The sequence below is a fragment of the Bubalus kerabau genome, chromosome 23, assembly GCF_029407905.1.
Source record: "Bubalus kerabau isolate K-KA32 ecotype Philippines breed swamp buffalo chromosome 23, PCC_UOA_SB_1v2, whole genome shotgun sequence".
In the NCBI taxonomy this organism is placed as follows: domain Eukaryota; kingdom Metazoa; phylum Chordata; class Mammalia; order Artiodactyla; family Bovidae; genus Bubalus; species Bubalus kerabau.
The window spans coordinates 21,270,949-21,343,037 of NC_073646.1; the positions used below are offsets into that span (position 1 = coordinate 21,270,949).

General features: G+C 41.4%; 1 long non-coding RNA gene and 1 pseudogene across 1 annotated transcript; one reads left to right on the top strand and one right to left on the bottom strand.

The window, feature by feature from the left end:
• The first annotated feature begins 796 nt into the window (after positions 1–796).
• On the top strand, positions 797–47,682 carry LOC129637844 (uncharacterized). The gene is made up of 3 exons (XR_008707602.1): positions 797–886; positions 46,893–47,073; positions 47,173–47,682. It is a non-coding gene; the product is annotated as an uncharacterized LOC129637844 (long non-coding RNA).
• On the bottom strand, positions 39,164–39,505 carry LOC129637843 (ly-6/neurotoxin-like protein 1; annotated as a pseudogene).
• Positions 47,683–72,089: the final 24,407 nt, after the last annotated feature.

Here is a 72,089-nt window from a genome sequence, read left to right on the forward strand (position 1 = left end):
TTTCCTCGGAGAAGGCCATGGCAGCCCACTCCAGTACTCTTGCCTGGAAAATCCCATGGACGGAGGAGCCTGGTAGGCTGCAGTCCATGGGGTCGCTAAGAGTCAGACACGACTGAGCGACTTCACTTTCACTTTTCACTTTCCTGCATTGGAGAAGGAAATGGCAACCCACTCCAGTGTTCTTGTCTGGAGAATCCCAGGGATGGGGGAGCCTGGTGGGCTGCCGTCTATGGGGTCACACAGAGTTGGACATGACTGAAACGACTTAGCAGTATTCTTTCCTAGGTACCCTGTCAGACACTGAAAAGATCTTCCTGGATCTCCTGTCCCTCTTTCTCCATAAGCTAGTCTTGTGGTCACTCATCAGGAGCCAGATGGTTGGGAGAAGTCTTGAAATTCAAGATTGGGCTGTTTGGGTTCCTAGCTGTAAGTAATGGGAGTAGATCTACCTCTTCTATGTTCCTGAAGTATTCCGAACATCTTCCCAACATCCAGTGAACTTAAAGTTTGCTGCCCTTGAGGATTTTGTTCCACAAGGAAGAAGCTGCATCTTTCTTGTTCTCCATGGTATCATCACCACCCTGCCTGGCACATGGCAGGTGCTTAGTAAACATTTAAATAAACAGCCAGGACGAAAAGGATCCTGACTGGTTGAGAACTGAGTTGAATGTCCTCGGGCTCAGGGTCCCGATTGTCCACAGGTTGCAGTGACCTGAGAGGTGAGAGTGCCAAGTCTACAACAGCTGCCTATTTCAAAGGAAAGGCCAGCAGATGTTCTGACTGCTTCTGGCTGTCGCTGGCAGGCTGTGTCAGATGGGGCTGCCAGGCAGGGCTGCCGTGTCAGGAGACCTTGGGGGAAGGAGCAGATCCCAAGCTGCAGCAGATGGTGAATGCTGTCTTTAGTCTTTAACATTTAAGGGAAAGAACTGGGAATAGACACTCGGCTCAGTGGCAGTTATGATGCATTTAAATAAGTCTTGCAAATCATTTACAGAAATGCAGATGCCTCCAAAGTTCTTAATTGCCTGTGGATTTTGTGGGAACTTCCTCTAGTTCATTTTTCTATCCTCAGTGTCTAGTAGAGAGTGTGGGTGTGGAGTGAGCCCCCTGCATGCTGGAGTGGGGAGGGGGGCTGCCCACTGAAGGAATGCATATCCTGAGAGGCAATGGCATTAAGTGGCTGTAAATTATTGATCATCTTCCCAGGGGAGTCTGACCCCTTAAGAGCAAAAACTGCGTCTTATTCTTTTTTATATTCTCCTTATATCTGCCCCCAATTTACTCAGTTTCTTGTTCTATCCAAGCTAATGTTGGGCAGGTACATAGATGTCAACTACCCTATCATATTTTCCTGAAAAACAAGGATTTCTGAATAAGGGAAGTAGGACTTGGGAAGGTATCTCAGTTTGCTTCCATTCCCAATGGGAAGATGAATACCAACTTCATAAGGTTGTTGTCAACATTAAGTAAAATCACACATGTAAATGGCCGCAGTCCATGCCTGATACCTGGGTGGTAGTTATAAAATTATAGGTCTGAAGAAGCAGTACATCATGGTGGTTTTGATCATGAATCTTGTGTTCATAGAGCCCTGGGCTTATATTGTTCCTCTGTCACTTACTAGCTTTGCTAACTTGACAACATATTTAACTTTTCTGAACCTCAGTGTCCTCAGAGAAAATGGCACTACTATCAGTGTCTAACTCACAGAGTTGGTGTAGGATTAAATGCAATAATTAAATGCAATAATGCATATGGTCAGTGCTCAAAAAAAATACTCATTATTGTCATCATTATTATGGGACAGAGGATGGTAAGTAGTGTATCTTGGTTGTTTGAAATTATATGGGAAAATTTGGGTTGGGTGAGTATATATAGAGAATTCTCACCCTCCCAGTTGTTCAAGCTAAAAAACTTGGAATTATTCTTAAATCTTCTGTTTTTCTCACTCCCCACAACCAGTCCATCAGACATTCCTGTTGGATCTAACTTTAAAATATAGGTAGAATCTAGCTACTTCTCACCACCTCCAGTTCTACCACTCCTGTATGAGCCAACATCACCTCACTCCTGGGCATTATCCAGTAGCTGGTCTCCCTGCTTCTATCCTTACCCCCAACAGTCTTTCATCAACACAGTAGCCAGAGGGATCATGCTTAAAAACACAAGTCAGTTCCATTTCATCTCTACTCAAAACCCTCCACTAGTTCCCCAACTCCCCCAGAACAAGAACCAAACAAGGCCCTGTAGGTCTCTCCCTACGTGATCTGCTCCCTCCTTTGCTCCTCTCTGTCCTCACCTCCCACCACTCCCTCTCTCACTCCGTTCATTCCAGCCACACTAGTTTATCTGCTGTTTCTTGAACACACCAGGCATACTCCTATTTTGAGCACTTTGCATGGGTTGTTCCCCTGTTCCTGGAATGCTCTTCTCCTAGACATTTGCATGGTTCATTGTCTCCCATTCTTCCTGTCTCTGCTCAGATGTTGTCTTCTCCACAAGGCCTTTCTTGATCACCTGCCCAAGTATCAACAGGCAGCCCCCTTGACAATTTCAAATTCCTCTTGTCCTGCTCTTTGCTTCTATCTTTTCTTAACACCCATCCCACCCAACATACCATACACTTACTTACATATTATATTTACTGCTTGTTGGCAGACTTCTCCTGCTAAAATACAAGCTCCATAAGGACAAGGATCTTTTTTTTGTTCATCAGTCTATCTCCAAAGCCTAGGACAGCACTGGGCACACAGTTCAGTTCAGTTCAGCCCCAGTCATGTCCGATTCTTTGTGACCCCATGGACTGCAGCACGCCAGGCTTCCCTGTCCATCGCCAACTCCCAGAGCTTGCTCAAACTCATGTCCATTGAGTCAGGGATGCCATCCAACCATCTCATCCTCTGTCTTCCCGTTCTCCTCCCGCCTTCAATCTTTCCCAGAATCAGGGTCTTTTCCAAAGAGTCAGTTCTTCGGATCAGGCAGCCAGAATACTGGAGTTTCAGCTTCAGCATCAGTCCTTCCAATGAATATTCAGGACTGATTTCCTTTAGGATTGACTGGTTTGATCTTCTTGCAGTCTGCACACAGTAGGCATTTGATAAATGTTTGTTAAAGTAAAGAGTGCACCCAAGGAAAGGAACAACTGTAAAGATCTAGAGACAACTTATAAATGAGAAATCATAGGACTTCCCTGGTAGTTCAGTGGCTAAGACTCTGAGCTCCCGATGCAGAGGGCTGGGGTTTAATCCCTGGTCAGGGACCTGGATCTTGCATGCCACAGTTAGAAGATCCCGTATACTGCAACTAAGAAACATGATCCGTGTGCCATAACTAAGACCCGGCACAGCCAAATAAAGAAATGAAGACATGGAAACTTACATTGCCATATGTAAAATAGATAGCCAATGGGAATTTTCGGTATGTCTCAAGGAACTCAAACAGGGGTTCTGTATCAACCTAGAGGGGTGGGATGGTGTGGGAGATGGGAGGGAGCTTCAAGAGGGAGGGGACATATGTACACCCATGACTGATTCATGTTAATGTGTGACAGAAAACAACAAGATTCTGTAAAGCAATTATCCTTCAATTGAAAAATAAATTAAAAAAGAAATGAACCACAAGGTCCTCAAGGTATTTAGACATTGAACTCTAAATTGAAAATCTGGTTTGCTTTGGCAAATTATAACCCAAAGTAAAGCTTCTCAGCTGGTACTAGTGGTAAAGCATCTGCCTGCCGATGCAGGAGACATAAGGGAGTTGGGTTTGATTTCTGGGTGAAGAAGATCCCCTTGAAGAGGAAACTCTTAGCTTTTGGGCATAAAACTCTTTAAAGTGTATATTTGGTTCAGTGGGGTTGTATTTTTTCTTGTCAGGAGAATCTCATGGGCAGAGGAGCATGGCAGGCCACAGCCATAGGGTCGCAAAGAGTTGGATACCACTGAGCGTCTGAACACACACAGCACAGATTGTAATCACACAATTGTAATTGTGTGGATTGTAATCTGTAATTGCAGATTACAATCCAAATTAAAAATTTAATGAAGAATTAAGTGATCTGGTAACAATAGACCCACATTCTCTAATGGACACTGCAGTCAGAGTGGAGAAATGCTTTGTCATTTGGTTTGCCATGGTACCAACGGCACCCACTTTCTTCACCTAGGTTACCTTCCTGGACCCTGGAGCTGTCTGGATTCGCTGTCTTTGACTAGTTGCTCACAGCTGGAATGTCTCTGTTCCCATCTCTACGGCAGGAGTTCCATCCTGTGGGTGGGGTCTCCCCTCTGCCGGGGCTATCTATTCCTGCTTTAAGTAATTAGATACTGGGGTGATTGCCCACGGAAGATCAGTTCTCAATCACTCCTGAACACATAAAATATTTGTGAAGACATGAAATAAAAATGTTACTGTGCTGGGAACATTGATCAGCAGGGTGATGTTTATGGAGCATTGTTAATTGGATTTCTAGAATGAGATGTTCTGTCGGTTGGAGTCTATCTGATGAAACGTGGGCTGTGACAGCAGCTCCTGGCAATGACCTGGGGGTGGCTTCATGGTCAGGGAACTGGGCAGCCATCTGACCAACAGGCTGGGGAGAGCAAGGAGGATTGAAGAGGTCGCTGGGAGCTCTAGTGGTCCAAGCTTCTTATCGATGAGCTGTAGGGAGTACTCCATCTCTCAGATTTATCAACAACTTTAATGAATGTCGTGTTTGAGATAATGACCTGTTTCTGGACTTGCACAAAGCCCTGAAAATACTTCTACGAATTGTGTTTTTATCTCAAGGACTGCAGCGTGCGACGTGCAACATTACCATTGATATCATCTATTGAGAACTCTTTCCCAGGTTCTTTATTAAGGTTTAATTAAATTTTATGTGTTATCAATTAGGATTAATCTACATTTAGTCTGAATTAGAGGAAGCCAATTATAAATAACACCACTTCTCATTTATTCCTGAATACAAAATGAAGGTTTTTAAACTTCCTTTGGAAGAAAAATACAACCCCACTGAACCAAATATACACTTTAAAGAGTTTTATGCCCAAAAGCTAAGAGTTCTATTAAAATAAAGTGAAAGGGTGAAAATTCCTGTAGAAAGGTGCTGTAGACAGAAAATGGGAGTAGTGAAGGGAAGGAGAGGTAGCCTGAATTACGAAGAAAGCTGTTGTCTGGGAGGAGTTTCAAGAAACCTGCATTTTCTATTTTCACTGACTGAAAACTCAGCAATGACCACAAGACTGGAAAAGGTCAGTTTTCATTCCAGTCCCAAAGAAAGGCAATGCCAAAGATTGTTTAAACTACCACACAGTTGCACTCATCTCACACGCTAGCAAAGTAATGCTCAAAGTTCTCCAAGCTAGGCCTCAACAGTACGTGAATGGAGAGCTTCCAGAAGTTCAAGCTGGATTTAGAAAAGGCAGAAGAACCAGAGATCAAATTGCCAACATCCATTGGATCACAGAAAAAGCAAGAGAATTCCAGAAAAACATTTACTTCTGCTTCGTTGACTACCTAAAGCCTTTGACTGTGTGGATAACAAGAAACTGTGGAAAATTCTTAAAGAGATGGGACTAGCAGACCATCTTACCTGTCTCCTGAGAAACTGGTATGCAGGTCAAGAAGTAACAGTTGGAACCAGAGATGGAACAACAAACTGGTTCTAAACTGGGAAAGGAGTGTGTCAAGGCTGCATATTGTCACCCTGCTTATTTAACTTATATGCAGAGTGCATCATGTGAAATGCCAGGCTGGATGAAGCACAAGCTGGAATCAAGAATGCCAGGAGAAATATGAACAACTCCAGATATGCAAATGATACCAGCCTAATGGCAGAAAACGAAGAGGGACTAAAGAGTATCTTGATGAAGGTGAAAGAGGAGTGTGAAAAAGCTGGTTTAAAACTCAACATTCAAAAAACTAAGATCATGGCATCTAGTCCCATCACTTCATGCAAATAGATGGAGAAACAATGGAAGCAGTGACAGATTATTTTCTTGGGCTCCAAAATCACTGCAGACAGTGATTGGAGCCATGAAATTAAAAGATGCTTGCTCCTTGGGAGGAAAGCTATGCCAAACCTAGATAGCATATTAAAAAGTAGAGACATCACTTTGCAAACAAAGGTGTGTATAGTCAGAGCTATGGTTTTTCCAGTAATCACGTATGGTTGTGAAATTTGGACCATAAAGAAAGTTGAGTGCTGAAGAATTGATGCTTTTGAACTGTGGTGTTGGAGAATACTCTTGAGAGTCCCTTGGACTGCAAGGAGATCAAACCTGTCAATCCTAAAGGAAATCGACCCTGAATATTCATTGGAAGGACTGATGCTGAAGCTTAAGTTCCAATACTTCAGCCACCTGATGAGAAGAGCCAACTCATTGGAAAAGACCCCGATGCTGGGAAATATTGAAGGCAGGAGGAGAAGGGGACCAAAGAAGAAGAGATAGTTGGATGGCATCACTGACTCGATGGACATGAGTTTGAGCAAGCTCCAGGAGTTGGTGATGGATGGGGAAGCCTGGTGTGCTGTGGTCCATGGGGTCATAAAGACTTGGACACGACTGAGCGACTGACCTGAACTGATCTCTGATGGCCTTGGTCTTTAGCTTCTTGAGACAGGATTTCGGTTCCTGACCAAAGATTGAAGTCAGGCTGCGGCAATGTTAGCACTGTATCCTAGCCACTAGACCAGTGACCAGTGACAAGGCCTGGCCCTTCAGCTTTGTAGAAATGAATTCCCACAAAGACAGAAAGTGGTGAAACAGGTTAAGTGTTTATTAGGAGGAAAAAGTGTACAGTACGTGTGGGTAGACACATGGGCAGACTTAGAGAGAGAGTTTCACCCTGGTGGTAGTTTGAATCACTCATATGGATAATTTCTGCTGGGTTTCCTTTGGCCAATCATCTTGCTTTGCCTGGTTCTGAGTCCATATTTGGTGTATCTCAGAAACCTCCCATGTGTGTGCACACATCTCCCAGCCAAGGAGGATTCTGGTGGAGAGGCCTATGGGTATGCTGACACCACTCTCTTTTTGACCTCCAAGGAGCCTCTTTGCAAGTGCATAGTTGGGAAGGTGTCCTTGATCTTGAGAATGAGAAATATATGGTCTCTATCTTTTATCTGGGCAGGGCTCAGCTTCTCTCTTGCACTTGCTGTTTTGGAGTATCTGTCCATAGGAGATAGACTCCAGCTACTCAGCCTGGAGTTTGTCCCCTGGGATCCATCTCTCTCCTGCATCAAGACAGCAGGCAATCTAAAGGATAAATCCATTTTCCCATCTCTAACCATGAGTTTGATAAAACCCTTCCCCAAGGAGGTGCAAAGGACCTGAACTGGCAGAATGATTATACTTGGTGGGACTACATCAAAAGGTTTTCCTTCTGAAACTCTGGCCAGATATAGATTTGTTAGATTTATAATAAATAAGTGCCATTAGCTATGAGAACAGCAAAAGCAATGGAGAAGCAGTCAGGCTCTGGGTAGTTGAGGCAAAGAGACTTTCAGCTTTGCAGTGTTAGCCTGGAGTGGTGGCAGAAAGAAACAGAATGCACCACAGTTATTGAAACACCTCTGCTCCCAGAAGAGGCCAGAACAACCGTGGTTGTATTTGGTGAGGCCAGTTCAGAGTGGTTCAAATATTTCAAGTTCTCTGCTTTCTGGGCACAAGGAGGATTACACCGCACACTTCCTTCCACCTTGGATCAGGGCATGAGACTTGCCTGGTCTATGAGATGCAAGAAGTGATGGGCATCAGTTCTGTGTAAGGGGTAGCACACCATTTGCCATGGTTTCTGCCTCCTGCTGCAGAAATCATGGAAACATGATTTAGCTAGAGCATCCACCAGCCTAAGATGGGCAGAGTCCTCCCTGCCAGCTTGCACAAGTCATGTAGCAGGAGCAAGAAGTAAACTTTTTGGTCAAACCACTGAGATGTTGAAGGTTTGGCTACTTCAGCATAACACAGTTTATTCTGCCCAATAGACTGTCTCTAAGCTTTGGTTTCTTCTAAGCTTTGGTACCTACCTCATTGGGTATTTATATGGGGAAAAGAAATAATTTACAAAAAGTGTTTCACTCAATGTCTGGCACACAGTAGGTACTTAATAAATGTTAATGCTTGCTATTATTGTTGTTGAGGTTGGGGATGCCTATATATTATGCCTAAATGACTTTGCAATACTGTGTGGGTTTCCCAGGTGGTGCTAGTGGTAAAGAACCTGTCTGTCAATACAGGAGACATAAAAGATGTGGGTTCGATCCCTGGGTCAGGAAGATCCCCTGGAGGAGAACATGGCAAGCCACTCCGGTATTCTTGCCCGGAGAATCCCATGCACAGAGGATCCTGGCAGGGTCACAAAGAATCAGACACGACTGAAGTGATTTAGCACAGCACATGTGATACTGTGTTCAGAATTTATTTAAACTTTTAGAATTTTGGTATCTTGCCCTCTCACCTAATCAGAAATTCCATATGAGGCACCCTTGATTCCCTCCTATTAGAACAGTTTCCAGAGTAGACAGAGCCTTATAATGCCTGATCCTATTGATCTCCTCTTCTCTCTGACACCACTACCTAGTAATCCTGTAATATATAGTTTAATAAAGTACAAAAATCAACCTTGTGATGACAGCCCTTTTAGGGAGGCACTGAGCTTTCAGTGGGCAGCTGGAGACCTAGCCTGCACAGGCCTTCTAGTACATCTGTGATTTCAAGGACCCCTTTCCCACAAATATCCAGCTGTTGGAAGAGTAACCTGTGATTTGTCTGACTTGGGCCTCTGTACATGTTCTGGCCTGAGTCTCATTTAAGTGTGTCCAATCTACACACAAGATGCAAACCAATTGACTTGAAGAGACTTGAATTCCACTGGTGACCAATAAGCAGGTGTGTGTTGTGAACTCTTCCCATGGGCTTGATGTGCCGTTGTCCCAGAAAACCTTTAGAGGTTGCCATGTAGTAGGAAACCTGAGGGACATTTGGGAACAACGATAAGACTAGTTCAAGTATTGCCTGCACCCAGAATTTAAAGTGACCAATTCTTTTGGACTGATGCCAAATCCAAATTGGCCCAGTGTGTGCAAATTCATTACAGTCAGGAATGTTTTGGTTGCAAGAAACAAAAAACCAGCACAGACTAAAAAGGAAAGTTATTGGCTGTCATCACTGAGATACTGTAATGACGAAAAGTACCAGCTTCAAGTATGGCTGTATTTGGGTATCCAAATGATATCATTGGCTCTCTCTCAAGCCCTACTCTGACTTACTTTCTCTGTATCGATTTGCTTTTCATCAATGTTTCACATGGTGGCAAGGATAGCATCAACACCTCTAGACTTCTCTTTCTCTTACGCCAATGACCCCAGCAAAAAAGCTGTGCCTCTATTTCAATAGTTCCAGGAAAAGTACTGAGGAGAACTCTGGGGTTAATTTTTCTAATCTACAAAGAATTTCTGCAAATTGAAAAGATTTAAAAAATTCAATAAAGAAATAGGCAAAGGGTAGGAGTAGGCAATTTTCAGAAGAGGAAGTGCAGATGGCCAATAAGCAAACTAAATTATGCTCATTTTTATGGGGGAAGGAAAATGTAAATAAGACTGACAATAAGATCATGTTAGGAATTCATCAGTTTGGCTAAAACTGAAATGATTCATAATCCATGATTTGTGATTGTGTGGGATAAATAAAGGCTCTCATATTTTGCTGGAATGAGTAAGATTGCTTTAACCATTCAAAAAAAAATCTGGAAGTAGCTGCTGCAATTTAAAATATATATACTCTTTGACCCAGCCATTTAACTTTGTATAAACAGAAATAAAAATATCATATCAGTAGCAAAATGTTTATTACACAATATCTGATACTTGCAAAAATATGGAAGCAATCTGAAAGTCCAAAATAGGGAATTATTGAATAACTAATATTATTTGTGTTCTGGAGTTTTATGCAGCTATTAAAAATAGTATTTGGCTATACATCTATAATCTCTTTCTAAGTAAAAACAGCAAATTGATACAGTAAGACCCCATTTTTGAAAAGAATGAAAATTTATTCCAGTGACTTTTTATATATGAAGGTTTGCATGCTGCTGCTGCTGCATCACTTCAGTCATGTCCGACTTTGTGCGACCCCATAGACGGCAGCCCACCAGGCTCCCCCGTCCCTGGGATTCTGCAGGCAATAACACTGGAGTGGGTGAAGGTTTGCATGAGATGGGGAAAAATATGGAAAGATACATACTAAATAGTTGATATTAGTTACTTTGAAGGGAAGGGGTCTTGTGGGTATATATTGCTATTGTAGTTTGAAAAAAAATCATTATAGTTTATATAAAAAAAGGACAAAGTGTTCTCATGTCCCTGAAACACATTATAACAAAGCACAGGTACAGAGTGGCATCCTAAATCTTAGGGTGGGCATAGGGGGATATGCATGTCTTGTCAAGGCTCTTTTCACGGAAAGTTGGTTTAAAGCTCCTTCTGGCCAGTACTGGCTGTGATGTTTGCACTGCCAAGCTCTGCCACAAGGGGATGTATCTGTCATCTCTTGACCCTGATCACACTGGGCCTTCTGTCTGAAGAATGGACACATTGGATTCATGGGGGGGCCTCCATCTTACATTTCAGCAACTGTGATATATGCTGTGCCTGCAATTCCTAGGTTCTCTTATGAATTGAATCTGTTGAGTCTGGTTGCCAAAAGGTCTTTGTGTTCATGAGATCCAAGCCTTGTGATTTTATTCGGTTGTGTGAAGGCTCCTATTGTTAGTTAATGTTGTCCATAGATCATGCATGGAGGCCTGATATTCAAACTGAGTAATGGACTAAAGGGCAGAGGACTTTTGGCTTATTTTCCCTTTCACTTCATTGTTTATTTATTTGTTTATTTTTGGCTGTGTCGGGTCTTAGTTGCAGCACACGTGATTTTTCTTTACATCATACGGGATCTTAGTTCTCTGACCAGGGATCCAACCTGCGACCCCTGCGTTGAAAGGTGGATTGTTAACCACCAGACAACCAGGGAAGTCCCCATTGTTATTCTTATTTCAATAATAACAACAGCATTGTGAGACATAAACAGGGAGTTGATATTATTCTTGGGGATTTATGTTTGTGTCCCCATTAGTCAGCACATCCATCTAGCAAATGTTCCTGGTGTGTTAGGCACGGTGCTAGGCACGCCATTGACCTTCTGGTCTGTGTTTTCCACATTAATACTGAACAGCTATTACTATATGGAAATGAGGAAAAAAGAACAGCCTCCTAAGTAATAATTGAGTCAAAGGAGAAATAAAATATATAATCAAAGACCATTTAGAGAATAATGAGAATGTGAATAATACATATGAAAACTTATAGGATGTAGCCAGAGCTCTTAATTTGCTTTTTATTGTTGAAAATAAAAATGAGTAAAGTTAGCTTTAAAAGAAGTATGAGAATTAGCACAAAATTTTAAAGACGTGGAGAAAGATAAATCCTTTCAAGAACAAAGCAGAAATTCATGGGTTTGAAAACACACACGCTCAAGGATAAATGCATCCAAGAGGTGACTCTTGGAAGAAAACCAATAATATGGATAAACCTCTGGCAAACTGACTGAAGAGGGGAAAAAACAAAATAAAATTTTAAATGATGAGGAATTCTTAAAAACCAAGATATTACAATGTACAACTCTTTGTAAAGAAATGAAAAAAACCTCAGTGCTGCAAATTCTTTAGTGAAGTATGAATTATAAAAACTGACTCATGAAAAAGTAATAAGTCTAAAGAGAAAATAACCATATTAAAAATAAAAAAGTTAAAGTGTTACTAACTGGGAGCTCTGAAATAACCTCCTTGAACAGAAATTTTTCTAATGTGTTTTTTTTTTCATATTTTCCAGCAACAGATTATTCTTGCACTTGACAAATGATTCCAGATTATAAAAAAGCATGGAAAATTCTCTAATTCATTTTATGAGGATAAAGCAACCCTGAAATCCAATCTTGAAGAAGTTAGTGGAAAAAAAGGAGAGAACAGAAGACCAAGGAACTAGATGAAAAACTATAAATAAAATAATAGCAAACAGAACTCAATAATACATTAATAGAATCATTCACCATGACCATGTCAGATTCAGCCCCAGAATGCACAGACTTTTGTCTTTCAGATCATTTTATTTAAAAAGAAATAAAACTTTCAACTAGTTGAGGAGCCCTTTTTGTGCCTCTTCTGGACTCCATCCTCTTCCTCCTTTGCTCCCACCCTCCGTCCATCCCTCACCCCCTTTTAAACAATAGTGATAACAACTATTTTGGAGTTGGTATTTATCCTCCTAATCTGGATTTGGAATCTCTACAACTTTTATGTGTTCACAAATATTTAGCTACATATTACTCTATGTGTTCTCAGTATCCCATAACTGGTTTTATTCTAAATGTGTCCCACCAGAACTTGCTTGGCATCACTTTCTTAAGATGGATCCATGCTGATGCAAGCAGAACTTGCTCATTCATTGGATAAATGCAGCATATTTTATTTTAAATATTATTTTTTGCACCTGCACAGTCAGGTTATTTCCTTCTTTGGGTGGCTACTGTCAACGATTATACAGCAAACATTGTGTATCCTTCCCCACTCTCCTGTTGCAGTGGTCTCCTCTCCTGTCATCAGGGTATGAGTTCGCTTTTCCACATCCTTGCTAACCCTTGTATGGGATGAGCTTTTATTTCCGTTTTAATTTGCGTCTCCCTGATTACTAGCAAGGTGGAGGTTTTTTCAATGTTCATTGATCACCAGTATATTCTTCTCTCTGAATTATCTGTTTATATCCTTTGTCTATTTTGGGGGGGTGGAGTGGGGCATGCTACAAGGCTTGTGGGATCTTAGTTTCCCCACCAAAAGTTGAACCTGGCCCTCGGCAGTGAAAGTGAGGAGTCTTAACCACTGGACTGCCAGGGGATTCCCCTTTGCCTAGAGTTAAAAAATCTTTTTCCTACTGATTTTTAGGATTTCTTTATATATTCTGGATGCTGATCCAGAACTATTTAATAACAGAAAATCTATTAATATATTATATCACAGAAATAGATTAAAAAAATACCCCATGTGATATGTCAATAGGTACCCAAAAGACATTTTTCTCTAGAACTTGATATGTATTCCTGGTAAAAACTCTTTGAAAATTTAAGAATAAAAGCACAAGAAAAGTACCTCTTTTAAACAAGGTGTACATCAGACTTGCTGTTGAGACATCGAATGCATTCCCATTAGAGATAAGGATGCTTACTGTTATGGGCTGAATTGTTCCCCCCACCCCGACTCCCACCCCCCACTGCTACTCAAATTCGTATGGTCAAGTTCTAACCCCTAGTACCAAGAATGTGACTGTGTTTGGAGGTACAGTCTTTAAAGAGGTGCATGCATAATTTAAATTAGGTCACTAGGATGGGCCCTAATCCAATATGACTAATATTGTTATAAGAAGGGGACACAGAGAGATGACCATGTAAAGACAGAGGGAGAAGACAGCCATCTACAAGCCAAGGAGAGAGGCCTCGGAAAAACCAACCCTGCCAATATCTTAGTCTTAGAATTGTAGCCTCCTGAAATGTGCGAAAATACTTGTCTGTTGTTGTTAAGGCCACCCAGCCTGTGAGACTTTGTGATGTCAGTCAGTTGAGTTCAGTTGCTCAGTTGTGTCCGACTCTTTGCGACCCCATGGACTGCAGCACGCCAGGCTTCCCTGTCCAACACCAACTCCCAGAGTTACTCAAACTCATGTCCATTGAGTCAGTGAGGCCATCTAACCATCTCATCCTCTGTCATCCCCTTCTCCTCCCACCTTCAATCTTTCCCAGCATCAGGGTCTTTTCAAATGAGTCAGTTCTTCGCATCAGGTAGCCAAAGTATCGGAGTTTCAGTTTCAACATCAGTCCTTCCAATGAATATTTAAGGCTAATTTCCTTTAGGGTTGACTAGTTGGATCTCCTTGCAATCCAAGGGACTCTCAAGAGTCTTCTCCAACACCACAGTTCAAAAGCATCAATTCTTTGGTGTTCAATTTCCTTTATAGTCCAACTCTCACATCCATACATGACTACTGGAAAAACCAAAGCTTTGACTAGATGGACTTTTTTTGGCAATGTAATGTCTCTGCTTTTTAATATGCTGTCTAGATTGGTCATAACTTTTCTTCCAAGGAGCAAGCATCTTTTATTATTATTTTTTTTATCTTGTTTTTTTAAATTTTATTTCATTTTTAAACTTTACATAATTGTATTAGTTTTGCCAAATATCAAAATGAATCCGCCACAGGTATACATGTGTTCCCCATCCTGAACCCTCCTCCCTCCTCCCTCCCCATTCCATCCCTCTGGGTCGTCCCAGTGCACCAGCCCCAAGCATCCAGTATCGTGCATCAAACCTGGACTGGCATCTCATTTCATACATGATATTTTACATGTTTCAATGCCATTCTCCCAAATCTTCCCACCTTCTCCCTCTCCCACAGAGTCCATAAGACTGTTCTATACATCAGTGTCTCTTTTGCTGTCTCGTACACAGGGTTATTGTTACCATCTTTCTAAATTCCATATATATGCATTAGTATACTGTATTGGTGTTTTTCCTTCTGGCTTACTTCACTCTGTATAATAGGCTCCAGTTTCATCCACCTCATTAGAACTGATTCAAATGTATTCTTTTTAATGGCTGAGTAATACTCCATTGTGTGTATGTACCACAGCTTTCTTATCCATTCATCTGCTGATGGACATCTAGGTTGCTTCCATGTCCTGGCTATTATAAACAGTGCTGTGATGAACATTGGGGTACATGTGTCTCTTTCCCTTCTGGTTTCCTCAGTGTGTATGCCCGGCAGTGGGATTGTTGGATCATAAGGCAGTTCTATTTCCAGTTTTTTAAGGAATCTCCACACTGTTCTCCATAGTGGCTGTACTAGTTTGCATTCCCACCAACAGTGTAAGAGGGTTCCCTTTTCTCCACACCCTCTCCAGCATTTATTATTTGTAGACTTTTGGATTGCAGCCATTCTGACTGGTGTGAAATGGTACCTCATCCAAGGAGCAAGCATCTTTTAATTTCATTAATTTGTGATGTCAGCCCTAGTAAACTAATACACTCACCTTTACCAATATTATGTGGGTGTGTTGTGACATATTTGACCAATGACCATATGGTGTAACAGAGAAATGAGACACAACTCTGAGAAAGAAAGAGACCAATGCATTATTTATGAGTGATATATGATAAGAACTATAGCAGCGTCAATAGGACAGTTTGTCTGATAACAGAAGTAGTTATCAGATAAGCATCTAAAACTCAATAATCAGTAAGCAAACTATTATTAAACATCTTATTTGCAATAGCAACAGAATATAAAATAACCAGACTGCTTGTAATGGGAGATGTGCATGAAAAAAACTATAAAAATTTACTGAGCAATACAGATGGTTAAAATAAATAAAGAATTGTATTAATTGCTTGAATGGGAACCTAAAGCATTCAGAGATTTAAATTCCTCTAAAATTAGCTTACAGACTTTACCCCTGGAATTTACATTTTTTAGTAGCTTAATAAAATAATTCTATGGTTCAGTTAGGGCAGTTTGAGAAAGAGTCATAATGGAGGACTTGAAACGCCAGATCTGATTACTTATTAAAAAGCCCTAGTAATGAAATAGGATGGCATGGCTCAAGAGTTCAGAACCAGATAAGTGGGTCAGATACTTGAACAGTCACCAAAAGTGGGAAGTGGAAAACAAATGATGCAAAGATAATCTTTTAAAAATCAAAGAGGAGTGGAAGCTGGAGTAGAGAAACAATGTAGAGCAAGTGAGGCCAGACTAGAGCAAGGGGTACGGTTATCAACCAGTCAGAGGCAACTGCAGGGCCTGATTCTGACCGCCATCTTCCTCTTACATCTATTTCTGTTTGCTTTGGAGCGGGGCTGCAAGATGGTCAGGATCACCCTAATCATTGTTGCCCTTCCCTATGGCTGTGTGGAGTTTCTATGAGGGCCCCCAGTGGAAAGATTTCATGGAATAGAAATCATACTTGGGATGTGTTTCATCCAGCTTGGGTGGGTCAGGTCTTTATGGTTGGCTGGAACAGTAAATCATGCCTGGGCAGGGCGGGGTGTGGGGTGTGTTCCCCCAAGTAAGTTTCTGGCTCATTCTTTCAGGTGTGGCATAGGCTTTGGAGGGGACTCACCTCACCTCTCCTCTCAACCACAGAGCAGCCTGTGGAGGAGGGATGGCAGGGGTCTTACAAGGCTAACTGTGGGAGTGGGAGGAATCTGGGAAATGGAAGGAAGTTGGTTGTCTCATTCAATTATCTGGAACAGACTCTAAATTGTGAGTGGGATGGATGGTGTGAAAGTGGCATGAAGGAGTAAGAGGGTGAGTTATGAGGGAACACTCCTAGTGTAATGCATGATCTAGAATCAGTTCAGTTTAGTCGCTCAGTCGTGTCCGACTCTTTGCGACCCCATGAATTGCAGCACGCCAGGCCTCCCTGTCCATCACCAACTCCCAGAGTTCACTCAGACTCACATCCATCGAGTCAGTGATGGCATCCAGCCATCTCATCCTCTGTCATCCCTTTCTCCTCCTGCCCCCAATCCCTCCCAGCATCAGAGTCTTTTCCAATGAGTCAACTCTAGGAATTGGCAAACGTTTACTGGAAGGAGTCAGATAGTATTTTAGGCTCTGTGGATCACATGGTTGCAATTACTCAGCTCAGCTCTGCCCTTGGACTGTGAAAGCAGCCATAGGTGGTAGAGAAGCAAATGTGTGTTCCAATAAAACGTTATTTACAAAAACAAGTGGCAAATGAGGTTTGGCCCTTGGGCTGTAGTTTGCAGACCCCTCATTTAGAACTTGAGTTTGCAGTTAAACCCATCTCCACAGCTTTGCTGTGTCTTGTATGACACTGGCAAATTACATTATTTCTTGAATTTGTTTCCTCATGTCTATTATGGGGGTAATGATAGTTCTGTAGCAGTGGTCCCCAATCTTTTTGGCACCAGGGACAGGTTTCATGGAAGATATTTTTTTCCATGGACTAGGGGTTGTGAGGGATGGTTACAGGGTAATTCAAACTCATTACATTTCTTGAGTTCCCTGAGCAGGAGGTGGAGCTCAGGCTGTAATATGAGAGATAGTGAGAGGCTGTAAATACAGATGAAGCGTCACTCACTCACCTACCACTCACCTCCTCCTGTGAAACCTGGTTCCTAACAGGCCATGGACTGCTACTGGTTCCCAGGATTGGGGATCCCTAGTCTATAGGATTGTTGCACATAGTTAGTGCTCAAGAAAGTCAGCTTTCTTGTTGCTTTGTTGTCAGAGTCCTCATTATAAATATTGTTTTTTGTGAGGAGAAGAAGGCACTCAGGAAAGTCATCCCAGGACAAACACTGTCTCTCTCCTGGATTAAAAATAAAATCAGAACATCAATTCTACTTAACACTTCCGTCAGTAGACATGAGTCTTTAACATTTCTAAAACTCTGTAACATCAGTTGGCAGGTCTGTGGCTACCCTTCGCATCAAATCTGAATTCCTGAAGGATCGATGGTCATCTTTGAAACTTCAAATCAGAGGCTGAACTAGTGGTTTTCACAGAACTCATGTCAGGACTTTGTTGTTTAGGAAACACAAGACATTGTCCCCATAAATAACATTCTGACTTTTCAAGTGTCCATAACACAGCCAAACCATCCTTCTGCACGTTGGCTAAATTTCTTTCTCACCAGGCAGTCATTTGTTGCCCTGGACATTTAGGAAGACATATATTTCCCTTCTACCCTCTCTGCTGCATCAGAGCATCCCCAAGTCCCTTCTCTGGGGACTACTTCTGTGGCGACATTGTTTTGTCACTGTCAGGAGCCAACATGTGGTCTCTGAAAAGCTGGCTTTAATTTGATCAAAGGGCCTCTGGCATTAAGATGTCCAAATTATTTTATTTGATTTTTTTTCAGAGGCAATAAATCAGTGTCTCTTGAAATATATCTTGCAGCCATCTCCTATGCGCATTCCCACTGCCTTGGTGGGGGGCACCGTCATCTCACTCCTGGATTATGAGACCAGCTTCCTGACTGGTATCTACGCTTTTGCTCTTACAGTTCCTCGCCACAGAGCCCCCATCCATTTCTCTACACAGCAGCCAGAGTGATCTTGGAAAATGGAGAGTAGATTATAATAAAATATTTTAATGGCTTCCCATCAATCTTAGAATAAAATCCAATCTCCTTATGCTGGTCTACAAGGCCCTGCCCACCTCTCTCACCTCATCATGTTGCCTGGCCTACTTGGTTCAGTCACTTCATATTTCTCAAATACACTAAAATCCCTCCTGCCTCAGGCCCAACTTCCCTCTGTGACAACACCTGTGTTAGTTTCCTCTTGCTGCTGTAACAAATGACCACAGACTTCCTGGCCTAAAACAACACACATTTCTTCTCCAATAGTTCTGGAGGCCATGAGTCCAAAATAGGTCTCACAGGGTCAAGGTGTGTTCATTCTAGAGTCCCTAAGGAGAGAATCCGTTTCCTTGCCTTTTCCAGAAGCAGGGGCTGCGTGCTTTCCTTGGCTCATGGGCACATCATGCTGACCTTGGCTTTCAACGTCACATCTCTTTGGGTTCTCCTGCCTCCCACTTTCCTTTATAAGGACTGTTGTTACAGTAAGCCCAGGCGAATATACAGGATAATTTGTTCACCTCACTGTCCTGGACTTCATCACATCTGCTAAATTCCTTCTCCCATGTAAGGTAACAGATTCACAGGGTCTGGGGATTAGGACATCTTGTTATATTCTGATGAGCTGATTCCTTTCCATCTCTGGCCTTAAATTTAATGTACCTCCTCAGAGAGGGCTTTCTGCCCACCCCATCTATATTGGATTCTTCGAATTTTCTCTCTCATGACACTCTGTTACTTTTCTTTGTAGCAAATTCCTCATTAACTATGTCCCTATTATTTAAGCCTCTTTTAATTGGATATTTTGTTCCTTAAAACTGAAGGCATTCTTAGCATAGGCCTTAATAACCTGCACCTGTGTCATCCAAAGATTCTCTGGCCAGAGGGGCCCCTTTCTCCCCACATATAAGCCCGATCTTGCCCTGCCCTGGCTTCAGCTGAAATCCTGGAGAAGGAGCAAGTGGATTAGATCTTGGCTTCCACCCAAATCAGTCTTGCCAACAGGCTCTTATGTCCAGAATGTTTTGGATGCCAGGGGCCCAGGCTGCTGATCCCTTTCCAGTGGGGCACTGGGTCATGGCGGGGTGAAGATTCAAATGTGGAAGGGGTTAACTCTCCCTCCTCCTGCTCACCAGTTAGAGAGCTACTGGCAGGACCTATCCTCATGTGAACCAGCAAATGGTCTGTGTGGCTGGAGTGCTTTCATGCACTAAAATTTATGATATTAATCACAGCTCAGTGAGACCATTTTCCAGCTAAAGGCTCTCTGTTTTAGGGTGGGTTTCCCAGAACTAGACCCTGAATTGAGGCTGTGTGTAAAAGTGATTTATTAGGAGGGGTTCTCAGGGAACACTGGTAGGAGTGGGTAAGTAGGGTGGGGACTGGCAGAGGCCAGGGAAGTGTGATGTTGTCAAACCAGGACAAATGGATGATCAGCTTGGCTCAGTCCCACAGGAGAGCCCTGAGGGAAGCAAGGGTATCCCTCACAGTAGTCCCATCAAGACAAGAGAGCAGGCAGGTTTATAAGCCTGGTAAAGAATCCACCTGCAATGCAGCAGACCCCAGTTCTATTCCTGGGTCAGGAAGATCTGTTGGAGAAGGGATAGGCCACCCACTCCAGTATTCTTGGGTTTCCCTTGTGGCTCAGCTGGTATAGAGTCCGCCTGCAATGTGGAAGGCCTGAAACGTGGGTTCAATCCCTGGGTTGGGAAGATCCCCTGGAGAAAGGAAAGGTTACTCACGCCAGTATTCTGGCCTGGAGAAGCCCATGGACTGTAGAGTCCATGGGATCTCAAAGAGTCGGACATGACTGAGCGACTTTCACTTTCACCCATCACTAATTGGTTAAGCGCTTTCCTCTCAAGGGAACCTAGACACTGCAAGCTCTTGGCACAGACAGACAAAGTGACAGCAGTCCTTGACAATGCAATGCAGGTCCTGGCTGCGGAAAAGCACACCTGTACCTGTTGCAGACAGCGGTGAAGGGATCTGGGTCTGCACACCTGTGCTTATGTGCAGAAATGGCCAAGGGATCTGAGGGCACATGGGCAGGGCATTGAGAGCCCTGCTATGTTCTGCAGCTCCAAGAGGACCCATTAGGTCTTTCAATATGTATTCATCCATCTTCTACTCTGTGCCAGACTCTGGAGATGCAGGTCATGAAGACATGGTCCCAGCCCTCATGAGGTTTATGGTCGAGAAGGAGAGACAGAGATTAAGTCTGGTGAATGGTTGGGCATGGAAGTTTTCTCTGAATAAATGATGCTGAGCTTAGAGTTGAAGGATGATGAGACTGAACCAGGCAAACCAGGGAGAAAAAACATTATAAGCCAAGGGAGCATGTTCAAGGGTCCTGAGGCAGGAATCAGTAGGAGGAACAGAAAGAAGGCTAGTATGTTGGGAGTACCAAGAGTAAGGGGGAATGATAAGAGATGAGCCTGTGGCCTATGGATGATTCTTTCCTGACTGATTTCCTTTCATTTCTGTCCAATATCTTCCAGACTCAGATCCGTGGCCCATTCTACAATATGTTCCCTGGAAGCTGAGGGGAAATGGGGACATAAAGAGGATGTTAGGTGGGAGAGTCTATTTTCAACTGTTCATCTTTTCCCCACTGAAGCTTATAGCTGAAATTAATACATAAATTTACAGCCGCAAGTCAGTTGTGATAAATAATCCCAGAAGTGTTCCGATTATTTACATTTTTATGGAATCTTGCCTGAGCAAACCCAGAGAGCTCACCAGGCACTTGAAGAATTATGTCTTGTTCAAAACCAATTTAATAGCAATGGAAAATAAAGCCATCTGTGGGAACTTGTAGAGCAGAGCAGTAATTTTGTGCCAGATGAGCAATATACAAAAAGCACAAAATCAACTGGATCACACCGAGCTTGTGGGAAAGTAACAATGGCAACCTAAATGAACTGTCCGAGAACATCGGCCTCGGAGTGTCTCTTGCTTACATGCTATTTGGACGAGTGTTCTGGTCACATGGTGAGGTGAGTGCGTGCTGACTGAAGACAGGTAATATGATAAGGGAAGAAAGTTGGCTTTATGGAGGGATCAGGAGCATGGGACTGGGGCCAAAGAGTTGAGGTTTGCATGTGGGTCCTGCCGCTTACTAGTTGAGCAACATCAGGCAAGTCATTGTTCCTAATTTTCCTAATGGGATAATACATGTGTATTTCTCTCTCCTAGCCAAGCACCCTTTCCCCTGCAACATTAGTTTTATCTTCTTTCCTTTTTCATGGTCTACCATTAATTTTTAAAGGCTTTATTGAGGTACGATTTACATATATTAAAATTCACCCATTTAAATGTACAGTTCGATGAGTTTTTAGCAAATTTATATAATGGTGCAATCATTAATATCTCCACAATCCAGTTTTAGAATCCTTCCATCACTCCCCACAGTTTCCTCACTCTCATTTATTTACTTATTTTAATTTATTTTTTACTGAAGGATAATTGCTTTTAGAATTTTGTTGTTTTCTGTCAAACCTCAACATGAATCAGTCATAGGTATACATATATCCACTCCCTTTTGAACCTCCCTCCCATCTCCCACCCCATCCCACCCCTTTAGATTGATACAGAGTCCCTGTTTGAGTTTCCTGAGCCATACAGCAAATTCCCATTGGCTATCTATTTTACATACGGTAATGTAAGTTTCCATGCTACCTTTTCCATACATCTCACCCTCTCCTCCCCTCTCCCCATGGCCATAAGTCTATTTTCTATGTCTGTTTCTCCATTCAGTTCAGTTCAGTTCAGTTGCTCAGTCGTCTCCAACTCTTCACAACCCCATGGACCACAGCACAGCAGGCCTCTCTGTCCATCACCAACTCCCGGAGTTTACTCAAACTCATGTCCATTGAGTTGGTGATGCCATCCAACCATCTCATCCTCTGTCGTCCCCTTCTCCTCCTGCCCCCAATTCCTCCCAGCATCAGGGTCTTTTCAAATGAGTCAGCTCTTCGCATGAGGTGGCCAAAGTTTTGGAGTTTCACCTTCAACGTCAGTCCTTCCAATGAACACCCAGGACTGATCTCCTTTAGGATGGACTGGTTGGATCTCCTTGCAGTCCAAGGGACTCTCAAGAGTCTTCTCCAACACCACAGTTCAAAAGCATCAATTCTTCGGTGCTCAGCTTTCTTTATAGTCTAACCCTCACATCCACACATGACTACCGGAAAAAGCATAGCCTTGACGAGATGGACATTTGTTGGCAAAGTAATATCTCTGTTTTTTAATATGCTATCTAGGTTGGTTGTAACTTTCCTTCCAAGGAGTAAGCATCTTTTAATTTCATGGTTGCAGTCACCATTTGCAGTGATTTTGGAGCCCCCCAAAATAAAGTCAGCCACTGTTTCCACTGTTTCCCCATCTATTTGCCATGGAGTGATGGGACCAGATGCCATGATCTTAGTTTTCTGAATGAGTTTTAAGCCAACTTTTTCACTCTCCTCTTTCAGTTTCATCAAGAGGCTCTTTAGTTCATCTTCACTTTCTTCCATAAGGGTGGTGTCATCTGCATATCTGAGGCTATTGATATTTCTCCTGGCAATCTTGATTCCAGCTTGTGCTTCATTCAGCCCAGTGTTTCTCATGATGTACTCTGCATATAAGTTAAATAAGCCGGGTGACAATATACAGCCTTGACATACTCCTTTTCCTATTTGGAGCCAGTCTGTTGTTCTATGTCCAGTTCTAACTGTTGCTTCCTAACCTGCATACAGATTTCTCAAGAGGCAGGTCAGGTGGTCTGGTATTCCCATCCCTTTTAGAATTTTCCAGTTTATTGTGATCCACACAGTCAAAGGCTTTGGTATTGTCAATAAAGCAGAAATAGATGTTTTTCTGGAACTCTTTTGCTTTTTCAATGATCCAGCGGATGTTGGCAATTTGATCTCTGGTTCCTCCATGGCCCTTCTGTAAATAAATTCTTCAGTACCATTTTTCTAGATTCTGTATATATGCGTTAGAATATGATATTTATCTTTCTCATTCTGATTCATTTCACTCTGTATAATAGGTTCTAGGTTTATCCACCTCATCAGAACTGAATCAAATGTACTACTTTTTATGGCTGAGTAATATTCCTTTGCATATATGTACCACAACTTCTTTTATGATTGGGTTGTTTGTTTTTCTGGTATTGAGTTGTATGAGCTGTTGTATATTTTGGAAATTAATCCTTTGTCAGTTGTTTCATTTGCTATTCTTTTCTCCCATTCTGAGGGTTGTCTTTTCACCTTGCTTATAGTTTCCTTTGCTGTGTAAAAGCTTTTCAGTTTAACGAGGTCCCACTTGTTTACCTTTATTCCCGTTATTCTAGGAGGTGTGTCATAGAGGATCTTGCTTTGATTTATGTCATTGAGTGTTCTGCCTATGTTTTCCTCTAAGAGTTTTATAGTTTCTGTTCTTACATTTACGTCTTTAATCCATTTTTAGTTTATCTTTGTGTATGCTGTTAGGAAGTGTTCTAATTTCATTCTTTTACATGTAGCTGTCCAGTTTTCGCAGCACCATTTATTGAAGAGACTGTCTTTGCTCCATTGTATATTCTTGCCTTCTTTGTTGAAAATAAGGTACCCATAGGTGCATGGGTTTATTTCTAGGCTTGCTATCTTGTTTCATTGGTCTATGTTTATGTTTTTGTGTCTGTACCATACTGTCTTGATGACTGTAGTTTTATAGTATAATCTGAAGTCAGGAAGGTTGATTCCTTCAGCTCCATTCTTCTTTCTCAGGACTGCTTTGGCTATTTGGGGTCTTTTGTGTTTCCATATGAATTGTGAAAATTTTTGTTCTAGTTCTGTGAAAAATGCCATTGGTAATTTGATAGGGATTGCATTGAATCTGTAAATTGCATTTGGTAGTATAGTCATTTCCACAATATTGATTCTTCCTACCCAGGAACATGGAATATCTCTCCATCTCTTTAAGTCATCTTTGATTTCTTTCATTAGTGTCTTATAATTTTTTATGTACAGTTCTTTTGTCTTCTTAAGTAAGTTTATTCCTAGATGTTTAATTCTTTTCATTGCAATGGTGAATCAGATTGATTCCTTAATTTCTCTTTCTGATTTTTCTTTGTTAGTATATACAAACACAAGTGATTTCTGTGTATTGATTTTGTATACTGCAACTTTGCTAAATTAACTGATTAGCTCTAGTAATTCTGATACTATCTTTAGGGTTTTCTATGTACAGTATCCGGAGAAGGCAATGGCACCCCACTCCAGTACTCTTGCCTGGAAAATCCCATGGATGGAGGAGCCTGGTAGGCTGTAGTCCATGGGGTTGCTAGAGTCGGACACGACTGAGCGACTTCACTTTCACTTTTCACTTTCATGCATTGGAGAAGGAAATGGCAACCCACTCCAGTGTTCTTGCCTGGAGAACCCCAAGGACAGGGGAGCCTGGTGGGCTGCCGTCTCTGGGGTCGCACAGAGTTGGACACGACTGAAGCGACTTAGCAGCAGCAGCAGCAGCATGTACAGTATCATGTCATCTGCAAACAGTGAGAGCTTTACTTCTTTACCGATCTGGATTCCTTTTATTTCTTTTTCTTCTCTGATTGCTGTAGCTAGGACTTCCAGAACTATGTTGAATAATAGTGGTGAAAGTGGACATCCTTGTCTTGTTCCTGATTTTAGAGGGAATGCTTTCAGTTTTTCACCATTGAGAATAATGTTTGCTATATGGCCTTTACTATGTTGAGGTAGGTTCCTTCTATGCCCATTTTTGGAAGAGTTTCAATCATAAATCAGTGCTGAATTTTGTCAAAGGCTTTTTCTTCATCTATTGAGATTATCATATGGTTTTTATTTTTCAATTTGTTAATATGGTGTATCACATTGATTGATTTGCATATATTGAAGAGTCCTTGCATTCCTGGAATAAACCCAACTTGATCACGGTGTATGAGCTTTTTGATGTGTTGCTGAATTGTTTGCTAAAATTCTGTTAGGATTTTTGCATCTATGTTCATCAGTGATATTGGTCTGTAGTTTTCTTTTTTTGTGTTGTCTTTGTCTGGTTTTGGTATGAGGGTGATGGCGGCCTTGTAGAATGAGTTTGGAAGTGTTCCTTCCTCTGAAATTTTTTGGAAGAGTTTTAGAAGGATAGGCATTAGCTCTTCTCTAAATATTTGATAGAATTCTCCTGTGAAGCCATCTGGTCCTGGGCTTTGTTTTTTGGGGAGATTTTTGATCACAGGTTCAATTTCAGTGCTTATAATTGGGTTGTTCATAATTTCTAATTCTTCCTGGTTCTGTCTTGGAAGATTGAGCTTTTCTAAGAATCTGTCCATTTCTTCCAGGTTATCCATTTTATTGCCATATAGTTGTTCATAATAGTCTCTTATAATCCTTTGTATTTCTGCCTTGTCTGTTGTAACCTCTCCTTTTTCATTACTAATTTTGTTGATTTGATTCTTCTCTCTTTTTTTCTTGATGAGTCTGGCTAAAGGCTTGTCAATTTTGTTTGTCTTCTCAAGGAACCAGCTTTTAGTTTTATTAATCTTTACTATTGTTTCTTTCATTTCTTTTTCATTTATTTATGCTCAGATCTTTATGATTTATTTACTTCTATTAATTTTTGTGTTTTTTTTTGTTCTCCTTTTTCCAACTATTTTAGGTGTAAAGTTAGGTTGTCTATTCAATGTTTTTCTTGTTTCTTGAGGTAGGATTATATTGCTATAAACTTCCCTTTTAGAACTGCTTTTGCTGCATCTCATAGGTTTTGAGTTGTTGTATTTTCATTGTTGTTTGTTTCTAGAAATTTTTTTATTTCCCTTTTGATTTCTTCAGTAACCTGTTGGTTATTTAGAAACATGTTGTTTAATCTCCATGTGTTTGTGTTTCTTGGTTTTTTTCCTTGTAATTGATATCTACTCTTATAGCATTGTCATCAGAGAAGATGCTTGATATAATTTCAATTTTCATAAATTTACTGAGGTTTGATTTGTGACCTAAGATGTGGTCTATCCTGGACAATGTTCCGTGTGCACTTGAGAAGAAGGTGTATTCTTCTGCATTTGGATGGAATGTCCTGAAGATACCAATGAGATCCATCTCATCCAATGTATCATTTAAGACTTTGTTTCCTCATTAACTTTCTGTTTTGATGATCTGTCCAGTGGTGTGAATGGGGTGTTAAAGTCTCCTACTATTATTGTGTTACTGTCAGTTTCTCCTTTTATGTCTGTTAGTGTTTGTCTTATGTATTGAGGTGCTCCTATGTTGGGTGCATCATCAGTTCATCAGTTCAGTCACTCAGTCATGTCCAACTCTTCATGACCCCATGAATTGCAGCACGCCAGGCCTCCCTGTCCATCACCAACTCCTGGAGTTCACTCAGACTCACATCCATCGAGTCAGTGATGCCGTCCAGCCATCTTATCCTCTGTCGTCCCCTTCTCCTCTTGCCCCCAATCCCTCCCAGCATCAGGGTCTTTTCCAATGAGTCAACTCTTCGCATGAGGTGGCCAAAGTACTGGAGTTTCAGCTTCAGCATCATTCCCTCCAAAGAAATCCCAGGGCTGATCTCCTTCAGAATGGACTGGGTGGATCTCCTTGCAGTCCAAGGGACTCTCAAGAGTCTTCTCCAACACCACAGTTCAAAAGCATCAATTCTTCAGCGCTCAGCCTTCTTCACAGTCCAACTCTCACATCCATACATGACCACAGGAAAAACCATAGCCTTGACTAGACGGACCTTTGTTGGCAAAGTGATGTCTCTGCTTTTGAATATCCTATCTAGGTTGGTCATAACTTTCCTTCCAAGGAGTAAGCGTCTTTTAATTTCATGGCTGCAGTCACCATCTGCAGTGATTTTGGAGCCCCCAAAAATAAAGTCTGACACTGTATCCACTGTTTCCCCATCTATTTCCCATGAAGTGATGGGACCGGATGCCATGATCTTCGTTTTCTGAATGTTGAGCTTTAAGCCAACTTTTTCACTCTTTACTTTCACTTTCATCAAGAGGCTTTTTAGTTCCTCTTCACTTTCTGCCATAAAGGTGGTGTCATCTGCATATCTGAGGTTATTGATATTTCTCCTGGCAATCTTGATTCCAGCTTGTGTTTCTTCCAGTCCAGTGTTTCTCATGATGTACTCTGCATATAAGTTAAATAAGCAGGGTGACAATATACAGCCTTGACGTACTCCTTTTCCTATTTGGAACCAGTCTGTTGTTCCATGTCCAGTTCTAACTGTTGCTTCCTGACCTGCATACAGATTTCTCAAAAGGCAGGTCAGGTGGTCTGGTATTCCCATCTCTTTCAGAATGTTGGGTGCATAGATATTTACAATTGTTATGTCTTCCTCTTGGATTGATCTCTTGATCATTATGTAGTGTCCTTCCTTATCTCTTGTAATATTCTTTATTTTAAGGTATATTTTGTCTGATATGAGGATTGCTACTCCAGCTTTCTTTTGCTTCCCATTTGCATGGAATATATTTTTCCATCCTTTCACTTTCAGTCTATATGTGTCTTGAGATCTGAAGTGGGTTTCTTGTAGACAGCATATATATGGGTCTTGTTTTTGTATCCATTCAGCCAGTCTATGTCTTCTGGTTGGAGCATTTAGTCCATTTACATTTAAAGTAATTATTGATATATATGTTCCTATTGCCATTTTCTTAATTGTTTGGGGTTGATTTTGTAGGTCTTTTTTCTTCTCTTCTATTTCTTCACTATTTAAGTCCCTTTAACATTTGCTGTAAAGCTGATTTGGTGGTACTGAATTCTCTTAACTTTTGGTTGTCTGAAAAGCTTTTTATTTCTTCATCAATTTTGAATGAGATTCTTGTTGGGTACAGTAATCTTGGTTGTAGATTTTTCCTTTTCAGTACTTTAAATATATCCTGCTGTTCCCTTCTGCCCTGCAGAGTTTCTGCTGAAAGATCAGTTGTTAAGCATATGGGGTTTCCCTTGTATGTTACTTGTTGCTTCTCCCTTGCTGCTTTTAATATTCTTTCTTTGTATTTAGTCTTGTTAGTTTGATTAGTGTGTGTCTTGGTGTGTTTCTCCTTGGGTTTACTCTGTATGGGATTCTTTGTGCCTCTTGGACTTGATTGACTATTTTCTTTTCCATGTTGGGGAAATTTTCAACTATAACCTCTTCAAAAAATTTCTCATAACCTTTCTTTTTCTCTTCTTCTTCTGGGACCCCTATAATTTGAATGTTGGTGGGTTTGATATTGTCCCAGAGGCCTCTGAGACTATCTTCCATTCTTTTCATTCTTTTTACTTTATTATGCTCTTCAGAAATTATTTCCACTACTTTATCTTCCAGCTCACTGATTCGTTCTTCTGCTTCAGATATTCTGCTATTGATTCCTCATGGAGTATTTTTTAATTTCAGTAATTGTGTTGTTTGTCTCTGCATGTTTATTCTTTAATTCTTCTAGGTCTTTAATTGATTCTTGCATTTTCTCCATTTTGTTTTCAAGGTTTTTGATCATCTTTACTATCATTATTCTGAATTCTTTTTCATGTAGTTTGCCTATTTCCTCTTCATTTCTTTGGACTTCTGTGTTTCTAGTTTGTTCCTTCATTTGTATAATATGTCTCCGCATTTTCATTTTTTTTTTAACTTACTGTGTTTGAAGTCTCCTTTTCCCAGTCTTCAAGGTTGAATTCTTTCTACCTTTTGGTTTCTGCCCTCTGAAGGTTGGTCCAGTGGTTTGTGTAAGCTTCATATAGGGCGATATTTGTGCTGAGTTTTTGTTTGTTTGTTTTTCCTCTGATGGGCAAGGCTGAGTGAGGTGGTAATGCTGTCTGCTGATGATTTGGTTTGTATTTTTGTTTAGTTTGTTGTTTAGATGAGGCATCCTGCACAGGGTGCTACTGGTGGTTGGGTGATGTCAGGTCCTATATTCCAGTGATTTCCTTTGTGTGAGTTCTCACTATTTGATACTCCCTAGGGTTAATTCTCTGGTAGTCTATGGTCTTGGAGTCAGTGCTCTCACTCCAAAGGCTCAGGGCTTGATCTCATTACATTGTCCTTCTAAAAAGATGCCTTTAAAAATGCCTCCATGGAAATCCACTTAATTGCTTTTCCATCTCAGCACATTCTTTCCTCTGGCAGAATATTCGATGTAGAAACTAAGAATGGTCTAATCCACTCTATGACAATGATTCAAGGAAGCTTCTCCAAATAATTTCTTCTTTACAGCCGAAGACCTGGGGTTTCATAGAGATGTTCACCGCCATTCCAAATGGCCCTGGCAGCAGGTCAAGCAGACGCCTCAGCCATGGAGAAGCCATGTTGGTTATGAGTGTTGCTCTTAGGCATCCAGATTTTTCCAGAGAACCCTGACCGATGGTTATGATTCAGGAGGGTGTATAAGTCCAGCTGCCTGGGTTTTCTTGAATCCCAACCAGATTTGCAGCCCCCCCACCCCAACCCCCAAAGGAGTGTGAGGACCACTGACATTGGCTGCTTGCAGGAAATTTGTTTCTGGCATAAACAGTCTGATGGGGAGGAAGAAACGGGGATGCAGTCAGAGCATGAAGGGCAACGTGAGGTCTGAATAGGAGCTCTGTATGGAGAGACAGAGACCGGTCTGCAAGAAAGAGCCTCACGCCCATTTACAGTCGATTTCAGCTCCCACCTCCAGTTCAAGGTAACTATGGATGTATTTTCCATCTCTGTTCTAGAAGTTTCATGTAAATAGAATCATACGGTATGTGGTCTATGAGTTTGACTTCTTTCACTTAGCATACTCTTTTTGAGATCTGTGTCACTGCTTAGCAATGGTTTGTTTTCTTTTATTGCTAGTATGGAAACATCACATTTTGTTTAATAAGTAATTTGGATTGTGTAGTTTTTGGCTGTTATGAATTGCTGTGAACAATTGTATGGGTGTCTTTGTGTGGACACGTATTTTCATCTCTCTTGAGTAGACATCTAGGAATAGAATTGCTGGGTTGTATGGTAAGTAACTTTTAAGGAAGCTATCAAATTGTTTTCTGAAGTGGTTATACCATTTAACATTTCCACCATCAACATGAAGATTGCAGTTGCTTTGTACATTCTCACTAGCACTTGATTTGTCAGTCTTTTTTACTTAACTATTCTAAAGGGTGTGCTGTGGTTTAAATTTCCATCTCTGTCATGGCTAATGGTGTTGAGCACATTTTCATACACTGATTATCCATTGGTATATCTTTTTTGGTGAAGGGTTCATGTAAATCTTTTGCCCATTAAAAAAAATTGGATTGTCTTCTTCCTACTGAATCATAAGCATTCGTTTTTCTGGATACAAGTCCTTTTTTAGATATGTGTTTTGCAAACATTGTCTTTCAGCCTGTGGCTTACCTTTTAATTTTTCTTAGTGTTATCCTTTAAAGAGCAAAAGTTTAAAATTTTGATGAAGTACAATTTTTCAATTTTTTCTTTTATGGATTGTACTTTTAATGTCATAGCTAAGAAATGTTTGTCTAGCCCAAGGTCACAAAACTCTCTCTTATATTTTCTGCTAGAAATTTTGGCTCTTATATTTAGATTATGATCCATTTTGAGTTAATGTTTGTGTGTAGTGTGAGGTACATTAGTACCTCACATTGCTATGCCCTCCTCCAGGGGACCTTCCTGATCCAGGGATTGAACCTGTGTCTTTTACATCTCTTGCACTGGCAGGTGGGTTGTTTTTCACTACCACCATCTGGGAAGCCCTACTAAGTGCCTGGCATTATCCTAAACACTAATTATATAAACTCATAAATGCTTACACCAAAGCTGTAAGACACAGACTACCTCACACTAGTATGTTACATTCTAACATAAGAATATTCAATTGTTTTTGCACCATTTGTTGCAAAATTATTCTTTCCTCACTGAATTACTTTGGTCCTTTGTTGAAAATCATTTGACCATTTATGTGCAGGTTTAAACTCCAGTACTTTGCCACCTGATGCGAAGAACTGACTCATTTGAAAAGACCCTGATTCTGGGAAAGATTGAGGGCATGAGGAGAAGGGGATGACAGAGGATGAGGTGGTTGGATGGCATCATTGACTCAATGGTCATGGGTTTGGGTGGACTCTGGGAGTTGGTGATGGACAGGGAGGCCTGGCATGCTGCAGTTCATGGGGTCATGAAGAGTCAGACATGACTGAGCGACTGAACTGAACTGAACTGAAATGATTTCTTCTTTTGAGGAATAATCATTCTCCCATTTGATAAATGTTTGTGGGACAGTAATAGAGTGGGCACAGGAACCAAGCTGGGATCCTCTGATGCTTTCTATCAAGGATTTGAACCCTGAGAAGCAAGACCAACTAACTGAATGGTGTGCAGTTACATTCAGCTTTAATGATAGTTTCCTACCCAGACTCATTCCATAAGACTCTCAATAATAAGAATGAGCAATCCATGTAGCACTTAATTTAGCCCATGTGTACGTGCTAAGTCGCTTCAGTCATATCTGACTCTTTGCGACCCTGTGGAGTGTACCCCACCAGGCTCCTCTGTCCACAGGGATTCTCCAGGTGGGAATACTGGACTGGGTTGCTATGCCCTCCTCCAGGGGACCTTCCTGATCCAGGGATTGAACCTGTGTCTTTTACATCTCTTGCACTGGCAGGAGGGTTCTTTTTCACTACCACCATCTGGGAAGCCCTACTCAGTGCCCAGCATTATCCTAAAAACTAATTATATAAACTCATAAATGCTTACACCAAAGCTGTAAGACACAGACTACTATTGTCCTCATTTTATAGTTGGGAAAACCAAAGCAGGCAGAGTCTAAGTAACTTTGTTGTGGTTGTTCAGTCACTAAGTCATGTCTAACTCCTTGTGACTCCATGAACTGCAGCACGCCAGGCTTCCCTGTCCTTCATTATCTCCCTGAGTTTGCTCAAACTCATGTCCATTGAGTCAGTGATGCCATCCAACCATCTCATTCTCTGTTGCCCCCTTCTCCTCTTGCCCTCAATCTTTCCCAGCATCAGAGTTTTTTCCAACAAATCAGCTCTTCACATCAGGTGAAGGATTGGAGATTCAACTTTAGCATAGTCCTTCCAATGAATATTCAGGGTTGATTTCCTTTAGGATTAACAGGTTGGATCTCCTTGCTGTCCAAAAGGTACTCTCAAAAGTCTTCTCCAGCACCACAATTTGAAAGCATCAATTCTTCAGTGCTCAGCCTTCTTTATGGTTCCAACTCGCACATCCATACATGACTACTAGTAAAACCATAGCTTGGACTATACGGACCTTTGTCAGCAAAGTAATGTCTCTGCTTTTTAATATGCTGTCTAGGTTTGTCATAGCTTTTTTCCCAAGGAGCAAGAATCTTTTAATTTCATGGCTGCAGTCACCGTCTGCAGCGATTTTGGAGCCCAAGAAAATAAAATCTATCACTGTTTCCACTTTTCCCCCAATCTATTTGCCATGAAATGATGGGACCAGATACCATGATCTTTGTTTTTAGAATGTTGAGTTTTAAGCCAGCTTTTTCACTCTCTCTTTCATCTTTATCAAGAGGCTGTTTAGTTCTTCTTCACTTTCTGCCATTAGGGTGGTATCATCTGCACATCTGAGGTTGATGATTCTCTTGGCGTTCTTGATTCCAGCTTGTGCTTCATCCAACCCAGCACTTCGCATGATGTCCTCCGCATATAAGTTAAACAACAGGGTGACAGCTCTTGATGTACTCCTTTCCCAATTTTGAGCCAGTCTGTTGTTCCATGTTCAGTTCTAACTGTTGCTTCTTGTCCTGCATACAGGTCTTAGGAGACAGGTAAGGTGGTCTGGTATTCACATCTCTTTAAGAATTTTCCACAGTTTGTTGTGATCCACACTGTGAAAGGCTTTGGCATAGTTGGTGAAGCAGAAGTAGATATTTTTTTTTGTAATTCTTTTTATTTTTCTATGGTCCAGCAGATATTGGCAATTTGATCTCTGGTTCCTCTGGCTTTTCTAAATCCAGCTTGTACATCTAGAAATGATTGGTTCTAAGTAAATTGCCCAACCTCAAAACCAGTATGTAGCAAGGCTATGATTTGAACCAGGAAATCTGATTCCAGAGACCATGCCTTTAAACATCAGGCTATCCTATCTTGGTTGAGTTTCCTCTTTCCTTACCTGTGGAGGTGTTTTTTTTCCTGCCTACTCCAAGGCTTGGGTATAGTCTGGAGGCGACCTTAGAGGGTCCAATCCCCATTTCCTCCCAGTAAATCACCTGTGTCCGAATTACCTACAGTCAGTTTTTGTTTCCTCCACCAAAGCCCCTTAATAAGTCCAATTCACAAAGTCACGGCAGAGATTTAAGAAAGATGATGCAGGTCAACCACTAAGTGCAGTACTAGGACATAGCACATCAGTAGATCTCAGAGATCATGGTGATGAAGACAGTGATGATGGTGGAGAAAATGATGCTAATATAAAAATATATGTCTTATCAAGCCCTAAACCTAGGGATCCAAATCCAGGAATGAAAAGCAAGAGAAAGGATATCTTACTTGCATTTGACCTTGTGGCCGGGTCCATTTGGTGGCTGTATTCATTATCTATTGGTGTACAACAAATTATCCCAAAGTGTATCGGCTTAACACAACATTGACCCCACAGCATCTGTGGATCAGGAATAAGTCTCTCATGAGCCTGCAAACAGGCTATTGGCTTGGGCTTTATTATTATCTGAAGGCTAGACTGGTAGAGAATGTGTATCTGCTACCAACCTCACTTACGTGGTTGCTGGCAAGCCTCAGTTCCTTGGAATGTGGGCTTTGACATAGAATTTCATGTGACATGGCAGCTGGCTTTCCCCAGGGCAAGTGATCCAAGAGAGAGCAAGATGGAGTGCCCAAGATGGAAGTCTCAGTACTTTTATAACTTAAAAATTTTTTTTAATTAATTTACTTTGTAATTGATGGATAATTGCTTTATAGAATTGTGCTGGTTTCTGCCAAACATCAACAGGAATCAGCCATAGGTATACACAAATCCTCTCCCTCTTGAGTCTCCCTCCCAATCCCACCCCCTAGGTTGTTCAGATCAGATCAGATCAGATCAGTCGCTCAGTCGTGTCCGACTCTTTGCGACCCCATGAATCGCAGCACGCCAGGCCTCCCTGTCCATCACCAATTCCCGGAGTTCACTCAGACTCACGCCCATCGAGTCAGTGATGCCATCCAGCTATCTCATCCTCTGTCATCCCCTTCTCCTCTTGCCCCCAATCCCTCCCAGCATCAGAGTCTTTTCCAATGAGTCAACTCTTCGCATGAGGTGGCCAAAGTACTGGAGTTTCAGCTTCAGCATCATTCCCTCCAAAGAAATCCCAGGGCTGATCTCCTTCAGAATGGACTGGGTGGATCTCCTTGCAGTCCAAGGGACTCTCAAGAGTCTTCTCCAACACCACAGTTCAAAAGCATCAATTCTTCGGTGCTCAGCCTTCTTCACAGTCCAACTCTCATATTCATACATGACCATAGGAAAAACCATAGCCTTGACTAGACGGACCTTTGTTGGCAAAGTAATGTCTCTGCTTTTGAATATGCTATCTAGGTTGGATATAACTTTCCTTCCAAGGAGTAAGCATCTTTTAATTTCATGGCTGCAGTCACCATCTGCAGTGATTTTGGAGCCCAGAAAAATAAAGTCTGACACTGTTTCCACAGAGCCCCAGTTTGAGTTCTCAGAGTCATACAGCAAATTCCCATTGGCTATCTATTTTTTCATATGGTAATATAAGTTTCCTTGTTATTCTCTCCATACATCCCACCCTCTCCTTCTTCCCCCTACACCCTGTCCATAAGTCTGTTCTCTGTGTCTATGTCTCCACTAAGAATTAGTCACTCAGTTGTGTCCGACTCTGCCCATGGATTGTAGCCCACCAGGCTCCCCTGTCCATGAGATTTTTCGGGCAAGGATACTGGAGTAGGTCTCCATTTCCTTCTCCAGGGGATCTTCCCAACCCAGGGATCGAACCCGGGTCTTCTGTACTGCAGGCAGATTCTTTACCAACTGAGCTACAAGGAAAGCAGTGTCTCCACTGCTGCCCTGCAAATAATTTCATCAGTATCATCTTTCTAGATTCCATATATATATACATTAGTATAAGATATTTGTTTTTCTCTGTATGACTTACTTCAGTCTATATAATATGCTCTAGGTTCATCCACCTCATTAGAACTAACTTGAATGCATTCCTTTCTATGGCTGACTAATACTCCATTGTATATATGTAACACAGCTTCTTTATTCATTAATCTGTCGATGGACATCTAGGTTGCTTCTGTGTTCTCTCTATTGTAAATAGTGCTGCAGTGAAGATTGGGGTACACGTGTCTTTTTCAATTTTTGTTTTCTCAGGGTATATGCCTAGTAGAGTCTTTTTACAACTGTATCTCAGATGTGACATGGCATCACTTCTGCATTTCTGTTTGTAAGAAGTCAGTTAGTAAATCTAACCCACACTCAAAGGGAAGGGATAAAAAGAGGGGATGAATATTTGGAGGGGGAACACTGGGGACTTTCTTAGAGGCTGTATATACCACCGTGACAGTCTTGTGGGAACCAAAGTTAGGTGAGGATGTACCACCCAAGGAAGCCAAAAGAAAGAGCTTGAGAATGAGTTGGAGTAAAATTCCTTAGAGAGATGTCTACTCTCTTTAATCCTGAAGAATTTCTTAAAAACTTCCCAGCAGTAGTCTTATTTGAGATGGATCAAGATTGGCTATAAAGCTTTTCATGGGAAGGAGAATAAACTAACCTGGATTTAGGTGCTCTTTCATTTATTGCATCATTAGACATCTATTGAACATCTACCCTGTGTCAGGCACTATGCCAGAGATACCTAAGACCTCAAGGGGTTCAAAATTTTAATGATAGAGACATGAGATAAAACAATTGTAATAGAACTATGTATGAGGTAGGGCTTCCCTGGAAGCTCAGCTGGTAAAGAATCCGCCTGCAATGAAGGAAACCCTGGTTCAATTCCTGGGTCAAGAAGATCCCCTGGAGAAGGAAAAGGCTACCCATTCCAGTATTCTTGCCTGGAGAACCCCCATGGACAGAGGAGCCTGGAAGGCTACAGTTCATGGGGTCACAGAGAGTTGGACATGACTGAGTGACTAAGCACAGCACAGCACATGTACAAGGCATGGTAGTGGCACAGGAATGGAAATATCCAACACTGCCTGAGAAGTTCAATGAAAGATTCAGAAGGAATACTGAGGCTAGGTCTTGCAGCATGCATAGGAATTTGCCAGCAAAGGGGACGTGTGAAGGCATGAGAGGAGGAGGACACACGAGGCGGCAATAGTATATACAAAGGTCTGCCATGTTCAGGGAAGTGTGAAGTTTGTTGTGGTTGAATGGAGGGTAAGAGTGGATGGGTGACAGATGAATCTGGATATTTTCAAGGCCCGTATATATCATGTGGGCTTCCAGGTGGCGCTAGTGGTAAAGAACCAGCCTGCTGATGCAGGAGACGTAAGAGATGCAGGTTTGATTCCTGGGTCAGGAAGATCCCTTGAAGGAGGGCATGGCAACCCATGGAGAATCCCATGGACAGAGGAGCCTGGGGGGGCTACGGTCCACAGGATCGCAAAGAGCTGGACATGACTGAAGCGACTTAATGCTCATGCATATATCTTGCAGAGGATGTTTTACTCTATCCTGGGTGGGGCAGGGACACTCTGAAGGAGATTACACCCTGAGGTAATGTTGGATTAAGATTGAAAATGCACCTGTGATTTCCATCACAAGGTGGGTTCTTCTTCAGTAGTGTGTCTGTCCACTAGGGCTCCCATAATAAAACACTGCAGACTAGGTGGCTTAAACAGGAGAAATTTACCTCTCACAGTTCTGGAGACTGGAGGTCCAAGGTCAAGTTGTTGACAAGTCTGGTTTCTCTGGAGGCCTGTCTCCTTGGGTTGCAGATGGCTGTCTCACTATGTCCTCACATGGCCTTTTTTCTGAGATGCCCACCATGGTGTCTCTCTTTCTTGTTCAAAGGACACCAGTCATACTGAATTAGGAGCCCTCGCTTATGACTCCATCTATCTTAGTTACTTCTTAAATGCCCTAGCTCCAAATATAGTCACAGTGGGGGTTAAGATTTCAACATATGAATTCAGAGAGGGGGATACACAATTCAGTCCATAACAAATAGCTATCATTTTATGAACCATGTATTATCTCCTGGGCCCTGTGCTAAGCAACTCCCACGCAATCTTCCATTTCATCCCCATGCCGTTGCAACCTTGGATGAGTTACTTAACCTCTCTATGCCTCAGTTTCCTCATCTGCAAAATACTTGCCTTATTGTGTTGTTATGAGTATTAAATGAATTAATATATTTAAAGCATTCAGAACAGTGTCTGGTGCAGACTGTTTGTTAAACATATGAATAAACTCTCTCTAAGATATAGATAGAATTAATGTCCTCATGTTACAGACAAGAAAATCAAGACCTTGAAGGAACAGAGGTTGGCTGGCAGAACCGCTTCAATTCAGTGCTGTCCTAATCACAATGCTATCATTTTGGATCTCTAAAATGGGCTTAGGGGGGGTCTCAGAGCTTGATAGATTCTGATGTGTTTCTCAAGGGAAGAGAGCCTGGCTAATCTCACATTTGGAGAGCAAGGCTTATCAAAAAACAACTGCTGGCCAACAGTCCTGTCTACACCAGGACTGACACCCTGATCTGCCACCATCTGCTGCCTCAAATGATGAGTAGGGACTTTTTTTTCCCCCAGGTGACAAAGTGGGAATACAGCAGTGATTTATATATGGATGCATTTGGAGAAGGCAGAAATTCTAGTGGTGCTGAAGCAGAGGGTGTCTGATATGGGGGCGGCACGCCATACTAGTGGTCGTTGGGATTTGTATGTCTCGCCTGCCCTTTGTGTTGCAGGCCACTGGGAGATATTGGAGATTTTTAAATAGGATATCCACATCAGTATTAGGAGAAGGTAATGGCACCCCACTCCATAACTCTTGCCTGGAAAATCCCATGGACAGAGGAGCCTGGTGGGCTGCAGTCCATGGGGTCGCTAAGAGTAGGACACGACTGAGCGACTTCACTTTCACTTTTTGCTTGCATGCATTGGAGAAGGAAATGGCAACCCACTCCAGTGTTCTTGCTGAGAGAATCCCAGGGACGGGGGAGCCTGGTGGGCTGCCGTCTATGGGGTTGCACAGAGTCGGACACGACTGAAGCGACTTAGCAGCAGCAGCATCATCAGTATTAAGCCACAAGAATGGATTTTGGCCAACCTAGGCTAAAAAATTCAATTAAAATTGAAACAGAAGTCAAACGATCATATTTTTGAAAGATTTGCCCCAAAGACCTAGGCAACAAGAAGTAAGAGAAAACCCCTCAAAGAAACTTCACTATTTTTCTTTCTCTGCAAGAACCCCCTCCAGCTGTAGTCCAGGGAGAAATAATCTGATTGGCTTAGCCTGGGTCACATGACCAACACTAGACGGGCAGCAACCTCTCTATTGACAGTCTTGGCCAACAATCTTCAATGCACTAGGGTAAGTTCCCTAAGTAAAAGTGGATGCTGTTACCTGAAGACAGGAAGTTGTTGAAAACACAAGGGGAGAAGTTGGAAGCAGACTTCTACTAACTGAGATAGCAGACCTGAGAACCAAACTGGAAAACAGTGCTTTTGTTAACCTTTCACAGGATAATCTGCAGTCCTGTGTACATTGGAGCTGTGCTTAAAATCTGCCTTATGCCTAATTTTATTTGATTTTTATCTATTTATTCTGTGGTCCCACATCAGCCTTTAGAAAAACAACAGGTCATGACCTGGAAGCAGATCCCAGGGTGGTTGGGGGAGGTCTAGGGTCCTTTTGCAGATAGTCCTGTGTGTGGCTGGGGAGGTCTGGGGAGGGGAGGGGTGGGTGGGGAGTGCAGTGGGAGAGGTTGGGGCCACGCTGCTCTGTGCTTTGCCCCCCAGTGAGTCTGTAGCCAGTGCGACAGGGCTTTAGAGCAGACCCCCAAGGGTGGCCAGGAGTATGAGGGCCAGGGCCAGGGTCCAGGGAGCCAAGAGGCCAGAGCCATTACAGGATGGCAGCAGGATGTGGTGCATATGAGCTTGGACCGGCCATTGTATATGGTCTCAAAGCAGCTGGGCAAACAAGACTTGCTCACCTTCATCCTGATTGGGGTGTAGTAAGTCCGTAGTTGTGCCATAGGTGACCACGGCCAGGCAGCACATGGGCTTGAAGCAGTTCTCCCCACTGTAGGTGCACACGTGGCAGTCCAGAGCCTGGGCCACAAATCGGCCCACCAGAGCCACCAGGAACAGGGTGGGTAGAGGAGCCATGGCTGGAGGTGAGAGGGCAGAGTGGGAGCAGGGAAGTGGAGAGCAGCTGGTCCTCGATTCAATTCAATCCAGGGCTGGGGGAGGGCACAGGGGGAGTGGGACAACACCTCATCCTCCAGGAGTTCCTAGTCACCTGAGGCTCTGAAACCCCTTGTGTTACACAGTCAGCTCTGTACCCCAGCAGCTGGCTGTGCCCCTCATTCTTTTTTTTTAATTTTATTTTATTTTTAAATTTTACATAATTGTATTAGTTTTGCCAAATATCAAAATGAATCCTCCACAGGTATACATGTGTTCCCCATCCTGAACCCTCCTCCCTCCTCCCTCCCCATTCCATCCCTCTGGGTCGTCCCAGTGCACCAGCCCCAAGCATCCAGTATCGTGCATCGAACCTGGACTGGCGACTCGTTTCATACATGATATTTCACATGTTTCAATGCCATTCTCCCAATTCTTCCCACGCTCTCCCTCTCCCACAGAGTCCATAAGACTGTTCTATACATCAGTGTCTCTTTTGCTGTCTCATACACAGGGTTATTGTTACCATCTTTCTAAATTCCATATATATACGTTAGTATACTGTATTGATGTTTTTCTTTCTGGCTTACTTCACTCTGTATAATAGGCTCCAGTTTCATCCACCTCATTAGAACTGATTCAAATGTATTCTTTTTTTTTTTTTTTAAATTTTATTTTATTTTTAAACTTTACATAACTGTATTAGATTTGCCAAATATCAAAATGAATCCGCCACAGGTATACATGTGTTCCCCATCCTGAACCCTCTTCCCTCCTCCCTCCCCATTCCATCCCTCTGGGTCGTCCCAGTGCACCAGCCCCAAGCATCCAGTATCGTGCATCGAACCTGGACTGGCAACTCGTTTCATACATGATATTTTACATGTTTCAATGCCATTCTCCCAAATCTTCCCACCTCTCCCTCTCTCACAGAGTCCAAAAGACTGTTCTATACATCAGTGTCTCTTTTGCTGTCTCGTACACAGGGTTATTGTTACCATCTTTCTAAATTCCATATATATGTGTTAGTATACTGTATTGATGTTTTTCTTTCTGGCTTACTTCACTCTGTATAATAGGCTCCAGTTTCATCCACCTCATTAGAACTGATTCAAATGTATTCTTTTTAATGGCTGAGTAATACTCCATTGTGTATATGTATCAGAGCTTTCTTATCCATTCATCTGCTGATGAACATCTAGGTTGCTTCCATGTCCTGGCTATTATAAACAGTGCTGCGATGAACATTGGGGTACTCGTGTCTCTTTCCCTTCTGGTTTCCTCAGTGTGTATGCCCAGCAGTGGGATTGCTGGATCATAAGGCAGTTCTATTTCCAGTTTTTTAAGGAATCTCCACACTCTTCTCCATAGTGGCTGTACTAGTTTGCATTCCCACCAACAGTGTAAGAGGGTTCCCTTTTCTCCACACCCTCTCCAGCATTTATTACTTGTAGACTTTTGGATCACAGCCATTCTGACTGGCGTGAAATGGTACCTCATAGTGGTTTTGATTTGCATTTCTCTGATAATGAGTGATGTGGAGCATCTTTTCATGTGTTTGTTAGCCATCTGTATGTCTTCTTTGGAGAAATGTCTATTTAGTTCTTTGGCCCATTTTTGGATTGGGTCATTTATTTTTCTGGAGTTGAGCTGTAGGAGTTGCTTGTATATTCTCGAGATTAGTTGTTTGTCAGTTGCTTCATTTGCTATTATCTTCTCCCATTCTGAAGGCTGTCTTTTCACCTTGCTAATAGTTTCCTTTGATGTGCAGAAGCTTTTAAGGTTAATTAGGTCCCATTTGTTTATTTTTGCTTTTATTTCCAATATTCTGGGAGGTGGGTCATAGAGGATCCTGCTGTGATGTATGTCAGAGAGTGTTTTGCCTATGTTCTCCTCTAGGAGTTTTATAGTTTCTGGTCTTACGTTTAGATCTTTAACCCATTTTGAGTTTATTTTTGTGTATGGTGTTAGAAAGTGTTCTAGTTTCATTCTTTTACAAGTGGTTGACCAGATTTCCCAGCACCACTTGTTAAAGAGATTGTCTTTAATCCATTGTATATTCTTGCCTCCTTTGTCAAAGATAAGGTGTCCATATGTGCGTGGATTTATCTCTGGGCTTTCTATTTTGTTCCATTGATCTATATTTCTGTCTTTGTGCCAGTACCATACTGTCTTGATAACTGTGGCTTTGTAGTAGAGCCTGAAGTCAGGTAGGTTGATTCCTCCAGTTCCATTCTTCTTTCTCAAGATCGCTTTGGCTATTCGAGGTTTTTTGTTTTTCCATACAAATTGTGAAATTATTTGTTCTAGCTCTGTGAAGAATACTGTTGGTAGCTTGATAGGGATTGCATTGAATCTATAAATTGCTTTGGGTAGTATACTCATTTTCACTATATTGATTCTTCCAATCCATGAACATGGTATATTTCTCCATCTGTTAGTGTCCTCTTTGATTTCTTTCACCAGTGTTTTATAGTTTTCTATATATAGGTCTTCAGTTTCTTTAGGTAGATATATTCCTAAGTATTTTATTCTTTCCGTTGCAATGGTGAATGGAATTGTTTCCTTAATTTCTCTTTCTGGTTTCTCATTATTAGTGTATAGGAATGCAAGTGATTTCTGTGTGTTGATTTTATATCCTGCAACTTTACTATAGTCATTGATTAGTTCTGGTAATTTTCTGGTGGAGTCTTTAGGGTTTTCTATGTAGAGGATCATGTCATCTGCAAATAGTGAGAGTTTTACTTCTTTTTTTTCCAATTTGGATTCCGTTTATTTCTTTTTCTGCTCTGATTGCTGTGGCCAAAACTTCCAAAACTATGTTGAATAGTAATGGTGAAAGTGGGCACCCTTGTCTTGTTCCTGACTTTAGAGGAAATGCTTTCAATTTTTCACCATTGAGGATAATGTTTGCTGTGGGTTTGTCATATATAGCTTTTATTATGTTGAGGTATGTTGCTTCTATTCCTGCTTTCTGGAGAGTTTTTATCATAAATGGATGTTGAATTTTGTCAAAGGCTTTCTCTGCATCTATTGAGATAGTGCCCCTCATTCTCACAGCCCAGCTTTACAGGGATGTTTGCGAAGCTGTGGCCCAGGCCTAATTTTAGGTTGTGATTTTTCAGATAAATATGAGTATTTTTCAATAGTTAAAAAAATTCTGATGGTAGGCAACTAGGCAACTCTGTCTAGAAACAGAGGGTGTTTTATGAACAAACATACTTATGAATTTTTTCAAGTAGTCAATGCTTGAGTTCAAAACCTAAAATGATATATACAAATGTATACATGTGAAAGTCTCTTTCCACTCCCAGGCATATAGATAAGCACTTACTAGTTTCTTATGTATGTACCCTTCTGGTGCTTAAAAAAAAAAAATTCTGTTATAAATACAGATGGATATATATGGGAAAGACTTGTCCTGGGTTTCTCTCTGGAAGTTGTTGGGGGGCCCCCGAGGAGGCCTGAAGAAGCTGAAGTTCTATTTTACGAGCCCAGCTCCAGCTCTGTGAGTCTTCCCCTGACCTGAAGTCTTTTGTGGGGACCTGGGCCCTCAGAGTTCTCAATGTTCTGCTTCATTTTCCTGGGCCGGTCCAAAGTTTCCAGGCCTGGGAATGAATGCCCTGTTTCAGTGGAATACTCCAGCTTACTGAGACTGAGAAATCATGGGGTCAGCTGAGTTTTCACATTCATCCTATTCATCCAGGTTCTCTTGGGCAGAGGTCAAACCTGTTGGCCTTTTGTTTTTGTAAATAAAGTTTTATTGGAACACAGCCACATCCATTTGTTACATATTGCCTGTGGCTGCTTTTGCTTTACAACAGCAGAGCTGAATAACAGAGAAAGGATGGCTTTCAGAGCTACACATATTTTCTATCTGGCTGTTTACGGAAGACTTTTGCCAACCCTGCTGTAGGAGGTGAAAAGCTCATGAGCACATTGCTCTGCAGTGCTTTCCAGTGGTAGGGAACCTCACGGGGGCCCCTAGTGAGAGACCATCATTTCAGAGAAGCAATGGCTCAGTCAAGAACTGTGGGAATTATCCTTGTTCCTCCTTGCCCTCAGCCTATCCCTGTCCCACATTCAATTCAGCATCAGGCCTGTAGATTTTTCCTCCCAAGTCTCCTTCATTCTGTCCATTCTCTCCATCTCCATCTTCATCATTGCTTTGTCTCTTGCCTAGATCACCTTCCTAAGCCTTCCTCTTCTTGTTTTTGCTCTATCTGTTCTTCACAGAGCAGCCAAAGTGATCTTTGTAAAGTAAAGATCAGGTCAGGTCACCCTTCTGCTTAAAATCCTTCAATGGCTTATTATTGTTCTTAGGATAATGACCCCAAAGGCGTTATGCAGACACCATTTCTCTGCCGAAGTGCTTCCCAGCCTCCCTTCTTTTCCAAAACACTCCCCATTCTTCTAGTGTTACCTTGACCATCACTTCCTTGGAGAATCTCTCTTGACCTCTCTCACAAGGTAGGGCCTCTCAGGCTCTTGCAGCCCTGTCCTTATCCCTACGTGGGACCTTGTCTCATCACAGCTGCCATTTTACATTTATTTATGTAGGTTTTTTTTTGGTGGGGGGGGGGCCTTTTCCACGAGAGGAGGAACCCATATCTGACTCTGCTGACCACTGTGTTCCCAATGCCTTGCACAGTGCCTGGCACATAGTAGACCCTCCATAAATATTTATCAAATAGATAAAGGATGAATCACATCATCCCAGCCACCTCTGGGTGATGGGAGAGATTCTGAGGTTTTAGGTGCCAGAATCTCAACTTCATCCCTTGAGAGTCATGTTGATCAGAGTGAGTTGGCAGAGCCAACTTAGGCTGATGCTGACTGAATGCCATTTGGAGACAGCAGCTGCTGAATTCCTTCCATTTAGTGTCTCCAGCCCCAGACAGGGTGTACCAGCCTCCAGACTGTGTCCCAGAGATCAGTCATACCAAGAGGGCTGCTTGTCACATTTGCTCCCAGCTCCTCTGTGCCTGGTCTCCCCAGAACCCAACCAGTGAAGATGCTTAATGAGGAAAGAGAGAGAGGTGTGTTGGTGCCAGGCCCTGCCACTCCCTTTGCTATCTGTTAAGTATTCCATGGGATCCAGACACAGAATTTTATTTGTTTTTCTGGACCTAAGCTGCCCCCTGACATAGCCAGTGATTGCTTTTTTAAAACCACGAAGGGGAGCTAGGTCCTTTCATCTCCTGATAAGGTGCCAGGTGACAGAGAGATCAGCATCCCAACACATAAATCTGCAACTAATCCTTGGGAATCAATATTTTTCATTAAGAACCTGTGAGAGTTGGGCCATTATGGGGAAAATCTGTTTAGGTTGACACCTTGATGAAGTTATTCAGTTCAGGGGCTTAAGTCATTGAAAGGTAATAAAGAGCACAGAGCAATCTCGGGGCTGGTTAGGGGAGAAAACGATGGGAGTATTGAGCTTCAGTTCAGTGAAAAATGACCTGCTGATTTATTGGGGAATGATGGGGTGCTGGCCTCCTGAGCAGGCTGGGCCAGACACAATCAACATGGCAGCACCTCACTCTCATTGCTTCTCACCGTCTGCAGTCACTGCTATTTATAATCTATCTGGCAGTTTTTAAAAAAAGTAGTGGGGAAATATTTAGGGCTCTTGGGATATTTCCATTTCCTACCTTCATACCACTCTTTTCCATTTTGGACTTTCTCCTATAGGTCATGGGAGATAGGGGCATTGAAGTATTGTAAACAATCGCTAGCCTGCTTGACCCACCATCCAGCTCATCTGTCTTTGGGTTTTCCATCCCTGGTTTTATGTGCTGGAAGGTCTCCTCATTTGGGCAACTCCTTTGGACCTTGAAGTTGATCTCCCATGGTTATGCAAACCCTCCCCTTGGCACCACAGTCTCCCCTTTCTGTTCCACTCTCAGCTCTGGACACCATCTCGGTTTCTGTTCAGGGGCAGCTCCATGGCCTAGGGCCCATCAGGAACCTCACACCAACTGGACCATCTCTGTGGTGGTGGTCCCCAGGTGGAGAGGATGGAGACGAGACACAAAGGTTGGGAGACACAGATGTAGAGAAGTTTTCTGGTGAAGTGGTAGAAGCTTTAAGCTCTTCTTACTGCTGGCCACAATTTTCTAGAAGGAAGACATGAGGTTTTAGAAACTGGCCAGGGACTCTTAAAAGGATAGCCAGACAGGGTGAGAGCCCTGCAGAGCATGCAGTCTCACCAGACCACACCATGGTGTGATTTCCTCCACCTGTGCTCAGCCTGCCTTGCGGAGGGAAGGAGAAGGCATGGTTGTGGGGAGACTTGTTTATACCCAGCCCTGTGTTATTCTGCCACATGTTACAGTTATCTACTTGTCTATTTAATCTACCTGATTAGTCTGTTGGGGACATTAGAATCCACATCTTATTGATTCTTGTATCCCCAGAGCCAGACACAAAGCCTGGTACCTGGGCAGGTGTTTAATGGACCTGGGTGTTTGATGACTATTTTCCTTCCAGCTCTAAACTCTAATGGTTTTTTATTTGTCCAGTGGATCTCAGCCTTCTAAATTCTGGGTACTCAATTCATCCTCCATATCCCCTCCCCCGAGACTCACTTAAAAGATCTAGTCTTTTAAAGCCATTTATTTATTAATAGCATTAATTTATTTAGCCATTTAAAAATCAGGCATTCACTAAGACAATAAATCACACCATGAAAGAGTAGGCACACGAAACACACACATACCCAGAATTTACCTCCACACTCAACCAGTCTGTTGGTTTTGGTTAGCCTTATTGTAGCGCTATTGTAGCTAAATGTCCCAGTTTCACTAGGGATTTGTGACCCACAGGAAATCACTTGTGGGTTCCCTTCCCTCTTCCTCCAGGTGGCAGCATGGAGTAATGGTTAAACCCCTAGATTTTGGAATCAGTTTTCCTGGGCTCAGATCTTAGCATTGCCGCTTTCTAGCGGGGTGACCTTGGGTGAGTTATTTAAACTCAGTTTCCCCGCTATAAAAAAGAGGAGTGGGTGGGATAATAAGTAAACCATCTCAAAGAATTGTTACAAGGCCTTTTACAAAGAACTTAGAATATAATGGGCATTTCATAAAGTCTAGGTGATGGAAAAATCACACAGATATCTGTGCTCTGGGACCTCCAGATTCAGGGACCTCCCCATAGACGTCAAGAAGCCGCCAGTCATCCAGACCCTCCGCCGGGAGAAACTGAGTATTGCTTTTTAGCGTTGCTCCCGGTGATGGAAATCATGGGGAAAACGAACGCTTGCTTATTGCTCTCTGGTTCTGTGTATTGATCAGCGTCGCGGGGGTGGAAATGGGGTACTGTTCTAGAAACACTCACTTTGATTCCTCAAATAAATCCCCCCCCCCAGGGTCCTGCTAGGAAACTAATTGGGAGTTGATACTGATGAATAAATGTGCTGCCGCCGCCTGAGGAATTGACCATGCCGGCAGATGGCTGGAGCATGAGAAACACTCTGTCGCGGCCTTCCAAGGGGCCCATCAATAATAGATGGGCTCCGGCCCTCTGAGAGGGAGGCATTGCTGCTGCAGGTATGAATTATGGATGCCGTTTAGGGTAATGCGGATCCATCTCAAAGGTTCCGCTCAGTTTATGTGCTAGTAAAAGCCGGCAATTTGCTTGTGTTCCAGCTATAATTTGCGCTACATTAAGGGACCCTCCTTTCCATAATGGATGTGCGGTTGAACGCAGGCGCAGTCAAGCCTCGAGGGCAGCGCCTCGCCTGGCGGGATGCGGCGCACGGCCAGGTGTGGTCCTGCGTAGCTCATCGCCGCGCTGGAGACCCTTGGGTGTGCAGGCAGATGGAGGCCTTTAGCTTCTCCGAGATCCTGGGAAGAAGTCTCACTTAAACCCGGAGCCCTTCTGTGAATCACCGGTCAAATGCAGTGGATGTTTGTCCGGAGACAAGCAGGGGAAAGAAAGGCCTATGGGCTGCTGGTCTAGACAGAAAGACACCGAGGTTTTGCGAGAGAAGCAGTTGGTGAGATGATGATGGAACCAGACTGCCCAGGCTGAATTCTGGCTTTGCCGTTTCCAAGTTGTGTGCAAATTGGCCTTTTTTTGTGAGTGTCTCTTTGCCCCAAATAACAGTAACGGTGCTGACTACAGAGAGGCTGAAGCCAGCGCAAGCGCATGAAGGCCAACTGTTGAATTATCAGGACTGTTGTTAGCTGGTTGTTAAAAAAAAAAAAAGCCACTATTAAAAATTAAATTCTATAAACTTGGAGTTAAATTATATTAAAACCAAAGCAATAAGACCTCAAAACTCATCAATTCCTAATCATTTGACTTCATTTTACTATTATATATGCCCTTGAGGCGATTTCTGAGTGTTGCATCTGGTTGGGGGCAGCGATCGGACATGCTAGTGGGCATCTCTTCCCAACTCTGAGGTCCAGGGCTCCGTACTGGCATTGTGAAACTGGTGGTGGAGGGAATGTTTATACCAGGCACATAGGCAAATGTTTCCCCTGGGAACTGGTTGTTAAAATGTTCGGAGCACACCACTAGTATTGACCTAATAAAATTGCTTAGAGGATTAGCTAGTTAATATGTTTATAACTGCTTTGAACAAGGACTGGCACATCGTAAGCACCACATAAAAACTGGCTATTATTTTTTCATAGGTTTTTCACAAAATTTGCTAGCACAGATCAAAGGGTGTATGAGTGGAGCCCTCTGAGGAACCACAAGCCTTTCTTCTTTTCCAGATCCCATGATACAACAGCCTAGAAAAGACTTAGTAACTCTCCCCTTGGGGCAAGGATAAACTCAAATTTTGGAGAAAAGGGAAGTTTAGGTTTGCACATTTTCCTTAGCTTTTCAAGTACTTTCCTTTACAGTGGGCAGAGATTCTAGCAAGCTGACCTTGATGAAGGGTGGGCTTCTGGCTCTGTTACCTACTAATTTGAGGATATTATTTCACCTCTTCAACTCTTTGCTTGCTCAGCTGTCAAAAGAGGGTAATAACAGCTGCTTCGTGGATTTAATTCTAAAGATTCTGCGAGAGCCAGTACAACCTCTGGAATCTGATTGCCTGGGTTCATATCTTACCTCTAGCACTTGCTGGCTCCAATCTTTTAAGGAAGAAAAACCTTTATTTCTGTTAGCTTTAGTTTTCTCATCTGCAAAACTAGGATAACGACACTTCTCTTGGTTGTTGTGAGGAGTGGACTAGTATGTTTAAGCATGTTTACCTGGATATTATAAGTGCTTGGGTTTCCCAGGTGGTGCTAATGGTAAAGAATCCATTTGCCAACGCAGGAGATGTGAGTTCGATCCCTGGGTTGGGAAGATCCCCTGGAGGAGGGCATGGCAACCCACTTCAGTATTCTTGCCTGGAAAATTCTACGGACAGAGGAGCCTGGCAGGCTACAGTCCATAGGGTTGCAAAGGGTTGGACTCTACTGAGCAGCAAGCACACATGCGTGATAACTGCTTAACAAATATTAACAGTGACCATAGTTCCTACCTGGAAATTATGTCTCTCACCGCCCCTCGGGTGTGGAGGGGTGGTTAGGCAGATCTGAATGTCGCTGGGGAAGACTCCCCTTCCCTCTCGCTTGTGTGTTACCTTCCTCTGAAAACGGTATCTGACCTTAGCTGATGACCCTCCTGCTCTGATTCCACCCTGAGGAGGAGCCCTCTTGGATAGTGTGCAGCAAAGTGGTGTGCCCCTACTCAAACCTCTGAAGAAAAACCTCCCTGGAGCTGGTGTGAGGATTAAATGAGATAATGTAGCTGCAGTGGTGCAATTCATTAGGAATTTAATATGGCAAAATAGCCTGTCCAAGAATGAATTGTGTCTTGTTTCTCAGCTGGGGGCTCATCAGAAAAGGATGGGATGTTCTTTTTCTTCTCTTACCCTGGAGGATAAGTGGGTCTTTGCGTCCTTTAAGTTTATACAGGCAGATCTCATTTTATTGTGCTTTGCCTTATTGCCCTTTGCAGATAGTGCTTTTTTTCATTTTTAAACAAATTCAAGATTTGTGACAACTCTGTGTTAAGCACATCTATCGACGCCATTTTCCCGACAGCATTTGCTCATGTCTCTGTGTGACATTTAGATGATTCTCCCAACATTTCAAACTTTTTCATTGATATTATGTTTGTCATGGTGATCTGTGATCAGTGACCATGATTCGCTGAAGGCTCAGATAATGGTTAGCATTTTTAGCAATAAAACATTTTTTAGCTCGTTCAGAAGCCTAGTGTGCTGCAATCCATGAGTCTGCAAAGAGCTGGACGTGACTTAGTGACTGAACAACAACAACTGATAAAATAGTTTTATTTAATTTTAAAATGGCTTTCCATGTGAAAATTTCCCAAAGCTGGGAGTAACAGTCTAGAGCCAGTAAAGCATTTTTAAATTAGGTATATACATTGTTTTCTTTAGACATAATGCTATTGCACACTTAATAGACTTCAGTATGGTGTAAATACAACTTTTTGTATGTACTGGGAAACCAAAAATATTGTGTGGCTAACTTTATTGAGATATCTGTTTTATTGCAGAGGTCTGGACTGAACCCCTAATACCTCCGAAGTATATCTGTACTTGAGATCCTAGGCTGTTGGATCCAGTTATCTGGGAAGGGTCTTCAGAGGGATTTGCTTAAAAGCAGTGCCTGGAGGTTGTCTCTAAAGAGATGCCACTCTGGCAAGGCCATAATATTACTTTCACCTTTCAACTTGAGAGCAATTCATATTGTGATATCTGTCAAGATGTTATGAGGTTCATAAGAGAGGCTCAGTAAAATTTCCCTTCATTTACCTGTGTACACTTTATTACATTTAATCTGAATCCCACATCAGTTCAGAGGTTGAGACCTAGGGCTCTTGAGCCAGGTAGACCCAAGTTCAAATCCTTGATCTACCACTTACCTGGCAGTATGAATCTTGGGTTCATGCACCTCAGTTACATCATCTGTAGAATGAGCATTAGAACAGCACTGTTTGAAGAACTCTTAGTCCACTGCTTCAGATATAATAAATACTAAGTAAGCAATGGCTGTTGTTATTGTGTGCTTTATGAGTCAAGTAGGGCAAAATAAATTTCACTAAAGAAAACAAGAAACAGGGGTTCAGAAAGGCCAAATGTCTTCTTTGAGGTCAGGATGGACTCAGAAACCAAACGCTCAGCTCTGTGGAATCTAAGCCAGGAGGGAACACTTTGTTCCCCCTACTATTTAGAGCCAGGGTTCCACCTACCTGAGTGTTCCATGTTCCTCAAAGCTTTCCAAAGCTATAAATATTTCTTTCTGAGAAATTTGCCAGATCACGGTTTTTGTCTAAGCAGACCACTTTGATTGGCCTTGGCTCCTTTCTTGATTGTTCTGTTCCATGAATCCGTTGTTTCAATTTGTTGTGTGGTTTCTGCTGGACTCTTACAGAACCACTTTAAGCTTAAAGAGGATAGGAGGGTGGGATGTCAATCTCAAGCATAATACAGACAGTGGAATGACCAGTCTAATTTGGCGAGAGTTGCCACTGAATCTGCTGGGCTGTTGTTTTTAAAATTTAAGTGGTATGGGTACTCATTTAGTTATTTTTGGAGCCAGTTTTCTGATTATCAAAGCATTATGTGGCAATTATGAGAAAGTTGGAAGTCAAAGGTCCCATACTTTTTTTGAAGGTAAAACAGTCTAGTAAAAACCCAATTCCCCAAATCTCATTGGATTGTGAAAACAATTAACACCTTGTAGAATTTATAGCTTTTACAATTAATTAATCAATAAATCAATTACCAGAAAATCTTTATTGAGTACTTGTTTTTGTGTGCTAGGGCCAGTCCTGCCATTGTGGTGAGAAAAGGAAATAAAAGCTCTGAACTAATAAAGCTTATACAGTCCTGGAGGGGAGACTAATTTAATGACAATGTGATTAGTGATCAAGGGTTTGGTCCTTAAGGTGGCAGGAGTTGGGACAGGCAATGTAGTATGAACAGGGAGACAGATGAGCCCCCAACAGGATAAGAAAGGTTTGTTGAAAAAATTTGGTGGGGAAATGTCCTGTTTTTTAGGCTACAAGTGAAGTAAAGATGACTCCATTCATTCATCCACCCACTCATTTATCCATCCATCTATACATCCAGGTAAAATTTTTTTATTATACTTAATCTTTTGAGGTATAATTGACATAGAACAAACTGCACATACTTAAAGTGTGTAATTTGGAGAAGGAAATGGCAACCCACTCCAGTGTTCTTGCCTGGAGAATCCCAGGGACGGGGGAGCCTGGTGGGCTGCCGTCTATGGGGTCGCACAGAGTCGGACACGACTAAAGCGATTTAGCAGCAGCAGACCTGGAATTATACCAGTGAAATCATCACAGTTGAGATAATTGTCGTGTTCATCATCCTCAAAAGTTTCCTGTGCTTCCTTGTAGGTCTTCGCGTGCACCTTCCCAGACAACCACTGATTCTCCTTCTGTCAGTGCCCTTTAGTCTACACTTCCTACAGTTTTATAAAAATGGGGTAATGTAGTATGCACTTTTGTGGGGCCTGGTTTCTTTCACTCAGCATCATTGAGATTGGCAACCCACTCCAGTACTGCCTGGAAAATCCCGTGGATGGAGGAGCCTGGTAGGCTGCAGTCCATGAGGTTGCTGAGGGTCGGACACGACTGAGTGACTTCACTTTCATGCATTGGAGAAGGAAATGGCAACCCACTCCAGTGTTCTTGCCTGGAGAATCCCAGGGACAGGGGAGCCTGGTGGGCTGCCATCTATGGGGTTGCACAGAGTCAGACACGACTGAAGCGACTTAGCAGCAGTAGCAGCGTGTATCAATATTTTATTCTTTCTTACTGTTGAGTAGTATTCCATTGCATGGACATATAACAGTTGGTTTAATTCACCTGTTGATGAATATTTGGGTTGTTTATAGTTTTTGACTATTAAAAATAAAGCTGCTATGAATATTCATGTACATATTTTTGTATGAATATATACTTTTATTTGTTTCTGGGTAAATTCCTAGGAGTAGAATGGTAGGTTCATATGGTAGGTACATTTAAAACTTTTAAAGAAACTGACAAGCTATTTTCTAAAGTAACTGTGCAATGTTACATTCTCAGCAGCAGTGTATTTTCACCACATCCTCACCAACACTTGGTGTGGTCAATCTTTGAAGTTTTAACCATTCTAATAGGTATCATAGTGATAGGTGATTTTAACTTATGTTTCTGTAAAGACTAATTAATGACTGAATTTTTTTCTGTGCTTATTTACCAATTGTATGTCTTTGGTGAAGGTCTGTTCTATCAAATATTTTGACCATTTTTATTGGCTTGTTTTCTTATGATTGAGTTTTGTGAGTTCTGAATACAATCAGGATATAGGTCCCTTATCAACTATTTGATTTATCAATTATATGATTCTTTCAGTCTACAGCTTGTTTTTTATTCTCTTAAAAATGTCTTTTTGAAAAGCAAAAATTTTTAGTTTGATAAAGTCCAGCTTATCAGTTCATTCTTTTTTGGTTCATGCTTTTGATGAGAAATCTGAAAAATCTTTGTCTAGATCAAAGGTCATCAACCTTCTAGGCTGAAGGACCGGTTTCATGGAAGACAATGTTTCCATGGACCTGGGGGTTGGAATGGTTCAGGATGATTCAAGCACATTACAGGTATTGTGTGCTTTATTTCTATTAATATTACATCAGCTCCACCTAAGATCATCAGGCATTAGATCCCAGACGTTGGGAACCCCTGACTCAGATCATGCTTACAAAGGTTTTCTCCTATGTTCTAAATGTTTTATAGTTTTAAGTTTTATATTTAGATCTATGATATATTTTGAGTTAATATTTATATATGAGATGGGGTATGGATGGAAGTTCGTTTTGTTTTTTGCAGATGGCTATCTCATTGTTCTAGTACCATTTATTGAAGGGATTATCCTTTCTCTACTGAATTGACTTTGGGATTTTCTTAAAAAGCCAGTTATTTGTACATTGTGTATCTATTTATGGACTCTATTCTGTTTCATTGATCTATTTCTCTATCTTTATGCCAGTTCACACTGTCCTATTTACTATAGCCACTGGAATGCAAAAGTAGGAAGTCAAGAAACACCTGGAGTAACAGTCAAATTTGGCCTTGGAATACGGAATGAAGCAGGGCAAAGACTAATGGAGTTTTGCCAAGAAAATGCACTGGTCATAACAAACACCCTCTTCCAACAACACAAGAGAAGACTCTATACATGGACATCACCAGATGGTCAACACCGAAATCAGATTGATTCTATTCTTTGCAGCCAAAGATGGAGAAGCTCTATACAGTCAGCAAAAACAAGACCAGGAGCTGACTGTGGCTCAGACCATGAACTCCTTATTGCCAAATTCAGACTTAAATTGAAGAAAGTAGGGACAACCACTAGACCATTCAGGTATGACCTAAATCAAATCCCTTATGATTATACAGTGAAAGTGAGAAAAAGATTTAAGGGCCTAGATCTGATAGATAGAGTGCCTGATGAACTATGGAATGAGGTTCATGACATTGTACAGGAGGAGACAGGGATCAAGACCATCCCCATGGAAAAGAAATGCAAAAAAGCAAAATGGCTATCTGGGGAGGCCTTACAAATAGCTGTGAAGAGAAGAGAAGTGAAAAGCAAAGGAGAAAAGGAAAGATATAAACATCTGAATGCAGAGTTCCAAAGAATAGCAAGAAGAGATAAGAAAGCCTTCTTCAGCGATCAATGCAAAGAAATAGAGGAAAACAACAGAATGGGAAAGACTAGGGATCTCTTCAAGAAAATCAGAGATACCAAAGGAACATTTCATGCAAAGATGAGCTCAATAAAGGACAGAAATGGTATGGACCTAACAGAAGCAGAAGATATTAAGAAGAGATGGCAAGAATACACAGAAGAACTGCACAAAAAAGATCTTCACGACCCAGATAATCACAATGGTGTGATCACTGACCTAGAGCCAGACATCCTGGAATGTGAAGTCAAGTGGACCTTAGAAAGCATCACTACAAACAAAGCTAGTGGAGGTGATGGAATTCCAGTTGAACTATTCCAAATCCTGAAAGATGATGCTGTGAAAGTGCTGCACTCAATATGCCAGCAAATTTGGAAAACTCAGCAGTGGCCACAGGACTGGAAAAGGTCAGTTTTCATTCCAATTCCAAAGAAAGGCAATGCCAAAGAATACTCAAACTACCGCACAATTGCACTCATCTCACATGCTAGTAAGGTAATGCTCAAAATTCTCCAAGCCAGGCTTCAGCAATATGTGAACCGTGAACTTCCTGATGTTCAAGCTGGTTTTAGAAAAGGCAGAGGAACCAGAGATCAAATTGCCAACATCTGCTGGATCATGGAAAAAGCAAGAGAGTTCCAGAAAAACATCTATTTCTGCTTTATTGACTATGCCAAAACCTTTGACTGTGTGGATCACAATAAACTGTGGAAAATTCTGAAAGACATGGGAATACCAGACCACCTGATCTGCCTCTTGAGAAATTTGTATGCAGGTCAGGAAGCAACAGTTAGAACAGGACATGGAACAACAGACTGGTTCCAAATAAGAAAAGGAGTTCGTCAAGGCTGTATATTATCACCCTGTTTATTTAACTTATATGCAGAGTACATCATGAGAAACGCTGGGCTGAAAGAAGCACAAGCTGGAATCAAGATTGCCGGGAGAAATATCAATAACCTCAGATATGCAGATGACACCACCCTTACGGCAGAAAGTGAAGAGGAACTCAAAAGCCTCTTGATGGAAGTGAAAGAGGAGAGTGAAAAAGTTGGCTTAAAGCTCAACATTCAGAAAACAAAGATCATGGCATCCGGTCCCACCACTTCATGGGAAATAGATGGGGAAACAGTGGAAACAGTGTCAGACTTTATTTTTCTGGGCTCCAAAATCACTACAGATGGCGACTGCAGCCATGAAAGTAAAAGACGCTTACTCCTTGGAAGGAAAGTTATGACCAACCTAGATAGCATATTCAAAAGCAGAGACATTACTTTGCCCACAAAGGTCCGTCTAGTCAAGGCTATGGTTTTTCCAGTGGTCATGTATGGATGTGAGAGTTGGACTGTGAAGAAGGCTGAGTGCTGAAGAATTGATGCTTTTGAACTGTGGTGTTGGAGAAGACTCTTGAGAGTCCCTTGGACTGCAAGGAGATCCAACCAGTCCATTCTGAAGGAGATCAGCCCTGGGATTTCTTTGGAAGGAATGATGCTAAAGCTGAAACTCCAGTACTTTGGCCACCTCATGCAAAGAGTTGACTCCTTGGAAAAGACTCTGATGCTGGGAGGGATTGGGGGCAGGAGGAGAAGGGGACGACAGAGGATGAGATGGCTGGATGGCATCACTGACTCGATGGACTTGAGTCTGAGTGAACTCTGGGAGTTAGTGATGGACAGGGAGGCCTGGCGTGCTGCGATTCATGGGGTCGAAAGGAGTTGGACACAATTGAGCGACTGATCTGATCTGATAATAAGTCTTGAAATCAGATAGAATTAGTACTTTGCCTTTTTTCCCTCACAGTATTTTGGCTATTTTAGGTCCTTTGTATTTCCAAAAACATTTTAGAATCAGTTTGTCAATTTCCACGAAAAAAACCCTGCTTGTTTGATTTCATGGGATCTATGGTTTAAGTTGGGAGAATTTTCATCATCTTAACAATATTGAATCTTCATGAGTCCATGAATCGAGTTTATCTCTTCCTTTATTTAGATCTTTTAAAGACTTCTTTTAGCAATGTTTTATTTTCAATATATAAGTCTTTCACATCTTTTGTCAGATTTATCTCTAACTATTTCACATTTTTGATGCTATTATGAATCAGTTCAGTCACTCAGTTGTGTCTGACTCTTTGTGACCCCAGGGACTGCAGCACACCAGGCTACCCTGTGCATCATCAACTCTCGGAACTTGCTCACACTCATGCCCATCGAGTTGGGGATGCCATCCAACCATCTCATCCTCTGTCGTCCCCTTCTCCTCCTGCAATCTTGCCCAGCATCAGGGTCTTTTCCAATGAGTCAGTTCTTCACATCAGATGGCCAAAGTATCGGAGCTTCAGCTTCAGCACCAGTCCTTCCAATGGGTATTCAGGACTGATTTCCTTTAGTATTGGCTGATTCGATCTCCTTGCAGTCCAAGGGACTCTCAAGAGTCTTCTCCAGCACCACAGTTCAAAAGCATCAATTCTTTGGCGCTCAGCTTTCTTCATGGTCCAACTCTCACATCCATACATGACTACTGGAAAAACCATAGCTTTGACTAGATGCATCTTTGTTGGCGAAGTAATGTCTCTGCTTTTGAATATGCTGTCTAGGTTGGTCATAGCTTTTCTTCCAAGGAGCAAGTGTCTTTTAATTTCATGGCTGCAGTCCCCATCTGCAGTGATTTGGAGCCCAAGAAAAGAGAGTCTTTTTTCCATTGTTTTGCCATCTATTTGCCATGAAGTGACGGGATTGAATGCCGTGCTCTTAGTTTTTTGAATGTTGAGTTTTAAGCCAGCTTTTTTACTCTTCTCTTTCACTTTCATCAAGAGGCTCTTCAGTCCCTCTTCACTTTCTGGCATAAGGGTGGTATCATCTGCATATCTAAAGTTATTGATATTTCTTCCAGCAATCTTGATTTCAGCCTGTGCTTCATCCAGCCTGGCATTTTGCATGATATACTCTGCATATAAGTTAAATAAACAAGGTGACAATATACAGCCTTGACATACTTCTTTACCAATTTGGAATCATGTCTGGTTCTAACTGTTGCTTCTTGACCTGCATACAGATTTCTCAGGAGGCAGGTAAGGTGGTCTGGCATTCCTATCTCTTTAAGAATTTTCCAGTTTGTTGTGATCCACACAGTGTTTTATTACTTTAAATTTCTGAGTGTTTGCCGCTATTATATAGACATCTAGTTGATTTTTGTATATTAAAATTGTATCCTGCAACTTTGCTGAACTAACTTATTGGTTCTAGTAGGTCTGTTGATTCTATCAGATCTTCTGCGTAGAAGATAATGTCATCTACAAATAAAGATTGTTTTACTTTTTTTGTTTCTATCTGGATAAGACATTCTTGTCTTGTTTTTTATCCTTGAGAAAAAAAGCATTCATTCTTTCATCATGAAGTATGCTATAGTTTAGCTGTATATGTTCTTTATCAGGTTAAAGAAACTCCCTTCTATTCCTACATTGCTGAGAATTTTTATTAGAAGTGCAAGTTGCTGGATTTTTATATATTTTCTTGCCTCTATTGAGATGATCATATTTTTTCTTTTTTAGTTTGTTAATATGATGTATTACCTGATTTATTTTGATTAGTAAACCAACCTTAGATTCCTGGAATAAACCTTAGATGTCATAATGTATTATCCTTTTTCTATATTGTTAGATTGAGTATGTGAATATTTATTTAGCAATTTTGCATGTATAACCGTGAGGTTTTGGTCTATAGTTTTCTTGTAATATCTTTATCTGATTTTGATAGTAGGGTAATGTTGGTCTTATAAAATCAATTGGAAAGTATTTCTCACTTTGCTGCTTTCCAAAAGAGTTTATACAAAACTGGTATTATGTCTTCCTAAGATGTTTTTTGAATTCATCATGAAGCCATTTATATATACAATTTTTATTCAGGCAGTATAGTTCTCCAAATTCTGAACGTGGACTGCCTTGGTTTGAATCCTGGTTACTAAAACTTACTAAATATGTGAGCTTGGGGATCTCCAAACACCCATTTGCAAAGTGGAGGAATGACAATGCAAAGGTACCTATCACACATTTGTTGTGAGAATTAAATGAGATGATGTACATATTCAGTACACTTTACTTATTATTATTACCATGTGTCTACATGGGAACAGCTCCTCACTCCAGTATTCTGGCCTGGAGAATTCCATGGACTATACAGTCCATGCAGTCGCAAAGAGTCAGACACAACTGAGTGACTTTCACATGCACACACACACATTCACACACCTCCTGAACAAGACTGAACTGTGGATTAGAACAGAAAAGGACCAGTGAGAGGCCGTGTACTGTTTTCCTCTTCAGACACGGCCTCACTCACCTGGGCCTTTTTCTCCTCCGTTACTCTCTAAGGTCTTTGAAAAGAAAGCTGGGCCTATCATTTGATCTGTGACCAAATGAACTTTGCATGGCTTTCATTTCCTCATTCATAAGGAAGAGATAATAATAATAGCAAATAATTTTACATGCCAGACACTGTCTTGAAAACAATCCATGTATTCACTCATTTAATCCTCACAACATCTTGTAAGGTGGATACTATTATAATCCCCAATTTTACTGATGGGAAACCGAAGTAGAGAGAGGTTAGTAACTTGCCCAAAGCTGCATGTCTAATAAGTGGCAGGATTTGGCTATGAAATTAGGCAGATTGGCTTCAGAGCCCACTTTTTTACCCATCATCCTACACATATGCCTTATAATTTGTTGTTGTTGTGTGCGTTTTGGGTGAGGATTAAATGAGATAACCTGGGGCACACAGAAGAATGTCCAAAAGTGGTACCTTAGCTTCCACAAGTCCTATAAAACTCTGGAAGGAATAATCTTTTCAACACACTGATTATTTTGTTTTCTCAGCTTCTATCCCCAGTCCAGCTGAGATCCAGGGCTGACTCCAATTAGAAGAGCCTCTTTCAGCAGAGAGGGCAAGCTACAATCCCAGAAAACTCTGACTCTCAAGGCTAGAAGGGCAAAGCTGTGGTCCTCTTTATCCTCTTGCCACTCAAAGTGTGGTCCTTGGACCAGCAGCATCACTGTCTCGTGGGAGCTTATGAGAAATGAACAATCTCAGGCTCCCCAACAGACCTACTGAATCAGAATTCATATCTTAACAAAAACCCAGGTGATTAGTCTGCACATTAAAGTATAAGAAACACTGTTTTAAATCAATGCTTTTTCTGCTTGATCTTTCCAAGCGGTTGCTTGGTTGATAAGCTGATGGGAATTCACCAACACGTCTCCTGATGGTGCGATGCTTATACTGAGTACACATTTATCTTTCCAGAGCAGGAGATGCAGAGTTAAAGGTCTTCATTGGGTCAGGTGGGAACTGTGATAAGCTGGAGTGTGTGTTCTATCTAAAGGGGCAGCCAACTGCTGTTAAATGGAAATGCAAGTTTTTCTGATATCTTTATCAAAGCTGGGCATCTGGCTATTTATCTTAAACCTCTTATTTGTTCAATATTAACAACTAATTCAAACCAATAAAATAACACTGAGAGCCAAACAGGCCTGTGTGTAGGCCATATTCCTAATGGGGTGCTATTTGTGACTTCGACCAACCTAGATAGCGTATTGAAAAGCAGAGATATTACTTTGCTAACAAAAGTCCGTCTAGTCAAGGCTGTGGTTTTTCCAGTGGTCATGTATGACTGTGAGAGTTGGACTGTGAAGAAAGCTGAGCACTGAAGAATTGATGCTTTTGAACTATGGTGTTGGAGAAGACTCTTGAGAGTCCCTTGAACTGCAAGGAGATCCAACCAGTTCATCCTAAAGGAGATCAGTCCTGGATGTTCATTGGAAGGACTGATGCTAAAGCTGAAACTCCAATACTTTGGCCACCTCATGTGAAGAGTTGACTCATTGGAAAAGACCCTGATGCTGGGAGGGATTGGGGGCAGGAGGAGAAGGGGATGACAGAGGATAAGATGGTTGGATGGCATCACCGACTCGATGGACATGAGTTTGGGTGGACTCTGGGAGTTGGTGATGGACAGGGAGGCCTGGTGTGCTATGATTCATGGGGTTGCAAAGAGTCAGAAACGACTAAGTGACTGAACTGAACTGAACCTAAAAAAGACTTCAAAATACTCCAGGTTCATGAATAAATCAAATATGTATTGTATATGATGGTCTTTTGACTGTTTGGAAGTTCTTGCAAAGCATACAAGACTTTCTATTATTTAGTTGTCTGTAATATCAGCCACACTCAACCACAAATATTTAATTGCTGTTTCATCTTCCATACTTGGCGCATATCTGTTCTCTCTGTATGAAACTATTCATTCCCTAACTGCCCATCTGACTAACTCTGAATCATCCTTCAAGACCCAAATCATCCCAGTGCACCAGCCCTGAGCACCCTGTCTCATGCATCAAACCTGGACTGGCAATCTGTTTCACATATGATAATATACATGTTTCAGGATGGGATGGGGAGGGAGGTGGGAGGGGGGTTCAGGATGGGGAACACATGTACACCCATGGCTGATTCATGTCAGTGTATGACAAAACCACTACAATATTGTAAAGTAATTAGCCTCCAATTAAAATAAAAAAAAGACCCAAATCAAGCTTCATCTCCTTTGTGAAGGTTTTCTGGCTCCCCTCAACTAGAGCTGAGTACTACTAGTCCAGGTGCCCCCGTGCCTGGACCATGTTCTGTTGGAATCACTTGTTCATACCCTTGTTTCTCCTAGAAGTGCTCAGACGTCAGAGACTGAGTCTTACATAATTCTGTATTCCAAACATCCATAAAGGGTCAGGTACAGAGTAGATGCTTACACTAGTTACCTATTGTTGTTTAATTGCTGAGTCACGTCCGACTCTTTGTGACTGCATGAACTGTGAAGCACGCCAGGCTTCCGTGTCCTTCACTGTCTCCCAGAATTTGCTCAAACTCATGTCCATTGAGTCAGTGATGCCATCCAACCATCTCATCCTCTGTCGCCCTCTTCTACTCTTCTTCTACTCAGTCTTTCCCAGGATCAGAGTCTTTTCCAATGAGTCAGCTCTTTGCATCAGGTGGCCAAAGTATTGGAGCTTCAGCATCAGTCCTTCCAATGAATATTCAGGGTTGATTTCCTTTAGGATTGACTAGTTTAATCTTACTGACCAAGAGACTCTAGAGAGTGTTCTCTAGCACCACAGTTCAAAAGCATCAATTTTTTGGTGCTCAACCTTCTTTATGGTCCAGCTCTCACATCTGTACATGATTACTGGAAAAACCATAGCTTTGATCTATTGTAGCATAACTTGATTCAAAACTTAGCAGTTTTTGACAATGCACACTTATTATCTCTTAATTTCTGTTGTCTAATCTGGGCATGGCTTAGCTGAGTGCTTCTGGCTCAGGGTCTCTCATGAGGTTGTGGTCAGAGTGTAGGCTGGGGCTGTGGTTTCATGTGAAATCTTGACAAGGGAGAATCTGCTTCTAAACTCACTTACATGGTTGTTGGCAGGATTCAGTTATTTGTAGCCTTCTGGAACTGGGAGGCTCAGTTCCTTGCTGACTCTTGGCCAGAGGACTTCTTAAGTTCTTTTCCACATAGATCTCTCATGGACAGCTCAAACATGGTAGAGTGAGTAAGTGAGAGTGCTTCAGACAGAAGACAACCTCTTTGTAACCTGATCCCAGAAGTAACTTCCTCTCTTCTGCTGCATTCTATTTGCTAGAAGCCAGCACTAAATACAACTCACATGCAAGGGAAGGGAATTATACAAGGGTGAGAGTGCCAGGGAGCAGGACTTATTGAACCATCACTGAGACTGCCTACGTGATGCTCAAGTTGCAGTATGTGCTGTGCATAATTGCTCAGCCTTGAGATTCAGATTGCTGCTGCTTCTGCTAAGTCACTTCAGTCGTGTCTGACTCTGTGCGACCCCATAGATGGCAGCCCACTAGGCTCCTCTGTCCCTGGAATTCTCCAGGCAAGAATACTGGAGTGGGTTGCCATTTCCTTCTCCAATGCATGAAAGTGAAAAGTGAAAGTAAAGTCGCTCAGTCGTGCGAGATTCAGATTATCCATGTTCAAATCCCAGTTCTGCCACTTACTCTGCAAGTTTAGTCAACAGGGACGGGCATCAGAGGATTTCTGATCCTTTATTTGCAAAATAGAAATAGAGACACAGGCATAGAGAACAAACATATGGACACTGAGGAGGAAAGTGGGATTGGGATGAATTGGGAGATTGAGATTGTCATATATACACTATTGATAGTATATATCAAATTAGATAACTAATGAGAACCTACTATATAGCTCAGGGAACTCAGTGCTCTGTGGTGACCTAAATGGGATGACCAAAATGAGAGAGGATATATGTATATGTGTGGCTGATTCACTTAGCTGTGCAATAGAAACTAACACGGCATTGTAAAGCATTATACTCTAATAAAAATTAGTTTTAAAAAAAGCTTTCTGATCCATAGTAGTATTTTGGGGACTGTGCTTAACATGGCATCTGCCTGACTCTAAAAATGTTAGTTATAATTAGCATTGTTATTTAGAAATGATTATTGAATGTACTAGAGGTACACAGGTAAGGGAGGGACAATAGAAGAAATAGAATAAATGAAATAGAAATAGAAGAATGTGGCTGGTGAGATGCCCAGGTCTTTCCCTCTGATTGAAGTTGTTCATTTCTAAACCTTTTTCTTTCTTCCTACCAGTTAACTTGATCTTTGTCCTAATCTGATCCTCCACTCCCATAACTCTGCCCCATCCTCCAAGTCTAGCAGGGTCTCCTTACTTTGCTCAGAGCCTGTCCCTTTCCCACACCGGATTTTTTTTTTAATTTTATTTTATTTTTAAACTTTACATAATTGTATTAGTTTTGCCAAATATCAAAATGAATCCGCCACAGGTATACATGTGTTCCCCATCCTGAACCCTCCTCCCTCCTCCCTCCCCATTCCATCCCTCTGGGTCATCCCAGTGCACCAGCCCCAAGCATCCAGTATCATGCATCGAACCTGGACTGGCAACTCGTTTCATACATGATATTTTACATGTTTCAATGCCATTCTCCCAAATCTTCCCACCCTCTCCCTCTCTCACAGAGTCCATAAGACTGTTCTATACATCAGTGTCTCTTTTGCTGTCTCGTACACAGGGTTATTGTTACCATCTTTCTAAATTCCATATATATGCGTTAGTATACTGTATTGATGTTTTTCTTTCTGGCTTACTTCACTCTGTATAATAGGCTCCAGTTTCATCCACCTCATTAGAACTGATTCAAATGTATTCTTTTTAATGGCTGAGTAATACTCCATTGTGTATATGTACCACAGCTTTCTTATCCATTCATCTGCTGATGGACATCTAGGTTGCTTCCATGTCCTGGCTATTATAAACAGTGCTGCGATGAACATTGGGGTACACGTGTCTCTTTCCCTTCTGGTTTCCTCAGTGTGTATGCCCAGCAGTGGGATTGTTGGATCATAAGGCAGTTCTATTTCCAGTTTTTTAAGGAATCTCCACACTGTTCTCCATAGTGGCTGTACTAGTTTGCATTCCCACCAACAGTGTAAGAGGGTTCCCTTTTCTCCACACCCTCTCCAGCATTTATTACTTGTAGACTTTAGGATCGCAGCCATTCTGACTGGTGTGAAATGGTACCTCATAGTGGTTTTGATTTGCATTTCTCTGATAATGAGTGATGTGGAGCATCTTTTCATGTGTTTGTTAGCCATCTGTATGTCTTCTTTGGAGAAATGTCTATTTAGTTCTTTGGCCCATTTTTGGATTGGGTCATTTATTTTTCTGGAGTTGAGCTGTAGGAGTTGCTTGTATATTCTCGAGATTAGTTGTTTGTCAGTTGCTTCATTTGCTATTATCTTCTCCCATTCTGAAGGCTGTCTTTTCACCTTGCTAATAGTTTCCTTTGATGTGCAGAAGCTTTTAAGGTTAATTAGGTCCCATTTGTTTATTTTTGCTTTTATTTCCAATATTCTGGGAGGTGGGTCATAGAGGATCCTGCTGTGATGTATGTCAGAGAGTGTTTTGCCTATGTTCTCCTCTAGGAGTTTTATAGTTTCTGGTCTTACGTTTAGATCTTTAATCCATTTTGAGTTTATTTTTGTGTATGGTGTTAGAAAGTGTTCTAGTTTCATTCTTTTACAAGTGGTTGACCAGATTTCCCAGCACCACTTGTTAAAGAGATTGTCTTTAATCCATTGTATATTCTTGCCTCCTTTGTCAAAGATAAGGTGTCCATATGTGCGTGGATTTATCTCTGGGCTTTCTATTTTGTTCCATTGATCTATATTTCTGTCTTTGTGCCAGTACCATACTGTCTTGATAACTGTGGCTTTGTAGTAGAGCCTGAAGTCAGGTAGGTTGATTCCTCCAATTCCATTCTTCTTTCTCAAGATCGCTTTGGCTATTTGAGGTTTTTGTATTTCCATACAAATTGTGAAATTATTTGTTCTAGCTCTGTGAAGAATGCTGTTGGTAGCTTGATAGGGATTGCATTGAATCTATAGATTGCTTTGGGTAGTATACTCATTTTCACTATATTGATTCTTCCAATCCATGAACATGGTATATTTCTCCATCTGTCAGTGTCCTCTTTGATTTCTTTCACCAGTGTTTTATAGTTTTCTATATATAGGTCTTCAGTTTCTTTAGGTAGATATATTCCTAAGTATTTTATTCTTTCCGTTGCAATGGTGAATGGAATTGTTTCCTTAATTTCTCTTTCTGTTTTCTCATTATTAGTGTATAGGAATGCAAGTGATTTCTGTGTGTTGATTTTATATCCTGCAACTTTACTATAGTCATTGATTAGTTCTAGTAATTTTCTGGTGGAGTCTTTAGGGTTTTCTATGTAGAGGATCATGTCATCTGCAAACAGTGAGAGCTTTACTTCTTCTTTTCCAATTTGGATTCCTTTTATTTCTTTTTCTGCTCTGATTGCTGTGGCCAAAACTTCCAAAACTATGTTGAGTAGTAATGGTGAAAGTGGGCACCCTTGTCTTGTTCCTGACTTTAGAGGAAATGCTTTCAATTTTTCACCATTGAGGATAATGTTTGCTGTGGGTTTGTCATATATAGCTTTTATTATGTTGAGGTATGTTCCTTCTATTCCTGCTTTCTGGAGAGTTTTTATCATAAATGGATGTTGAATTTTGCCAAAGGCTTTCTCTGCATCTATTGAGATAATCATATGGTTTTTATTTTTCAATTTGTTAATGTGGTGTATTACATTGATTGATTTGCGGATATTGAAGAATCCTTGCATCCCTGGGATAAAGCCCACTTGGTCCTGGTGTATGATCTTTTTAATGTGTTGTTGGATTCTGATTGCTAGAATTTTGTTAAGGATTTTTGCATCTATGTTCATCAGTGATATTGGCCTGTAGTTTTCTTTTTTTGTGGGATCTTTGTCAGGTTTTGGTATTAGGGTGATGGTGGCCTCATAGAATGAGTTTGGAAGTTTACCATCCTCTGCAATTTTCTGGAAGAGTTTGAGCAGGATAGGTGTTAGCTCTTCTCTAAATTTTTGGTAGAATTCAGCTGTGAAGCCGTCTGGACCTGGGCTTTTGTTTGCTGGAAGATTTTTGATTACAGTTTCAATTTCCGTGCTTGTGATGGGTCTGTTAAGATTTCCTATTTCTTCCTGGTCGAGTTTTGGAAAGTTGTACTTTTCTAAGAATTTGTCCATTTCTTCCACGTTGTCCATTTTATTGGCATATGATTGTTGATAGTACTCTCTTATGATCCTTTGTATTTCTGTGTTGTCTGTTGTGATCTCTCCATTTTCATTTCTAATTTTATTGATTTGATTTTTCTCCCTTTGTTTCTTGATGAGTCTGGCTAATGGTTTGTCAATTTTATTTATCCTTTCAAAAAACCAGCTTTTGGTTTTGTTGATTTTTGCTATGATCTCTTTTGTTTCTTTTGCATTTATTTCTGCTCTAAGTTTTAAGATTTCTTTCCTTCTACTAACCCTGGGGTTCTTCATTTCTTCCTTTTCTAGTTGCTTTAGGTGTAGAGTTAGGTTATTTATTTGACTTTTTTCTTGTTTCTTGAGGTGTGCCTGTATTGCTATGAACTTTCCCCTTAGGACTGCTTTTACTGTGTCCCACAGGTTTTGGGTTGTTGTGTTTTCATTTTCATTCGTTTCTATGCAAATTTTGATTTCTTTTTTGATTTCTTCTGTGATTTGTTGGTTATTCAGCAGCATGTTGTTCAGCCTCCATATGTTGGAATTTTTAATAGTTTTTCTCTTGTAATTGAGATCTAATCTTACTGCATTGTGGTCAGAAAAGATGCTTGGAATGATTTCTATTTTTTTGAATTTACCAAGGCTAGCTTTATGGCCCAGGATGTGATCTATCCTGGAGAAGGTTCCATGTGCGCTTGAGAAAAATGTGAAATTGATTGTTTTGGGATGAAATGTCCTATAGATATCAATTAGGTCTAACTGGTCTATTGTATCGTTTAAAGTTTGTATTTCCTTGTTAATTTTCTGTTTAGTTGATCTATCCATAGGTGTGAGTGGGGTATTAAAGTCTCCCACTATTATTGTGTTATTGTTAATTTCTCCTTTCATACTTGTTAGCATTTGTCTTACATACTGCGGTGCTCCCGTGTTGGGTGCATATATATTTATAATTGTTATATCTTCTTCTTGGATTGATCCTTTGATCATTATGTAGTGACCATCTTTGTCTCTTTTCACAGTCTTTGTTTTAAAGTCTATTTTATCTGATATGAGTATTGCTACTCCTGCTTTCTTTTGGTCCCTATTTGCATGGAAAATCTTTTTCCAGCCCTTCACTTTCAGTCTGTATGTGTCCCCTGTTTTGAGGTGGGTCTCTTGTAGACAACATATGTAGGGGTCTTGTTTTTGTATCCATTCAGCCAGTCTTTGTCTTGTGGTTGGGGCATTCAACCCATTTACGTTTAAGGTAATTACTGATAAGTATGACCCCGTTGCCATTTACTTTATTGTTTTGGGTTCCAATTTATACACCGTTTTTGTGTTTCCTGTCTAGAGAATATCCTTTAGTATTTGTTGGAGAGCTGGTTTGGTGGTGCAGAATTCTCTGAGCTTTTGCTTATCTGAAAAGCTTTTGATTTCTCCTTCATACTTGAATGAGATCCTTGCTGGGTACAATAATCTGGGCTGTAGGTTATTTTCTTTCATCATTTTAAGTATGTCTTGCCATTCCCTCCTGGCTTGAAGAGTTTCTATTGAAAGATCAGCTGTTATCCTTATGGGTATTCCCTTGTGTGTTATTTGTTGTTTTTCCCTTGCTGCTTTTAATATTTGTTCTTTGTGTTTGATCTTTGTTAATTTGATTAATATGTGTCTTGGGGTGTTTCGCCTTGGGTTTATCCTGTTTGGGACTCTCTGGGTTTCTTGGACTTGGGTAATTATTTCCTTCCCCATTTTAGGGAAGTTTTCAACTATTATCTCCTCAAGTATTTTCTCATGGTCTTTCTTTTTGTCTTCTTCTTCTGGGACCCCTATGATTCGAATGTTGTAGCGTTTAATATTGTCCTGGAGGTCTCTGAGATTGTCCTCATTTCTTTTAATTCGTTTTTCTTTTATCCTCTCTGATTCATCTATCTTCTAATTCACTAATCCTATCTTCTGCCTCTGTTATTCTACTATTTGTTGCCTCCAGAGTGTTTTTAATTTCACTTATTGCATTATTCATTATATATTGACTCTTTTTTATTTCTTCTAAGTCCTTGTTAAACCTTTCTTGCATCTTCTCAATCCTTGCCTCCAGGCTATTTATCTGTGATTCCATTTTAATTTCAAGATTTTGGATCAATTTCACTATCATTATTCGAATTCTTTATCAGGTAGATTCCCTATCTCTTCCTCTTTTGTTTGGTTTGGTGGGCATTTATCCTGTTCCTTTATCTGCTGGGTATTCCTCTGTCTCTTCATCTTGTTTAAATTGCTGAGTTTGGGGTATCCTTTCTGTATTCTGGCAGTTTGTGGAGTTCTCTTTATTGTGGCATTTCCTCACTGTGTGTGGGTTTGTACAGGTGGCTTGTCAAGGTTTCCTGGTTAGGGAAGCTTGTGTTGATGTTCTGGTGGATGGAGCTGTATTTCTTCTCTCTGGAGTGTAATGAAATGTCCAGTAATGAGTTATGAGATGTCTGTGGTTTTGGGGTGACTTTGGGCTGCCTGTATCTTGAAGCTCAGGGCTGTGTTCCTTTGTTGCTGGAGAATTTGCTTGGTATGTCTTGCCCTGGAACTTGTTGGCCCTTGTGTGGGGCTTGGTTTCAGTGTTGGTATGGAGGTGTTTGATGAGCTCCTGTCAATTAATGTTCCTTGGAGTCAGGAGTTCCCTGGAGTCAGGGTTTGGACTTAAGCCTCCTACTTCCAGTTATCGGTCTTATTTTTACAGTAGTTTCAAAACTTCTCCTTCTATACAGCACCATTGATAAAACATCTACGTTAAAGATGAAAAGTTTCTCTACTGTGAGGGTCACTCAGAGAGGTTCACAGCGTTACATGGAGAAGAGAAGAGGGAGGAGGGAGTTAGAGGTGACCCAAATGAGATGAGGTGGAATCAATAGTGGAGAGAGTGGGCTAGCCAGTAGTCACTTCCCTATGTGCACTCCACAACTGGACCGCTCAGAGATGTTCATGGAGTTATACAGAGAAGAGAAGAAGGAGGCAGGAGACAGAGGTGGCCAGAAGGATAAAAGGGGGAAATGAAGAGGAGGGAGACAGATCCAGCCAGTAATCAGTTCCCTAAGTGTTCTCCACCGTCTGGAACACACAGAAATTCACAGAGTTGGGTAGAGTAGAGAGGGGTTAGGGAGGAGATACAGGTGACCTGGTGGAGAAAACGGAAAGTCCAAAGGGAGAGAGAGCAGTCAAGCCAGTAATCTCGTTCTCTAGTGAAAAATGGGTTCTGAAGATTGGGTTCTTAAAGGTACAAAATTGGTAACAAATACATAAAAGCAAAAATTAAAAACTAGAGTAGAGTTTGGAATTTCAAAAATGCGATGTTAATGAAAAGAAGAAGGAAAAGAAAGAGAGAAAAAACGAACAAAGAAAAACAAACAAGGTCACGAAAATTATAAAGAAACTACAGGTACAAAATTGATAACTAATACCAAAAAGCAAAAATTAAAAATCTAGAGTAGAGTTTGGAATTTCAAAAATACAATGTTAAAAAAAAAAGAAGAAGAAAAATAAAGAGAGAAAACAAACAAACCAACAAAAACAATGTCGCAAAAATTATAAAGAAAATACAGGTACAAAATTGATATCAAATACCAAAAAGCATAAATTAAAAATCTTGAGTAGAGTTTGGAATTGCAGATATACGATGTTATATAAAAGAAGAAGAGAAAGAAACAGAGGGAAAAAAAAGAAAAAAAAGTCACAGAAATTATAAAAAAAAACTATAGGTACAAAATTGATAACATATACCAAAAGGCTAAAATTAAAAATCTAGAGTAGAGTTTGGAATTTCAAAAATATGATGTTAAAGAAAAGAAGAAGGAAAAGAAAGAGAGAAAAAACGAACAAAGAAAAACAAACAAGGTCGTGAAAATTATAAAGAAACTACAGGTACAAAATTGATAACTAATACCAAAAAGCAAAAGTTAAAAATCTAGAGTAGAGTTTGGAATTTCAAAAATACAATGTTAAAAAAAAGAAGAAAAATAAAGAGAGAAAACAAACAAACCAACAAAAACAATGTCGCAAAAATTATAAAGAAAATACAGGTACAAAATTGATATCAAATACCAAAGAGCATAAATTAAAAATCTTGAGTAGAGTTTGGAATTGCAGATATATGATGTTATACAAAAGAAGAAGAGAAAGAAACAGAGGGAAAAAAAGTCACAGAAATTATGAAAAAACTATAGGTACAAAATTGATAACATATACCAAAAGGCTAAAATTAAAAATCTAGAGTAAAGTTTGGAATTTCAAAAATACAATGTTAAAGAAAAGAAGAAAAAGAAAAAAAAAAGAAAGAAAAAAAAGCACAGTCAAAAAATTATAAAATATATATATGAAGTTTGCTGAAGAAGAAAAAAAATAGGGTCTTTTTTTTTTTTTCAAAGTAATAGTTATAAAAGTGAAAATTAAAGGACAATGGAGGACTTTAAATTAAAAAAAAATTAAAAAAAAAAGAAAGAAAGATTGATCGTAAAAATAGTAAAAATATATCTAGGTCTTTCTCTGGTTTTGTTGTGAGTATTGTGGGTTCAGTTCATTTTTGCCTAGTTCCTTGGTCCGACTTATATTTCTCAAGATCTATAGGCCCCTTCCTATGTAGTCCGTAGTAACCACAGGGTTTTAATCTATGGCCTGTAGCTTCCAAGGCATTTCCCTCTGTTACAGCTTCTTCTGTTTGCTGGTCTCTTCAGTGTCTGGTTCCCGCCCTGACACAAAGGGGACGGCGGAGGACACTATTTTTTTTTTATTTTATTTAGGCTCACTTGTTCAGCCGCACTGTGGGGAGGGAGGGAGGGATGCTGCAAACAGATAACACTGGCGTGTGCTCGCAGTGCCTCAGCCACACTGGGTCTGCCCCCGCTCACAGCGCGTGTAGCCTCCCTGCCCACACTGCTCGGGCTCTAGGTTGTTCCGCTGGGAACAATCAGAGGCCGGCCCTGGGCTGAGCTCCCAGGTCCAAGCCGCTCAGGTTCAGGCACTCGGGTAGTCCTCAGAGGCGCAGACTCGGTTGGGCCTGCGTTTTGTGCTCTTCCCAGGTCCGAGCAGCTCAGGTGATGAGGTGTTTGGCGGGCGCCAATGCTGCGACTTATCGCCTCCCCGCCACTCGGTTATCTGGGTGTAAAACCGGCGCACCTTCTCAGTCAGATGTTGACCGTCCAGACCCCCAAGAAGTTTTAGTTAGCAAAGAAGCCTGCTTACAGTTTTATAGATAGTGTCTCTCTGGGGCTGCGATTGCCCCCTTCCAGCTCTGGCTGCCTGTCACCGGAGGGGGAAGGTCTGCAGCCGGCTATCTCTGTTCAGTCCTTTGTTCTGTGCACGGGCCTGGCGGTGTCTTGGGTTAGGGCTGGCTTTTCACGTGGTAGATATCCCACAGTCTGGTTTGCTAGCCCAAATTATTTCGCTCAGATAGCGCTCAGGACATTCGGGCAGATTCTTACTCTAAGGGACACAGCCCGCGCCCCACTTCCCTGCCCAGCCCCCGCTTGCTAATGCCGTGTGCAGGCGTCTGTGCTGCTTCTCCGCTGGGGGAGTTACCGTAGGGCTCACAATCTGCGATTTTTAATTGTTTATTTTTTTTTTTTTCTCCCTTTTATGTTGCCCTCTGTGCTTCCAAAGCTCGGCACAGATTCGGCAGTGAGAAGGTTTCCTGGTGTTTGGAAACTTCTCTCTTTTTAAGACTCCCTTCCCGGGACGGAACTCCGTCCCTCCCTCTTTTGTCTCTTTTTTTGTCTTTTATATTTTTTCCTACCTCCTTTCGAAGAGTTGGGTTGCTTTTCTGGGTGCCTGATGTCCTCTGCCAGCATTCAGAAGTTGTTTTGTGGAATTTACTCGACGTTTAAATGCTCTTTTGATGAATTTGTGGGGGAGAAAGTGTTCTCCCCATCCTACTCCTCCGCCATCTTGGCTCCTCCCCTGGATTTTTTTAAACCCTTGCCATTCCTTAAACACTGCAGATGGTGACTTCAGCCATGAAATAAAAAGACACTTGCTCCTTGGAAGAAAAGCTATGACAAACCTAGATAGCATATTAAAAAGCAGAGACATTACTTTGCTGACAAAGGTCCATCTAGTCAAAGCTATGGTTTTTCCAGTAGTCATGTGTGGATGTAAGAGTTGGATCATTAAGAAAGCTGAGCACTGA